The 72089-nt window shown below is 42.0% G+C and overlaps 1 protein-coding gene across 2 annotated transcripts; it reads left to right on the forward strand.

Annotated features, from left to right (window-relative positions):
- Nucleotides 1–10694: 10694 nt before the first annotated feature.
- On the forward strand, nt 10695–59425 carry LOC126291863 (YTH domain-containing protein 1-like). 2 transcript variants are annotated; one of them, XM_049985585.1, is made up of 4 exons: nt 10695–10787; nt 35205–35253; nt 45100–45164; nt 55585–59425. In XM_049985585.1, the coding sequence occupies exons 2-4, from the start codon at nt 35228–35230 to the stop codon at nt 56733–56735; spliced, it is 1242 nt and encodes a 413-aa protein (XP_049841542.1). In that variant the 5' UTR covers nt 10695–10787; nt 35205–35227; the 3' UTR covers nt 56736–59425. The 2 variants fall into 2 exon arrangements, with proteins under 2 accessions (XP_049841542.1, XP_049841541.1); XM_049985584.1 differs by having other exon boundaries at nt 10745–10872.
- Nucleotides 59426–72089: the final 12664 nt, after the last annotated feature.

Raw genomic sequence — 72089 nt, forward strand, 5'->3', positions numbered from 1 at the left:
TGGGAGTATCATAACGTTTTGACTGTCAGTGTAAGTGCACTTTATTGGCAAAATTCAGTCTGGTAGCTAAATAACATTTGCCAGGAAATACTGGACAAATAACGCAAGATGTATAGAATGAATAAAATATTTACACACAGTTAACAGAATATAATAGCACAAACACTGGCATATAAATATTTTTTTATGAAATACATTCCAAGGAAGAACATAATGTGAGAGCACTGGAATGTGTTACACATATTGGGAAAATGAGTTTGCGCATAATATAAAAGAAGCACGATCTACATAATATGGCTTAAAGACTCACCGTTAAAGACGTGGGAATTCTTTCCTCCTCCTCTGCCATTATCAAAAATTATGAGCATACAAAGAGCGTAATTTATAACCCACACTGGAATCGTTCTGATGTATCTAGTGTACACCAGATGTAGCCCATTCAACTCAAACTTCTGTATACCTTGATGTTAACTGACACACACACAAAATCACAACTGCAATGATTATTTACAGGCACTTGACTAAAATAAGAGTCAATGTATACACAACACTATGATATAGTGTTCTCTTAGAATTTAGTTAGTTTTCTGAACACTATTTTGAGTTGATGAATGCTGATTCTGGAATTTTACCCCTCTCCAAGCTTCGTAAAAATTTTTGAGGGCTCCCTTCAAATTATAACCAGTGTCTTCCAGGCACCTGAGCAAACAAGTAGTATTACTTTCTGAAGTCTTGAAAATCCAAACAAGATGAGTAACATCAAAATCACTGGAGGATAAAAGTAGAATCAAAATTAAACTTTTACATACATCTACGCGAGTACTTAGCTATTAACAATAAAGTGCCTGGCAGAGGGTTCAATGAACCACCTTCAAACTGTCTCTCTACTGTGCCACTCTCAAAAGCGCAGGAAAAATGAGCACTTAAATTTTTCTGTGCAAGCCCTGATTTCTCTTATTTTATTGTGATGATCATTTCTCCCTATGTAGGAGGTTGCCAACAGAATGTTTTCGCTATCAGAAGAGAAAACTGGTGATTGAAATTTCACGAGAAGATCCCATCGCAACGAAACACGGCTGTTTTTTAATGATTGCCATTCCAATTCTTGTATCATGTCTGTGCACTATCTCCCCTATTTCACGATAGTACAAAATGAACCGCCCTTCTTTGAACTTTTTTTGATGTCATCAACCGGTCCCACCTGATGCGGATCTCACACTGCACAGCAATACTCCAGAATAGGGCGAACAAGTATGGTCTAAGCAGTCTCTTTAGAGGATCTGTTGTACCTTCTAAGTGTTCCGCCAATGAATCGCAGTCTTTGGTTTGTCTGGCAACTACAAATCGTGGAGCCGATGGGGTGAATTCCGCTAACTTCATTCAGTTCGGCACACTTCGGGTCAGCAGACGACGAGCTCCCGCCAAAATGTTTGACTATTTCAGCACTGAAGTGAAGACATGCATTTGTTATCTGACCACCAACTCTCAGTAGCCAACAGATATATATGACCACTTAACTGCAAAAGTACAAAAATGTAAGGCCACGTCTCCCATGACACACAGCGTAGGGGTAGCGTCTGTGACTTGTGCACCTGAAAGTGACACTCTGGTTCGAGACCGGTCATTTTCAAAATTTTTTTTTAACTCTTTACATTATAATCCTTATCATATGTTCTATCTACAAAGTTTTATCCATAGTATTTACATTGCAGCATGTCAAAGTACATTTGATGTGCCTCATTTGCTGTACATGAAGTCATACATCATTCGTGGCATGCCATATGTATCTTTAATCTATTTACTTCTTACTTTTAGATAATAAATCATTTCACAAAACATTTGAGTGATTTGATCTTGCTCCTCATTTCCAAAATATGAGAAAGACTTCAGTATACCAGCCAATTAAAAAATATGTTTTATGTGTTTTTATAAAAAACACAAGAGAAGCCACTGCTAGGCTAACATCTTATTTTGATGACAATGACTTAATAATAAACACTAGAAAAACTGTACACACAATACACACAGCACAAACGAAAAATCTGATATCACCAAATCTAGAGCTATATGGACAGACAATTGCCAAAACAGCCTATACCAAATTTCTTGGACTTCACCTACAATACAACTTGAAATGGAAAGCACATATTGAGCAAATAAGCAAAAAATTAAGTACTTCTTGTTTTGTGTTACATACATTAAAAAATTGAACCACATCTTCAGTGTGTATATTATGCAGTTGTACACTCTCACCTCTGGTACGGGATTATGTTCTGGGGAAATTCTGGAGATGCCATCAAAACATTCAAAATGGTTCAAATGGCTCTGAGCACTATGGGACTTAACATCTGAGGTCATCAGTCCCCTAGAACTTAGAACTACGTAAACCTAACTAACCTAAGGACATCACACACATCCATGCCCAAGGCAGGGTTCAAACCTGCGACCGTAGCTCTCACGCGGTTCCAGACTGAAGTGCCTAGAACGGCCACACTGGCCGGCCATTTAATATATACATATATACACCAAGCGGGAAAGCGCCGGTAGATAGGCACAATAAATAAACACACACACACACACACAGAGAATTTCTAGCTTTCGCAACCGGCAGTTGCTTCTTCAGGAAAGAGGGAAGGAGAGGGAAAGACGAAAGGATAAGGGTTTTAAGGGTGATCCTCATTACCAACAAACACTGTCTGCCTGTGTCCATTCATGCAAATGGACAGTTTGTTGCTGGTCATTCCCACATAGAAAGCGTCACAGTGTAGGCAGGTCAGTTGATAAATCAAGTGGGTGCTTTCACACGTGGCTCTGCCTTTGACCGTGTACACCTTCCGGGTTACAGGACTGGAGTAGGTGGTGGTGTGAGGGTGCATAGTACAGGTTTTACACCGGGGGGGGGGGGGGGGGGGGCGGGGGGGGGGGGGGTTACAAGGGTAGGAGCCAGAGGGTAGGGAAAGTGGTTTGGGGATTTCATAGGGATGAACCAAGAGGTTACGAAGGTTAGGTGGATGGCGGAAAGACATTCTTGGTGGAGTGGGGAGGATTTCATGAAGGATGGATCTCATTTCGGGGCAGGATTTTGGGAAGTCGTATCCCTGCTGGAGAGCCACATTCAGAGTCTGATCCAGTCCCGGGAAGTATCCTGTCACAAGTGGGGCACTATTGGGGTTCTTCTGTGACAGGTTCTGGGTTTGAGGGGATGAGGAAGTGGCTCTGGTTATCTGCTTCTGTACCAGGTCGGGAGGGTAGTTGCGGGATGCGAAAGCTGTTTTCAGGTTGTTGGTGTAATGGTTCAGGGATTCAGGACTGGAGCAGATTCGTTTGCCACAAAGGCCTAGGCTGTAGGGAAGGGACCGTTTGATATGGAATGGGTGGCAGCTGTCATAATGGAGGTACTGTTGTGGGTTTGATGTGGACGGATGTGTGAAGCTGGCCATTGGACAGATGGAGGTCAATGTCAAGGAAAGTGCCATGGGAGTTGGAGTAGGACCAGGTGAATCTGATGGAACCAAAGGAGTTGAGGTTGGAGAGGAAATTCAGGAGTTGTTCTTCACTGTGAGTCCAGATCATGAAGATGTCGTCAATAAATCTGTACCAAACTTTGGGTTGGCAGGCTTGGGTAACCAAGAAGGCTTCCTCTAAGCGACCCATAAATAGGTTGGCATACGAGGGGACAATCCTGGTACCCATGGCTGTTCCCTGGTTGGTGTAAAAACTGTCCTATGCACCCTCCCACCACCACCACCACCTACTCCAGTCCTGTAACCCGGAAGGTGAACACGATCAAAGGCAGAGCCACGTGTGAAAGCACCCACGTGATTTACCAACTGACCTGCCTACACTGTGACGCTTTCTATGTGGGAATGACCAGCAACAAACTGTCCATTTGCATGAATGGACACAGGCAGACAGTGTTTGTTGGTAACGAGGATCACCCTGTGGCTAAACATGCCTTGGTGCACGGCCAGCACATCTTGGCACAGTGTTACACCGTCCAGGTTATCTGGATACTTCCCACCAACACCAACCTATCTGAACTCTGGAGATGGGAACTCGCCCTTCAGTATATTCTCTCTTCTCGATATCCGCCAGGCCTCAATCTCCGCTTATTTCAAGTTGCCCCACTCATACCTCACCTATCTTTCAACAACTTCTTTGCCTCTGTACTTCCACCTCGACTGACATCTCTGCCTGAACTCTTTGCCTATACAAATGTCTGCTCCTTTCGTCTTTCCCTCTCCTTCCCTCTTTCCTGAAGAAGCAACTGCCGGTTGCGAAAGCTAGAAATTGTGTGTGTGTGTGTGTGTGTGTGTGTGTGTGTGTGTGTGTGTGTGTGTGTGTGTGTGTGTGTTTATTTATTGTGCCTATCTACCGGCGCTTTCCCGCTTGGTAAGTTTTGGAATCTTTGTTTTTAATATATTTTTCCCATGTGGAAGTTTCTTTCTAATATAGGAAAAAAATTCTAAGTATAATGGAGGAAGTAGATAATCGCAAATTATGTAGACCATTGTTTCAAAAAAGGATGGTCCTGCCACTTCCTTGCATATATATACTAGAAAACATAATGTATTTAAAGCAAAACTTACATATAAAAAGACCACTCATCACTCAAAATTACACATTTTCAAAGCAACAACACAAAGTTATTTCAAAATGGCCTTATCCATCCTAGTATCAAACTATACAAAGCCTTGCCACATATCATTAAACACATACAAAACATTGGTCACTTCAAATCTAAATTGAAGTAGTACTTGGTTGATCACTGCTTTTACACGGTAAATGAATACCTACAAACGTCACTTCAAATCTAAATTGAAGTAGTACTTGGTTGATCACTGCTTTTACACAGTAAATGAATACCTACAAACATACATTTTTCTATGTTAACCCAATGTAGTCTCATTTAGTAGACTCTCTCTGTATATAGCGTAACAACAACATTTATTTAAGTATTCGTCATTTATTAATATATTAATGTGTGTTATTGTGTACAAAGGTATATTATATGTAAAACTGTTAATATTAACATAAAAATCTAAATACCTCTTGCACATTGTGCAGCTGTAGATGAAAATAGAACAATAAATCAGTTCAAGAATAACAGGGTTCTAAACATTGACTCATGAACTGTGTATAGTCCTCATTTTCCAAGCCTCAACAGTGAAGGCTCCTGCAAAGTGTATTAGTCACTGCACAATCCCTATCTTGATGTGTTGGTAGTAGTCCAGTGGCAATATTTCTTCTTTCCGAGATGTCAGGCTTCATGATTGAGACACACTTTGTTTCCCGTTTCCTTTTGGTGGCCACAAACCTTTTCTGAGGCAAATTGAGAAACTTTGTTTGATGAAAGGGCAGGTAATTTAGTTGATGTAGATTGCATAGTTTGAAGAGTGGGCATCAGAGAGGACAGACATTTGCTGATGACTTCACATGCCTCTTCAGATGTGGCTTCATTCAAACATAGATTAAATTGTTGCAAAAGCTTTTCTCACTTGAGTTTCAGGCTTTTAAAGTGTCTCGACGTGACAGGGTTTTGCAGCTCCTTTACTATCATGTCCTGATTATTGCCACTACCTGGCTGAAAGACAATCAAGTCAGTGTCTGAGGACTCAGGTTTGCTATCAACTTTTTCAGCTGTAAGTGTGCAAACTAAATGAATATGTTTGCACATGTTGAACTTGATAGCTGTATCAACACAACTACATATGTATTCATGAATCTACATCTACATGAATACTCTGCAATTCACATTTAAGTGCTTGGCAGAGGGTTCATCGAACCACAATCATACTATCTCTCTACCATTCCACTCCCTAACAGTGCGCGGGAAAAACGAACACCTAAACCTTTCTGTTCGAGCTCTGATTTCTCGTATTTTATTTTGATGATCATTCCTACCTATGTAGGTTGGGCTCAACAAAATATTTTCACATTCTGAAGAGAAAGTTGGTGACTGAAATTTCGTAAAAAGATCTCGCCGCGACGAAAAACGTCTTCGCTGTAATGACTTCCATCCCAATTCGCGTATCATATCTGCCACACTCTCTCCCCTATTACATGATAATACAAAACGAGCTGCCATTTTTTGCACCCTTTCGATGTCCTCCATCAATCCCACCTGGTAAGGATCCCACACCGTGCAGCAATATTCTAACAGCTTTGCAGTCGGAGCAACATAGCTCACATTTGCATAGACTGCCTTGCAATTTTTTTTACATGGTATGTCTCCTCATTATTTGCTGATACTACTTCCCACTCTCTATCTCCACAAATAACAGTTTCAGGTTTCAACTGCTCTGATAATAGATGCTGTTGCCTTATGGCTGATAATTTGGTGGTCAGTTTTCCAGTTTTCCTTTATTCAAATGAATCAACCTATCACCCAACTTGTCTCGCAAGTAGTGCATAAGTGTGGATGGCCACATCCAGTCACTTGGGCTTCTTTCCCTTCAAATGTGTGTGTTTGATCACACCATGCATTCTTTCTCAATGCATGTTGGTGTTTGGGGTGTTGTGCTGTCGGTAACAATATGCCCAATTCACAGATGTGGCCTTGTAGGTTTTTTCAAAATACATCCCAAATTCCGAAAGGTCCGGTTCTGTTTACATGTAGTGTATAGCCTCTTCTAAAATTCCCTGAAAACTTTCTCGATTGTTGTGCTCCATTAATGTTCTACTTAGCTTATACACTTGCAATTGATTTTCTTGTCCCTTTACTCTACACAGATAGGGTCAACATGCCATGAACAGAACAATATGTGCTTGGGTAATCATTATTTTGCACCAGGCATTGAAAAATACATTGCCATGTAAGACATCAACACATTTGTATGTACTGGGACTTGCAGTGTGTTTCTTATGACCCTTAAAAAAACTTCCATAACTGGAAGATATCCTCTATTAGAAAACATGAACGAACGTGGAAATCCCTGCCATAATTTGTCTAACACCAATAAAGTTGTCAATTCGAACCCATAGTCATTTAAACCATGGGTGCTGTCCATACAAACACAGTTAGGCTACCTCCAAATTTCACACTAGTAAAATCGTTTTTATGTCTTATAGCCTCAGCCTTCAGGTTGTAACTTTGTGCTACATTGTGGATATACACTCCTGGAAATTGAAATAAGAACACCGTGAATTCATTGTCCCAGGAAGGGGAAACTTTATTGACACATTCCTAGGGTCAGATACATCACATGATCACACTGACAGAACCACAGGCGCATAGACACAGGCAACAGAGCATGCACAATGCCGGCACTAGTAAAGTGTATATCCACCTTTCGCAGCAATGCAGGCTGCTATTCTCCCATGGAGACGATCGTAGAGATGCTGGATGTAGTCCTGTGGAACGGCTTGCCATGCCATTTCGACCTGGCGCCTCAGCTGGACCAGCGTTCGTGCGGGACGTGCAGACCGCGTGAGACGACGCGTCATCCAGTCCCAAACATGCTCAATGGGGGACAGATCTGGAGATCTTGCTGGCCAGGGTAGTTGACTTACACCTTCTAGAGCACGTTGGGTGGCACGGGATACATGCGGACGTGCATTGTCCTGTTGGAACAGCAAGTTCCCTTGCTGGTCTAGGAATGGTAGAACGATGGGTTCAATGACGGTTTGGATGTGCCGTGCACTATTCAGTGTCCCCTCGACGATCACCAGAGGTGTAGGGCCAGTGTAGGGGATCGCTCCCCACACCATGATGCCGGGTGTTGGCCCTGTGTGCTTCGGTCGTATGCAGTCCTGATTGTGGCGTTCACCTGCACGGCGCCAAACACGCATACGACCATCATTGGCACCAAGGCAGAAGCGACTCTCATCGCTGAAGACGACACGTCTCCATTCATCCCTCCATTCACGCCTGTGGCGACACCACTGGAGGCGGGCTGCACGACGTTGGGGCGTGAGCGGAAGACGGCGTAACGGTGTGCGGGACCGTAGCCCAGCTTCATGGAGACGGTTGCGAATGGTCCTCGCCGATACCCCAGGAGCAACAGTGCCCCTAATTTGCTGGGAAGTGGCGGTGCGGTCCCCTACGGCACTGCGTAGGATCCTACGGTCTTGGCGTGCATCGGTGCGTCGCTGCGGTCCGGTCCCAGGTCGACGGGCACGTGCACCTTCCGCCGACCACTGTCGATAACATCGATGTACTGTGGAGACCTCACGCCCCACGTGTTGAGCAATTCGGCGGTACGTCCACCCGGCCTCCCGCATGCCCACTATACACCCTCGCTCAAAGTCCGTCAACTGCACATACGGTTCACGTCCACGCAGTCGTGGCATGCTACCAGTGTTAAAGACTGCGATGAAGCTCCGTATGCCACGGCAAACTGGCTGACAATGACGGCGGCGGTGCACAAATGCTGCACAGCTAGCGCCATTCGACATCCAACACCGCGATTCCTGGTGTGTCCGCTGTGCCGTGCGTGTGATCATTGCTTGTACAGCCCTCTCGCAGTGTCTGGAGCAAGTATGGTGGTTCTGACACACCGGTGTCAATGTGTTCTTTTTTCCATTTCCAGGAGTGTATTTTCTTGACAGCAAACGGAATTTTCATAGCAATTTTCTTTTCTATTTCCTCTCTTTCAAATTTCGTAAGTCTCAACTGGCCCATCTCCTGCTGATGACCCTCATACGTGCTACAAAAGATAACTTTCATTTGGGCTGATTGATAAAGTGTCACATCCATTCTAGATGGGCAGTGACCACCAGTTTTATTACTGCCCATTAGTTTTAAGTGACACTCATTGCTTCCACGGGGTTTGTAATTTCCACTTAAAATATAACTTACTGCTTCCATCCGCACTTTTATTACATTGTCCTCATGCATGTACAAATTCACTCACAGTACCTTTTTCTAATTCACGTTTCCATTCAAAAAATTTACTTTGATCACAAAATTCATTATTTTCTTCGCGGATAACTAGACCATGGAGCAATGAATAATGTTGAAGCATTCCGTTTCTATTTGAGCTGCGAAAGTCACATAAAGCTCGCAGTACTATATTTATGCGTTCTGTTTTATGTACAGCATACTCATGACGCTTTAGAGAATCTGCTCTGGGAGTGGAATACTCGCACCAAACACACGTAATTTTTTTTACCAACAGCAACCGGGTGCTTGCAGCGGATGTGGCGATATAAGCTTCTGTTGTTGCTATATGTTGCAATGCACAAATTGCAATTGTATTGCTCCATATTTCTAATGATAACCACACCAAACAATAACAACAACAAAAACGGCGAAGTAACGAACAGTACACACAGACTAAGCCGAAAGTAACAGCGACTGTCAAGTGCAAACTGTCAAGCTTTCACCACTGTGCTTTCGCCGTCTGAAACCATAAAGCCTACGGTAACTGCACCACTCACCAATGGAGGCGGAGGAATAATAATCTTTGGCGCAATCTCTGGCGCTGTGACTCAGTGCAGCCACCTTTCAATGTGAAATGTTTTTAAAACCATGCAAACTGTTTTATAGTGCATATTCGGTAGTAGTGATCTAGGCAATTTTCTTCTTAAAGGTATTTTGAATTCAGAAATTGGTAATAAAATGCAAACTGCTTTGTTACAGTTCAGGATTATTGAGAAAACTACTTTACCACAATACAACAGGGAGAGTTAAGAATAAAAACTGCTATGCAGTCTGATTGTCATTACTGTTTTTGCTGATAAGTAAAAACCAAATGAAATTTGTCATTTGTTAGTGACAGTTAGTCAAAAAAATAAAGCAAATTGTCAAAGCACGTTTTTAATGATGAGAACCGTAACGAAGTAATGTCAGTGTGTTTGTTTGATATGATTGGTAAACTTTTGAAGGCTACGTCATAGAAATGAGATATTTAAATTGCACATATATCAGACGAGACAGTCTATATCGTATTTTTCACATCAATAAATTTATTATTTCATCAGTTTCGATTTTAATGAAATTTGGTATAAATTTCACATATGTGGAGCCTAATATTTGGTATGAGAGTAGAAGAACTTTGTGACAACATCATTCTTTCCATAATATTCTGCGATAGCAACATCTGAGGCGCACGGCATTAAAAGTCAGAGAGAATGATGTTGAAATGTAATCTGTACTAATGATTTGAGGGTTAAATGAAAAGACATATTCCTTAGCTCTTCAGCTGAGTTTCACTCTCCTAAAATAAAGAAAAAAAGTAACGATCATTTGTAAGTATTGTTAACTTTCACGCCAAAGATTGGTTATCAGGACACATGTCACAAGGCCATGTCGTCTATGACACATAGCTAAAACAAAATAAAAAAGAAAAACTTTTTCCTCTTATAGAAGAGCTTGCAGGTTCATATGGTTTACATGCGGTATATAACACACACTAACGCTGTTTCTTCTACAAATGAAAACACACAAGACGTGTCGGATTTCACACCGCCTTGTGATAGGAGGGTTAATTTTATGGAAATTTTGATTATGAAGGTTGTAACCTGAGCAATTTGGCGATGTAAGCTTTATTACTATCAGATGTTGCGGAGCACAAATTGCAACTATATTTTTACATTTTTCAAATGAGAGTTGTACTAACGTAAACTAAAGTATAATAAAAAAAAGCGAAAGTGCAAAGAAGACTTCTGTAGGCTTTCACTATCATGAAGAAGCGCTACGAGCGGGAAACTCGAGAGTGTCCATTCAGCACCACGATTTGCTGTCCCTAGACACAAGTGTGGAATGTCTGGTTACCGGCTAATGAACATCTTTGTCGGTATTGGTTTCAAATGATGTGTAGGGGCTGAAAACAAGTTATGATTTAGTGAGTAGTAATAAAATCATAATATAGTCAATAAACTAATCTGTAACTCACAACTGCATGAATTAAGGCACTTATCGAGAAAAACGTAAGCTCATTCATTTGAAATAATGTTTATGGTGCTAGTGTTAAGTATTTTGTTATGTAATGTATAGAGAAGATTCTTCTTGAAGTCGTTTGCCGTATATTAAATGTAACAGATCAGCGAAGGCTATAAGCACATTAGAGTAGACAAACCCGTACGTAATAACAGAACAACAGTAGAACAAATGAATGATAGCTCCTTTAGTGTGTTTTGTCAAAATTTTCGAAGACTGCTATTCACACTTCTAAAATTTCGCACAATCCTTTTCGTTATACCTTTAAGTTACCCTACGTACTTATATTCACGCAAGTGGTTTTGTAATATTTACGTGTGTTACCACACCTGTCACAAACATCATGTAAGCAATAGCTGCTGAGAGAATTTAGAGGCACGTTGCTAATGAAGGCTGTTTGGACTATATATGTATTGTGTTGCGAAAAAGTGTTATACTATACAGTGAAAATCATCTGAAGTAAGGGTTTTTAAAAAAGCGAGACTGGTCTCTGAAATGTGGAAAGAAATTGGAATGTACTTGGAAATTTATGTGCAGTGCAGGAAATTACATTACTGTATTCTAGTTGTAATTCTAATTGTACACTACTCTAAATCATTAAATTTAGAATTTCTGTGAAGATCCTCCGAAATCTGATTTGGGAGAAGCGAGTTTCATATTCTGGCTATCCTCACATGAGGTTCTATGATTTTCCCTTGTTGCTAATATTTCTGCTGTGATGGTTCCATTGATAAGGCCATGGCCGATTTCCTGCCCCATCCACACTTAATCCTGTGTATGTGTTACATATGTGCATTTTTTAGCTGCTAGAGGTTGAGGTTGTGTTTGTGTGTGTGTGTGTGTGTGTCATAATATTGTACCATTCCATCACGTTTGAATTCTTTCATTTAGGAGGATGGAAATTAAAATCTCTGCTTGGAGAAATCTGGATTGAGGTTCTCCACAGTTTCCCTCAATCATGATAGGCTAAAGCTAGGATGTTTCCTCTAAATAGGATGTGGCTAATTTCATTTCCCAGCCACTCCTAATCTACTTGTCTCAATTTATAATGATCTCACCATCAATGAAACATGAAATCTTATTCGTCCTTCCTTATCAGAAAAGAGCATCGGATAGTTCCAGTTTTGGTGCTCAAAATAATAAGCCACATATCTTGCCTCTCATTAGTTACACAAAGCTATCCTCTCATTGACTAGGGAGACCCACACATTGCCAATGTATCTATCTTAGAGCTGATTGCCACTGCCCTGTTGTAGACTTTGTTCAAAAAGTCTAATGAAAACCTTCAAAGAAATTAATTTCAGAGGGAAAACTACATTGGAAGTGCTTGAGGCTCGATAACGGTGAATCACTTAAGCAATTTTATGAGACGTGAAGATTAAAATAATTTTGTAAATCAGATGATGGATATGAGAGATATGTTTATTGTGTTTTAACCTACAATAAACATTAAGGTATTTTTGTGACATGAGGAGAACATTTTTACTTACTGCATGTAGTGAAAAACAGTATTAAATACAAGGAATACATATAATTTTGTGCCATGTCATTGTACATCACCAAAGTTTCAGCACCAACGTTTAGCTTCACTAAGAACTATTCACATTGCTCTCTGTGTAATCTGAGATACGGCCATCAATTAATTCAGGTTCATCTGTCTACTCTGTGGCTTCATACTGAGTCAGGGGTAAATAATATCCATGATGAACTGCAAGTCTGTATGTCTATGGACTAGGCTGTGTAGAATAGGACAATGATTTTTTGGTGTTAAGGTCGTAATTGATGATTACTGTGTAGGATGACTACCATTCTTAAAATTAATTTCACATAATTCTCCACAAACGGCATGTTTCAGCAAAATTGTATCAGGATTTGAGGCCAAACATTTGAACACTCTGGTTTCTGAAAAGTTAATAGGTTGTTCATCTGTTAACTCTTTCTTTCTGTTGTGTTAGGCACTAACTCTGCCTCCTTACTGGGGGTAACAAAATACTAATAGCATGAACCTACAAAACTTCACTGAACAGTACAGCAATTTAGCAGCAATGTAATGGCGAGCCACAGTAAAACGTATAGTAGACACTTAGTGATGCCATCACAAGAAAAACAATCATTTATGGTTAATGAACTCCAGATAAATATCTAAGAATTTGTCCCATAGTTTATTGTTCCATTAGATAATAGTATTATTTAATGTACTGCGCTGTCATGATAAGCCATAATAGTCTTAATTGCATTTTGTTGTTGCTTTACCTCTGATGATGATGCAATATCGCAAGTGAATTCACCCTCAAAATTATGGGTTCCCATATCAGCTTCACAATGCATATTTCTATATAAATGGCTCATGTGCAAGATGCAATTTTGCATACTAAAGCTCAAAAATGATGTGTTGTTTCTTGGTGCAATACAAAACAACAGTGTGTGTGTGTTGTCACCACGCAATTTCTTCAAATAATACTCCACCAGTGGCTTGCCATCCTCCATTAGATATGAAAAGTGTATAAATTTCAATATTTCTCAATGTGTGGCTTACCATTGTGTAGCCATGAGTGCCTCATTTATCCGTCGGCACCATAGATTCATGCCCAGATACACAAAGAAGACAAAATGATGCTAAATGCGACTCACACAATCAGAGAAGTAGTCACTATTTTAATGCTCCATCTATAAATAGAACGAGAAGAAACTGTAGGCTAATGCACTGTATGGCACAATAAAAAGTCCATTTTACCACACGTGTTATGGCGATCAAGAATGAAACATTAACTATTTATTCAAACAGCCGGATCTACATGGCTGAATGGGTCTGTTTATTAACTTCATCTACATCTACATGGTTACTCTGAAAATCACACTTAAATGCCTGGCAGAGGGTTCATTGAACCACTTTCACAATAATTACTATCAAAGAGATAGAGGGGCTGGCCAGTACTTACCTCAGCTCAGTACAGCCGATAGAAACACAAAAAATAACCGAAAATTTAAGTTCCTAGCTTTCGGAATAAATGTTCCTTCATCAGGGAGGAGAGAGGGGAAAGAAAGGGAAGAAGGGAAAGTGGATTTAGTTACTCACAACCCAGGTTATGAAGCAACAGGGAAAGGAAAACAGGGAGGGTAGCAAGGATGGAGGCATGGTTGTCAGAGGGAAGCCAAAGATATTCTACTATAGGTACTGTGCCAGCTTCAAACCAAAGAGGATGCATACAAAAGTAAAGAGGTGTATAGTATAAAGATGTAGGATGAAAAGATGCATGAATGGCTAAAGAGGAAAGGGAAAGAGGAGAAGACTGAAAAGAAAATGGGAGTGAGGTTGTTTAACGTAGGTTCAGTCCAGGGGGATGGCGGGATGAAAGGATGTGCTGGAGTGCAAGTTCCCATCTCCGCAGTTCAGAGGGACTGGTGTTGGGTGGTAGAAGCCAAATGGCACATACGGTGTAGCAGGTTCCTAGGTCCCTAGAATTTTGCTGGAGGGCATGCTCCGCTACTGGGTATTGGACATCTCCTTGGCGGACAGTTCGTCTGTGTCCGTTCATGCGCTCAGCCAGTTTAGTTGTTGTCATACCAATGTAAAAGGCTGTGCAGTGCAGGCATGTCAGCTGATAAATGACGTGTAGTTTCACACGTGGCCCTGCCTTGAATTGTGTATGTTTTACCAGTAGCGGGGCTGGAGCAGGTGGTTGTGGGGGGATGCCTGGAGCAGGTTTTGCAGCGGGGTCGGTTACAGGGGTAGGAACAGCTGGGTAGAGAAGGTAGTCTGGGAATATTGTAGGGTTTAACAAGGATGTTACGGAGGTTAGGGGGACGACGAAAGGCAACTCTGGGTGGTGTGGGGAGAATTTTGTCAAGGGATGATCTCATTTCAGGGGTTGACTTGAGAAAGTCATATCCCTGGCAGAGTAATTTATTGATGTATTCAAGGCCAGGGTAATATTGGGTGACAAGGGGGATGCTTCTGTGTGGTCTGGGGGTAGGAATATTGTTGTTGGACGGGGAGGAATGTATTGCTCGGGAGATCTGTTTGTGGACAAGGTCTGCAGGATAGTTGCGGGAGAGGAAAGCACTGGTCAGGTTATTGGTGTAATTGTTGAGGGATTCGTCACTGGAGCAGATACGTTTGCCACGAATACCTAGGCTGTAGGGAAGGGAGCGTTTGATGTGGAATGGATGGCAGCTATCAAAGTGAAGGTACTGTTGTTTGTTGGTGGGTTTGATATGGACAGAGGTGTGGATGTGAGCTTCAACAAGATGAAGGTCAACATCCATGAAGGTGGCTTGGGTTTTGGAGAAGGACCAGGTGAAATTCAGATTCGAAAAGGAGTTGAGGTTATGGAGGAAATTAAGGAGTGTTTCTTCACCATGAGTCCAGACCACAAAGATGTCATCTATAAACCTATACCAGGCCAGGGGAAGCAGCTGTTGGGTCTTCAGGAAAGCCTCCTCCATGCAGCCCATGAAGAGGTTGGCATAGGACGGAGCCATCCTGGTTCCCATGGCAGTTCCCCTGACTTGTTTGTAGGTTTCTCTATTATTTTACTCTCAAACAGCATTCAGAAAAAATGAACACCTATGTCTCTCTGTGCGAGTTCTGATTTGCCTTATTTTGTCGATTTCTGTTATTTCATTGATGATGATCATTTCTCCCTATGTAGGTCAGGATCAACAAAATATTTTCGCATTTGGAGGAGAAAGCTGGCAGTTGAAATTTCGTGAGAACACCTATCACAATGAGAATCACCTTTGTTTTAATTATGTTCATCCCAAATCCTGCATCATGTCTGTGACACTCTCTCCCCTATTTCTTGATAATACAAAATGTGCTGCTCTTCTTTGAACTTTCTCGATTTACTCCTTTAATTCGGTCTGGTAAAGATCCCACAATGTGCAACAGTATTCCGGAAGAGGATGGAAAAAGCATAGTGTAGGCAGTCTCTCTATTAGATCTGTTGTGTGTTGCCAATAAATCACAGGCTTTTGTTCGCCTTTGCCACAACATTTTGCAAATGTTCTTTTCAATTTAAGTTGTTTGTAATTGTAATTCCTAGGTATTTAGTTTATGGCCTTTAGCTTTGACTGATTTATCATGTAGGCCCTAACTGAAATTTAACGGATTCCTTTCAGCACTTATGTGGATGACATCACACTTTTTATTATTTAGTCAGTTGCCAATTTTCACACCATACAAATATGTTTTCTAAATTGTTTTACAGTTTGATTTGATCTGATTACTTTACAATACGATAAATGTGAACATTATCTGCAAATAACTAAAGACGGCTTCTCAGATTGTCTCCTAAATCATTTATTTAGATAAGGAACAGCCGAGGGCCTATAACACTACCTTGGGGAATTCCAGAGATCGCTTCTGTTTTACTCTATGACTTTCTTTCAGTTACTATGAACTGTGGCCCATCTGACAGGAAATCATGAATCCAGTCACATAATGAGACAATATTCCATAAGCATGCAATTTGGTTACAAGCCACTTATGAGGAAAAGTGTCAAAAGCCATCCATCTGGAAATCTAGAATCAATTATGGAAAAATTTAGGTAGGGAGTTTGAATTGTACATAGACCTGAAACTTCATTTATCAGCCATGCCAATCCACAAGATACACTGTAACAGTTGTTGTAGATATATTTTCTAACCAAGTAATATTATGCATTCTATTTTGGGAACATTATAATACCAATCAGGATACATGTCATTGAACTGACATTGTATCGTATGAGGGGCGTTCAGAAATAAAAAGTGATTCTAGAACACCATGCAAAATGCTAGATGGCAGTTGTGAACAGTGAGTACAGTGAAAGGACAGCACCAGTTTTTTATTAAGTAGAGAATGGATGAGATACGAGGTGAGTATCGTGGACAAACAGGGGTGCATGGTTTTTCTGCAAGGAAGTAGTCAGAACAATAGATTCATAAATGTTTAACAGCAGTGTGTGGTCAAGAGGCTCCTGTTTATGGGGCAGATAATTGCCATCAGCACTTGAATAATGAGCAAAGTTGATATTACTGGGGCTCATTCTTGTGTCACACCCACCATTATTCACTGGGTCTTGTTCCATCTGGGTGTGCTTGATTCGATAATACAAAGGATGTGCTGTGGGCTAATGACGAAGTCTTACAGGCAGCTGTCTATGAGTGAGTGCTTAGTACTCTCAAACATTGATTCCGTGACACAATAATGAAGTTTCCAGGAAGGTGGCAGTGGTGTACTGACATCAGTTGGGAGTATGTTGAGAGATCCTGTGTTCATTGACTCGTGTTCATTAATAAATAATGCACAAATAATTACTATTGTAAACCATTTAGTAGTGCCCCTGTTAGATAAGGTTACTTGACAACATACTGATGATTAAGGTAGCAGAAGATTTTGTATTTCACACAAGTTTATTTCAGGAATGGGGTAGCACATATGAAATGGAAGACAGCCAGTCCACGACTGATTTCACCGGTGGTTTTCTTCCATCGTATACAGGAATTGAACAAAGTACAAGAAAGAATCACAAATTAGGAGTGTCATGATCACCCTATGGAATTTTCCTGTGATGTTTTATTGTAAAGTGTGAAGGAAATGATCCATGAAGATTGTTATATGACAATGACACTGTACCTGCCCTACATTTTTCTTGTGGAACCACTTGCTGCATTATTCATATGTGGTTGAATTTACAAAAATTTGCAAATTTACTTTACAAAAAGTTTGCTGCTTTTCGATCATAGCTCACAAATGAAACAGAATGGGCTATCTGTGTAGCACATCATGTTGCAGTGAAGGAAATGATTTTATAACACTGATCATTTTAGGGGCGAGTCACGGGTCCACCACGACCAACCTGATTTGTAACACTCCTCTGTGGAATGAAATAAGTCCTCCTTCCCAGCAAAACTAAAATTTGAGACAGTTTCATAGTCTCTTAGGCTGTGTAGTGTGTCATATTGTGAAAAATTACAGCCTCACGAGGGGTCCCATAATGTCATAAATTCTTGTACCATTCCGTGGGAAGTGCAACAAGCTGAATGCCACAGACAACCTGGACTCCTGATAGCAGGCATGATTCTCATGGATGACAAAGCCCATTATCATACAGCGAGGCAGACACTGGTTTTGCTAACGTTCTGTTGGGAACTTTTGGAACAGCGCCAACTTAACCCCCGGAGTTTGGTTCTCTTATCTACTTGTTCCATAGATCATATTCCAATAAATGTTATGATTTTGAATATGTCAACATAACATAGACCTCATATATTCAGTTAAAAAGAAGAAGAAGAAGAAGAAAATAGGTACATGCTAGCTGTTTACAGATTTCTTATTTAAAAACTAGCTTTGTGCCTGTTGCTTCGCTCATGTAGACTGTATGATCTGCAAAGATTTTTTTTGTTTCCTTTAATCAAATTTTTATGTTGTTCACAAATTGCAACACCTTCTGAACTTTGCACGCTAATTAAGTAATTCTAATTAAGTAATTCTAAATGTACTTCTAACCAAAAAACGATTCTGGTAACTGAAGTCAATGGCTTTTGTTGGTCATGTAATTTTTTTCTCTTCGTGATATTTCCATAGAAACGTCCATCCCATAACACATTACTACATATCTAACAGAAATGAAATACCAATTTACACAGATTTAGCTTCAAAAATTTTCTAATACAACAAAATATTTTTTAAAAGTTTTCATCCCCTATTTCACCTTCTTAGGGGTTGAATTTCCAAAAGTGGTGGAACACACGTTTTTATATTTCTTACTGAGAAACCAAATACCAATTTTTGTGGTTGTAGCCTCAAAATTGACTTAATAGTGATGTGAATAGTGATATGTTTTCAAAAAGCTTTTCATCCACTACTTCACCCCCTTAGGAGTGGAATTTTGAACAACTCTTTCTTAAACAGTGGCTGCAGGATAAGATCCGCACCCTCATTAAACTTAAGTTTCTATCCTTAGCAGTTTGCAATGGGCGATGATTAGCCAGTGAACCAGTCTCGCTCTGTTTCACCCACATGGGGGTTGAAATTCCAAGAATCTGTGGAACATGTATTTTCTCATTTCCAACTGAGAAGCCAAATACCGATTTTCAGAGATTCAGCTTTAAAATACCTACATAATGGAATGTTTTCACAAAACATTTCATTCTCCATTTCACCTCCTTGGGAGTAGAATTTTCAAAAACAGTGAAATGGCTATTTTTCATTTCTAACAGAGAAGCCAAATTCAAATGTTCATAAATTCGATCTCAAAAATACTTGTATAATGAAATATTTCCATAAAAGCTTTAATCATCTGTTTCACCACAATAGGGGTTGAATTTCCAAAAACAGTGAAATATGTATTTTTTTGTGTCTGATTGAGAAGCCAAATTCAAATTTTCATAGATTTAGTGTTGCTCTAGTAGTGAAATATTTTTTAAAACATTTTATCCCCTATTTCAATCCCTTAGGGGTCAGAATTTCTGAAAACACTGATACACTTTTTTTAATTTGTAACAGAGAAGTCATATACCAGTTTTCATAGAAGCAGCTTTAAAAATACATTAGTAGTTCATAAATAATGATTTGCATTTAAAAAAAAGATCTTTTATTATTACATTAAAGGAGCAAAAAAGGAGAGGAGTGGGGAAAGGCAGGCAGGTGCATTGGCAGAGGACTGCAAATAAACTGGCTGGGAGATGAAAATAGGTTGCAGATGATATGACAGTGGGGGTGGAAACAGTTGGGTGCACGGTGTGGGGACAATGTTACTGTAGGTTGAGGCCAGGATAATTACAGAAGTGGAGAATGTGTTATGAGGATAACTCCCATCTGCACAGTTCAGAAAAACTGGTGGTGGCACGAATAGTCCAGATGGCTCAGGTAGAAGTAGCCATTGAAATAAATTATGTCCAGCTGCATGTTGCGCCACAGGGTCGTCTACTTTGCTCGCGGCCAAAGTTTGGTGGTGGCCACTCATCGTGGTGGGCATCTGGTTGGTAGTCATACCAACATAAAAAGCTGTGCAGTGATTGCAACTGAGATAGTAAATGACATGCCTGCTTCCACAGGTGTCACAGCCCCTGATTGGGTAGAATAAACATGTGACAGGGTGGAATAGGAAATGCTGGACGGTTGGATTGGGTAGGCTTTGCATCTGGGTCTTCCACAGGAATATGATTCTTGCGGCAATGGGTTGGTATTGGGAGAGACATAGGGATCACTAGGATGTTGTTGTGGTTGGGTGGCTGATTGCACACCACTGTAGTAGGGGTGGGAAGTCTCAGATAGAATGTCCCTCATTTAAGATCATGATGCTAGGTAATAAGAGCCCTGGTGAAGGATGTGGTTTAATTGTTCCAGTCCGGGATGACAAGGGACACTGCTTTGTGGCTTTTTCTTGGGGGTGGCGGGAGGATTGGGGGTGTGAGGAGATATGGCATGGGAGACCTGTTTGCAGGCTAGGTCTTGGGCATAGTACCTCTCTGTAAAGGCCTTTTTGCTGAGGCCCACAGCATTCTGAGCAAGGGAGTTTTTGTCTCTGCAGATATGAAATCCCCAGGTGGCTAGGCTGTAGAAAAGGGATTTTTAGAAGTGAAAGAGATGATAGCTGTCAAAGTGCAGGTACTGGTGGTGGTTGGTGGGTTTAATGTGGATAGAGGTGTGGATGGAGCTATCAGAGAGGAGGAGGGGGTCAACATCTAGGATACGATGGGTTTAGGAGGACCACATGAAGCAGATGGGAGAGAAGGTGTTGAATTGTGAATTAACGGAGATAGGCTGTCTTGGCCCTGAGTCCAGATCATGAAGACATCATCAATAAACCTGAACCAGACTAGGGGTTTGGTGTTTTGGGAGGCTAGGATGGTCTCCTCTAGATAGCCCATATAAAGGTTGGCATTGGAAGGTGCCAGGCAGGTGCTCACGGTTGTCTCACAGGATTGTTTATATACTTTCCCTTCAAAAGAGAAGTAGTTGTTGGTTAGGATGAAGTTAGTAAGATGTTTGAGGAATGAGGTAGTGTATTTGGCGCGCAAAGGACATTTGGGAAGATAGTGTTCAATAGCGATAAGCCCACAGGCATGAGGGATATTGGTGTATAGGGAGGGAGCGTCAACAGTGATGAGTAGGGATCCAGGAGGTAAAGGAGTGGGTATGGTGGAGAAATGGCGTAGGAAGCGGTTGGCTTCTCTGACATGGGAGTCTGGATTACGGGCAATTGGTTGGAGGCGTTGGACAACAAGGGCTGAAATTCTTCCAGTGGGGGCACAATAACCAGCCATAATGGGGTGTCCAGGATTGTTGATTTTGGGGAGGATGTAGAAGGCAGGTGTGCTGGGTGTCATAGGGATGAGGAGCGAATTGGATTCAGGAGAGATGTTCTGGAAAGGGTCTAAGGCTTTAATTAGGGATTGGAGTTTGTGTTGGACTTCTGGGATGGGATCAATCACTCTGGCAGAGTTTATTGGTGGCGGAGTCAGGTAATTGGCGGAATGTTTCTGCTGGCTAGTCTTTGTGATTCATAACAACAGTTGTGGAACCCTTGTCTGCAGGTATAATGATTAGGTCAGGATTTGTTCTGAGGTTGTGTATGGCTGTTCTTTCTTCTACTGAAAGGTTGATGTTCTGAGGAAGGGACCTGGGGAAGGATGGTGAGGCTAGGTTGGAAGTAATGAATTCTTAGAAGGTGACCAGTGGGTGGTTAGGTGGGGGGGGGGGGGGGGGGACAAAGTTGGATGATGTCGTGAAATGGAAGAGGCAAGGTTCAATGTTGGAATTTGGATGTTGCAGGGATTAGGAGGAGGAGAGTAGGTGTTTGATAAGTCCAGCTTGGTTAAATTTGGGTGTAGGGCTAAAGGTGAGGTCTTTGGACATGACTGAAACTTCTGTGGAGCTGAAGCTTGTGGTGGAAAGGTTAGCAACAATGTTACAGGAATGTTTTGGCTTTGGTTTTGATAGGGAGTTTAGGGGGATGGGGCAAGTTGAAAAGGTCAGCTAGGCAGGGTTTAGCTGCAATGAGGGGTGGACAAGGGGGAAGAGTGTGGGTATGATAGGGGTTGGACAGTGGTGCATGGAGACAGCAGTGGGATGTCAGCCGGTAGGATAACTTATGGAGGTGGTGTCTGGAATGCTCCTCCAGGTGCTGGAGAGCAAGAGATTGCATTTCAGAGATGTGATGTATGGAGTAGTGATTGTAGAGTAGAGGTATTTTGCAGAGGGAACAGAGGGGGTTCATGTGTTTTTGCAATACCAGATTTTGAGGGCTAGGGATTGGCAGAATCTGGAAAGGTGTATGTCATTGTGAAAGGAGGGGGTGTCAATCCAGAGAAACGAATCCAGTTAGGCCACTTGGAGGGATTCCACAGTTTAGGCAGCATTTGAGAAACAGGATGTGGGACTGGCTTTTAGCCAGGAAAAGGGAAACTTTTCTGAATGGGTGTAGAAAGAGGGAGCAAGGCTCCAATGTGCCAGGAATGGCATAAAGGAAATGGGATGACGCAGAAATGTGCAAAATAGGAGTTCATGGTTGTGAGAGATGCATAAACATGCACATAAAATATGAAAAGACTTTAAAAAATACACACAGATATGCAAAAACATGCACAAATACATAAAAAATATGTAAAAATACACACAAATACATTAAAAATGTACAGAAAGATGGGTGAAAAGGAACAATGAGGTTTGTGTGTGTGTGTGTGTGTGTGTGTGTGTGTGTGTGTGTGAATGTGTGAATGGTATGTACCTCTCTTTTACTGATGAAGGCTGTGGCCGAAAGCTTTATGTAAGTGTCTTTTAATTGTACCTGTCTGCAGCTTGACATGTCTTCTTCACAGTAAGTAGCACTCTGTCTTTTCCTGCATTGTTAGAATTAAAATAATACTAGGAAGCATGGTGCATAAGGATTTGCTTTGTTTTTAAAAGTATTAGTAATGGACAAAAAGATGGTATGGCATCAGCTGGGGCATAATTAGTGGCAATCATCTGAAAATTAGTGTGGAAGTACTTGAGAAAACAAGTTGCTTGCAGTTATCAGAACATAATTGATTGATCCCAGGGTGCTCATATTTGAATGGCATTCCTATTGTTGTATTCATTTTAATGTGTTAGATTTCGTTAGTATAAATAAGTAGACTTCAAGCATTTATGCAAGGAATAGGTGTTTGCTTATGTAAAACCTGTGTGCACACTTGCATGCCCACACAAAATTTTGCATAGGTAAGGAAAGTGGAAATTATGCACAGCATTAGACTCTGTCCTCAGCACACACTTAATAGCCAGATTTAGTTGTGACATTGTGGTATTCTATCTAATTTTAGCTGTCTTGCTCCGGCCAAATTCAGTACCCAAGAACTCCTCGTGTATTTTTATTCTGTTCCTCCTGCTGTACATGTATTGAATTTTGTTCATGATGTCATTCTACCTACAGTTAAAAATAAGAGAGATGGGGTGGGAGACATGCAAGTTGTAGTTAGGGATGGGGGAGGGGGGGGGGGTGAGAGGAAAAATTCTATGGCTCCCTTCTATGGTCTTGTGTTTAGGAGCGTGTTTGCCTTATTGTGAGACACGCACTGTATTATCATGTTGCCGGGACAATTGATAACATGGTGATAGATCCGTATCAAAATTCCTTTTATTTCCTAAATGCTTGGCCATCTGAAGTTCCCACTTTGGGCATTTTCATGCCTCACCATGCCCTACATGTTCCATGAATTTGGACAAATTTGGCTATGATGAGTAGCTTCCTCTCCTTGTAAGATTGCTTGCATTTTAGAATGGTTACGTTTCAAACCTGATGTTCTGTGCCCTTTCTGATAAAGGAAGTAAGTCAGTATTTATGTTCTGAATGGCTGTGTGTAGACTTATTGAGCTCATACTTAAGTATAACTGTGTGTTGTCACCTTATAAATGATATTTGCAATGGGGGATAATAACCAACACATAATTAACATAAAATGAGGAAAGTAATGGGCCCTATACTACATTCCTCCATTGTGACCACTTTGTTCCTATCATTACACACTGTTGGTGGTATGTAAGTTAAGAGTGCAACCATTGTACAGAACTTGAAAAAAATTGACTTTTGAGTTTAGCGGGTAGAATACCGAAGTCGACAGTGTCAAAAGCTTTGCTGAAATTCAAAAAGTGCATAATAGTCGCCTCTTGTTTGTCCATAGCTTGTTTCAGTTTGTCAATCACTTTCATTAGAGCAACTTTGAAATTTTTCTGAAATAAACCATGGATCCGATTGTTTCCCATTAAAGAGTATTATACAGCTGTAAGTGGTGTTCTGTTTGCAAAACGTATTACCACAACTGTGGTTGTCGGGAACACAGACTTGTTTGTAAAGCATCTAGTAATTACTACAGGGCAGAGAGAGAGAGAGAGAGAGAGAGAGAGAGAGAGAGAGAGAGAGAGAGAGAGAGAGAGAGAGAGAGGGAGGGGGGGGGGGCGGGAATGGGGGAGGTCAGTTTGCATTCGTTCATGAGTAAAAAGTAGAGACAAGTTACAGGAAGGTAGTTTTAAACTATGAAGACACAATAATATTCGTGAGAGAAGGGCAGAATAGTGACAGAGGGAAAACTGACCATTTACGTTAATATTTGGTGAAACATTAAGAGAGTGATGCATGTGTGGCACGCACGGGGCCCCAAGCTATTGCAGTCTCCTTCCTTTTTCCAGACTGCATTACCATCCCTGTTCCTCTCCTTCTCTGTCCTTGCTCCTTTCTTCCTGGCCCCTCCTTTCCCCCTTGGTGGACTTCTTTATATGCACCTGGCTATTCTCCCAACTTTGTTTTGGTATGTGCTATTGTTTAGTTTGCTGTTTCCATCTCCTTTTCGGCATTTTTGGTCCCCTCTGGGTTTGAACTCCATTTCCGATGTTTTCCATTCAGTGTGAGCCATTTGGGGATGAACTCCCAACCTAGTTCCCATGGTGCAGGCTCCTCTCCCCCTCCCTTTTCCCCTTGCACCCTGGCCCCCTTCCTGCTAGGTCACCAGCACGGTTCCCAGCCCGGTGGTGGGGCTGTTAAGTACCCACTTGGCTGAGCCCCCTGACAATACAGGGATCACACTGCTAGTACCTGAGCTGCTGACGCCTCTTTTATGCCAAGGAGTCGATGCTCGTCACTTCGGGGCATCAGAACTCCTGGCAATGGCCGCCATGCCAGACGGCCCTTGCTGTGGCTGGGTGGTGCCCACGGGGTGAGCTCCTGGTCGGTAGGGCAGACGCCTTGCACATGAAGCGACAAAAGCTTCAACATCCTGGCCATTCTGTGGCCATCTCTTAAAGTGCTAGAAGACTTGACACTCCTTCTTCTGATCCTTCTGCCTTCACCTCCCTGGCCCCTTGGGAGGAGGGTCAAGTTCGCCGGCTTGAGTGGAAACCTTTCCCTCGGTACCTGGTTTGTACCAGGACAGATGGCAACAGTTTTGCCATGACCAAGCCTTTTAAATGCTTATGTTTTGGACACATGTCTTCCCGCTGCACCAATGATCCCCTCTGCTGTTACTGTGGGTACCCGCTCCATGAGGGGAGTGCCTGTGCTCCCCCACCAGTGTGTGTAAATTGTAATGCGCAGCATCCTCTACGCTCGCCAGCATGCCGGGTGTAGGTGAAAGAGCAACAGATTCAAGAGTACGAGACCTTGGATATACGTACCTACACCGAGGCATGTCAAAAGTATGACCGGCTCCATCCCGTGTCTATAACTTCTGCTTTTTCTTCAATTACGTCCATCCCCTCTTTTTCCCAGCCCCACCCCATTCGCCCCACACCTTTCACCTCACCCTCACCCTCACTCTCACCCCCCCACTCCCCCTCCCCCTCCCCGTCCCCCTCAGCACTCATACCCAGCCCTTCAGGTGCTGCTCCCCCTCCCCTGCCAGAGAAGTGCTCCCCTTCTTTGGCAGCTGCCGGTACTGGAGCTCCCTCCCGGGACTCCTCTTCCCGGCAACCCCCTGGAAGCGATTTGCAGCTCCACATCAGCCGCGCGATCCACAGCCGGTGGCCGCCGAGATTGCCAGGTGTAATTCCATACCCGACTTTGTTGCAGTCTGCCCTTCTCTTCCATCACAAGACAAGAACCAGAAATGCAAGAACAAGGGCAAAGCCCCTCCAGTACCTCCTGAATACCCCTTCTTTCCTCCTACTCTGCTGCTTGCATTGCTCTTCAGGAGACCCATTTTGTCAATTCTTACTCACCCACCCTTTGTGGGTTCCATGCTTTCTGTTGGAACCGAATTGGCTCGTTGCGGGCTTCAGGTGGTGCTAGCACCTTCGTCCACAAGGAAATTGTTAGTAAATGGGTTTCCCTCCCTACCACTCCCGAAGCGATTGCTCTAGGGGTCCACCTGGCCACTCCAATGACAGTCTGTAATCTCTACCTCCCACCTGACAGGCCACCCATATTCCTTGCCCTAACCACCCTTCTTCAACAACTCCCTTCTCCCTGCTTCCCTCTTTTGGGTAGGATGGTTGAAGCTGTTCTGGCAGGGCTTGACCTCTGTCTATTAAACACCAGCGCTCCCACACACTTGAGTGTGGCACATGACCTCTCCATCTGCAGTCCTGGCCTTCTTCCTTCCATTCAGTGGTGTGTCCACGACAACTTATGTGACAGCGATCATTACCCGATTGTTTTGACCTTCCTTCAGTGTATCTCGCTCTGTCACCCTCCCAAGTGGGCCTTCTCTAAAACTGATCGGGGTGCCTTCTCCTCTGCTACCATCACCCCTATACTACCACATAACGGTATTGATGAGTCTACACAGACTTAGACTGCTGCCATACTTTCCGCAGCTGTTTCAGCCATCTCTTCTTCCTCGGGTTCCCCCCATCGGAAGATGGATGGTCCCTTGGTGGACTCCGGGAATTGCTACGGCCATAAAAGACTGCCCCCGTGCTCTTCAACACTTCAAGCGGCACCCTTCTCCTGCCTCCTTCTGGTCTTTAAACGGTTCTACAGCTGGGCCAGTTACCTAATCAAATTTCAGCAACGGATTTGCTGGGAACGATATGTGGCTGCCATAGGACCACACACCCCCTCTTCACAAGTTTGTGCGAAACTCAGATGAATTTTTGGACATTGTCGTACCACTGGTGTTCCAGGAATTTCTGTGCCTGGTGTTGTCCTTACCCATCCGGACTTTGTCGCAGAGCATTTCGCTCAACACTTTGCCCAAGCCTCTGCATCGACTCAGTATCTGTCCACGTTCCTCCACCTGAAAGAGTGCTCGGAACGACTGCTTTTGTCTTCAGTTTCTCGCTGCTTGGAGCCTTATAATGCCCCATTTAGCAAGTGGGAATTCTCCAGGAACCTCGCCCTTTGTCCCGACACAGGTCCTGGACCGGAGCAGATACATATCCAAATGCTCCAACACTTATCGTTGGCTGGCCACCGTTGTATACTAATCCTTTTCAACTGTCTGTGGAGCGAGTGGGTGTTTCCTACCGAGTGATGGGAAAGCGTTGTATTCCGGTGTTGAAGCCTGGGAAGCCATCTCTTCAGTTGGATAGCTACCATCCAATTAGCCTTACCAACACCCTCTGCAAGCTCCTTGAATGACTGGTGAGTCAGCGGCTGTTTTGGATTCTTGAATACCGCAACCTTTTGTCATCGACTCAAGGTGTTTTTCGCTGTGGCCACTCTATGGTGGATAATTTGGTCCACCTGCTATCCAGTCAGCTTTTCCCCATTGGCAACACCTCATTGCAGCCTTCTTTGACCTGCATAAAGCCTTCGACACCACCACATCCTCACCACCCTTCACGAATGGGGCCTTCGTGGCGCTCTGCCCATTTTTATCTGTAACTTTCTCTCGTCGCTCTCTGTGGGTTCCTCCTACAGCACCGCCATTGGCAAGAAAATGGGATTCCACATGGTTCCGTGTTGAGCGTCCCTCTGTTTCTCGAAGCCACTTATGGACTGGTGGTGGCTGCTGGGCCAACAGTGTCCCCCTCTTTCTATGCTGACGATTTTTGTATCTACATCGCTTCCTCCATCATGGGCACTGCAGAACGCCCTCTACAGGGTGCAATCTTGGGCTCTGCCCCATGGCTTTTTTCTGTGGCCAAGTTGTGTGTCATGCATTTCTGCTGTAGCCGTACAGTCCAACCACATCTGGACCTGTTCCTCGATGGCCAGTCCCTCGCTTCTTGGGTCTGGTCTTCGATGCCCGGTTCACATGGCTCCCTCATCTTTCCCAGCAGAAGAGGACGTGCTGGTTGCTTCTCATTGTTCTTACATGTCTGTGCAATACCACCTGGTGTGCAGACCGCTCTATTCTACTGGGATTGTACAAAGTGCTGGTCCAGTCTCGGTTAGACTCTGGGAGTCCTGTCTGTGGTTCTGCATCATCTTCGACATTGCAGATACTAGACCCCATCCACCATTGTGGGGTACGATTTGCGGCTCGTGCCTTCTGAAGTAGCCTCGTGATTAGCCTTCTCGCAGAGGTGGGGATTCCAGTGCTGCGAGTTTTGCGCCAACAACAGCTGATATCTTATGTGCTCCACATTCACTGCACCTCAAAGCACCCTAATTATGGTCTCCTTTATCCAGACACGGAGATCAGCCACTATGTGGACTTACCATGGCTGCCCCCATTCAGTCACTCTTTTCTGAGCTCCAGCACTTCCCTTTATAGCCTCTTTTCTCTACTCATGCACGTACCCCTCTGTGGTGTGTCTCTTGGCCACAGCTTTCTTTATCTCTCCATCAGTTCAAAGAATTCTGTTCCTCTGGAGGCCCTTCACCACCAATTCTACTGCCTCCTCAGTTAATTCCAGGGTTCAGAAGTGATTTATACTGATGGCTCCATGGTTGCTGGTCACACTGGTTATGTTTACATCTATGTGAGACACACGGAACTTCGTTCCTTGTCAGATGGCTGTAGTGTTTTTACTATAGAATTGGTAGCCCTCTTACGCCCACTCGACCACATCCACTTCTGCTCAGGACTGTCCTTCACTATCTTTAGTGACTCCTTGAGCAATTTGCAAGCTATCAGCCAGTGCCTCCCTCTCTACCCATTTGGTCATAGCTATCCAGGACTTGATCAATGTGGATGCTCAGTGGTTTTCATTTGGACCCCAGGCCATGTTGGGACCCCTGTCAATGAACTTTCCGATCAACTGACTAAATTGGCTACTAACAGACCATGTATTCCTACTGGCATTCCGGAAATAGACCTTCGCTCGGCATTACGTCGTCAGGTTTTGGGACTTTGGAATGCAGAATGGCACACTCTTTCTTCGCCAAACAAGCTCAGGGCCATAAAGGATTCTACAACTATGGTGTGGTCCTCCTTACAGGCCTCTTGCAATACCTCTGTCGTCCTTTGCTGGATCCGCATCGACCATACTTGGCTGACTCACGGTTATCTCCTCTGTCGTTAGGACCCCCCTCTCTGTCGTCGTGGATCAATGTTGACTGAGGTTCACCTCTTACTGGACTGTCCTAACTTAGCCGCCCTGCGACAGACTTTTAGCTTTCGTGACTCGCTACCCCTGGCATTAGCTGACAGTGCCTCAGCAGCTGATCTAGTTTTACAATTTCTTCTTGATGGCAGTTTTTATCGCTTTATTTAAGGGTTGGACCTTCAACCTTATCGGTGGGTGGAGGGGATGACAGGCCATCTTGCTCCCCCTTCACCCCAATTGGACTGGCTTCGACTGGGCTTGGTGGTTCACCCCCTCTGCCTTCCCACTCCTTTCATTATGGGGTCTGTTTTATCTCGAGTGTCTATCTTTCCCTCCTCTCTGCTTCTGCCTTCTTCCTTCCTTCTCTGTCAATAGTTTGTAATTTTTATGGCCATTGTAGCTCCCTCTTATAGTGTGAGGTTTTATTGGTTTTAGTTATTCCCAGGTCGGAGGGACTGATGATTGCTTAGTTTGGTCCCTTCTCCAATCCAACCAGCCAACCAATGAGAGTGATGGATGTGTTTCAGCTTCATCTTAAAGCAAGCAGCATAACACTGCATTGTGTGCAAAGTGCAGGGTAGTCTGTTACAGAGACAGACAAGAGTGACAGAGTAGTAGTTTGCAATTTTTTTTCTTTTATGGATGGGCAGAGCTAGGGTAATAGATAAGTGAGACTTTGTGTTTTGCTTATGATGAGATGTACATAATCTCTGATGCAATGCGTGGGCTGTGAGTGCTCCGAGGAGCCAGTGAAGTAGGTACCGTGTGTGGTAATCACGTAAACTGTCTAGCCACAACCTACCCGACTAGCTGTAGATGTTTGCACGAGATGGTAGATGGATATTGCAGACATAATACATACAAACATCTGTAGTTAGTTGTAACTGTCTAAAGCTCTTACTACTCATGAGACGTTGGATTACATTTCAGTAGAGCCACACAAAATTATCATTACTGTTACATGCAATAGTGCAGGTCGGGTAGAATGAGTTATTGCACAAGTTTACATTTCACATCACAAGCCCTAATCTCTATATTGTATAAATGTGAGGTGAAAGTTGGATACAGTAGAATCAGTCTGAAATCTGTCACAAAAACTGGTTCTCAAAACTTCCTCAGTAGTATTTCGTCAAAAGAAAGAGCTCTTCCCTCCAAAGATTCCCAACTTAGCTCATGGTGCATTTCTGTAACACACTCTTACTGATAGAGCTATAAAAATCTAAGTACCTCAAAATTGCATGAACTTCTTCTTTAACGATATTGAATAGGGATACCGAACACTCGAAGTACTCGAGAAAGAATCATCCGGTCATTATGTGCTGTCACATTTTACATGTGCTACAGTTTTCCCAAACTCAACTGATAAATTGTCAGCTGTTTGCATTTGTTACACCTAGATGTTTAATTGATGTAACTAAGTCAAGTGAGATGCCATTAAAAGTCGAACACCACAGGAAAGTTTCTCCTACCCATCTCCGATGAATTGCATTTTACCAAATTTAAAGTGAGCCTCCATTCGTGGCATCAAATAGAAATTTTGTCAGAGCTATCCAAAATTCCTCTGCAGTCACTCGACAACACTTTAACCGTACACGACAGCGTCGTCAGCAAACGGTGCCAGATTGCCGGCCACCGTATTCGATAGAGCTGCAACAAACATAGAAAACAGGAGCAGTCCCATCACACCTTCCTGGGGCACTCCTAACGTTAGCTGTGTCTCTGACAAACAATTGCTAGCCGGGGCAACACACTGTGCCGTACTATACGGAGAGTCTATGATCGGACCACATATCTCAAAACCTATTCTGTATACCTGGACATTTAATAGTCTTCTGTGTGGTGTATGATAAACACTTTCCTTTTACCTAGTATCACAGAATCTGCCTTTGTCTTGTGTCCACGGTTCCCAGTATATCTCGAGTGAAATGGGTTTGAAAGCTTCTGCTTTGCCATGACAGTCTCCACTTTGAGCAACCGGGTGCAAAACGTACGCTGTACAGGGTTGTGTGCCTTTTTAACCAGTGGTTAAAACATGCTTACACCATGCATATCACTCCTCTAATTTGTGTTTGCTTAAATAATGTGATTTTATGAACCACAAGTGGGCAGATGCGCAGTGAGGACAGTCTTAAGAACCTACGGGATGTGAATTAGAGGCACGTGTGAAGCAGTAGATCCTAGTAACTTACTTTTTTCAATTCTCCACATGTCTATTATGTGCGAGTGTCTTCGTCTCCGAATAACTACCACAGCCTACTTCCAATTGACGTGGTGTAATGTGCTTGTGGCTAGGTCTCCCTCCACAATTTTTACCTACCACACTTCCCTCCATTACCAAATTCACTATTCCCTGATTCCCCAGCAGGTGTCCTACTAACCAGTCCCTTCTTTTCACAGTGTTTTGCCATACGTTTCTTTTCCCACATTTGATTCAATTCTTCCTTATTAGTTATTTGTTCTACTCATCTAATCTTCAGCCTCACCACATTTCAAAATCTTCCATTCTCTTCTTGACCGATCTGCATATTATCTATATTTCATTTCCGTACGAGGCTACAATCCAGACAAATACCTTTGGAAAGAACTTCTGAACATTTCATATATATTACACATTAACACATTCTGCATTTTATAGTCTGCATTTTATATCCTTGTCTGCTTCAGCCAATTCCAGTTATTTTGCTGCCCAAATAGGAAAACTCATCTGTTACTTTTACTGGCTCATTTTCTGATCTACTCCTTCAGCATACATGATTTAACACAACTGGATTGCATTGCCATTGTTTTATCTTTTCAGTGAAGCTGTGCTGTAAAGGTGTTTTCTCCCCAAATCAGTTCAGTACCTCCTTATTGTTTACATGATCTACCCATCTCATCTTCAGAATTCATCTGTAGTACCACATTGCAAAAGCTTCTATTCTCTTCTTGTCTGTACTTTTTATTGACTACATTTGACATCCTTATAAGGCTGTATTCCAAACAACCACTTCCAGGAAAGCCTTTTTTTTTTTTTACTGTTGCCAGTATGCATTTTATACCATCGAAACAAAACCCCTTAATTTGACAAAGTTACAATCTTTTTACTTTTATTTACACTTGTTGAACCCTCTTTATCCATTCTGTTTAACCTCACAGTCCTTGCCATCTCTGAGAGGATTACTACAAAGTTTTATTCCTTGGCAGAATGAATTTTTCACTCTGCAGTGGAGTGTGCGCTGGTACGAAATTTCTCGGAAGATTAAACTTCTGTGCTGGACTGAGGCTCGAACTCGAGATCTTTGCCTTTCATGGGCAAGTACACTACCGACTGAGTTATCTGAGCATGACTCACAACCTGTCCTCACAGCTTTACTTCCACAAGTACTTCATCTCCTAAATTCCAAACTTCACAAAGTTCTCTTGCAAAACTTGCAGGATTGGGACTCCAGGAAGAAAGGTTATTGTGGAGACACAGCTTAGCCACAGTTCAGGGACGTTTCCAGAATAAATTTTACACCCTGCAGCAGTGTGCGTGCTAATTTGAAACTTTCTGGCAGATTAAAACTGTGTACCAGATGGAGACTCGAACTCGGGACCTCTGCCTTTCGTGGGCAAGTGTTCTTCTGACTGAGCTTCCCAGCCCTGCTCGAGAAGCTGAGTCGGTAGATTACTTGCCCATGTAAGCAGAGGCCTCGAGTTTGAGTTTCAGTCCAGCATGCATTTTTAATGTGCCAGAAAGTTTCATTTTTATTTCTTGTATCTGAACTTCAGTTCCCTTTCCAAATTTCTCTTCAGTTTCCTTATCGCTTGGTCAGACTGAATAACACTGGGGACAGGCTGCAGCCCTGTTTTACTAACTTCCCTGATTCCCTTTCTTGTCCTTCAACTCTTTTAGCTGCATTCTGGATTGTTACACGTTCAAGTTGTAAGTTAATTTTATGCTCCTTGTGTTGTATCTCTGCTACCGTTTGAGTTTATCAATGTACAGTAGTAAATTGTGGACTGTGCGAAAACTGGGAAAGAAGAGAATTGAAGAATTTGGGACATAGTACTATAGAAGGATGTTGAAAATTAGGTGGACTGTGATGAAGATAAGGAACGATAAGGTCCTCCACATAATCTTCAAGGAAGGGTACGTGAGGAAAACACTGACAGCAGGTAGGAAGCTGTAGAAGGTAAAAACTGTGGAGGGAAGACAGATATTGGCATACATCGATAAATAACTGAAAAAGTTCGGTGCAAGTGCTAATTGGAGAAGAAGAGGTTGGCGCTGATGACTTATTACCTCCAATAACTTTGTAATTGGCAAATACCATTGGCAGGGTAAGGCAGTGTTGCTGGCTAGTACGTGGCATTCCACTTTCTTGTGCAATCAATATGAATCACTCCAAGTTCGGCTCCCCCTCTACCGGTGTAATCTTGCACCACTCGGTGAGGCTGTACATGTACCTAGTTGACATGGCGAGCCCACGGAGCCCGAGAAACAGCTGTGACTGGCAGACGGCTAGTCTCTACCACTCAACCGACTGTAATGTCAGTTGCAAAGTTATTTTAATCGGACTTTAATAGCTGAGAGTAAAGATGATCCTAAAACTTGCAAATTTTGAAACATGCTGAAATGTACCACATGGAAATTTTAAAAAGTGGAACAAGGGCAATGGCTGCAACAGGAAAAAAAGGTAAAGAGGGAAATTTTCAGTCAGTAACAAAACAGCAGAACATCTCGCAAACCTTATATATTTGTGTAGACATATGATGCATTTTGTAAACCAGACAGGCACACAGAGGTGAATTTAACAAATTGTGATAACATCATTGGAAAATTAAAAAGAAACTGTGATAGACATTCGGTGTACGGTAAGAAATACCGAATGATGTACGGTAAGAAGTACCTCAGATTTGACAATATGATAGTGAAAACAGCTCTTGTATGTGGCACTGAATATTTGACTCTTCTCCAAAGCCAGAATAAACAGCACACAGATGAGATTTTGACACACTCTATGGGGCATTGTTCTGAGGGACAGGTTCCAAACAATGGCATATAGAAAAAGTGGTTGATGTACAAACATACCAATCTAAATAGCATGACCACGTAAGTAGAAAGGCAGAGAACAAGTTACCATTTAAAGTGCTCCAGTAAAAACACCAGGGAAGTAGGATGGAATAATCGGTTTGTGAAGTTATAGAATGAGAGATTACTAATATGTGTGAGTAATTTTGATGTATTCTATAGTTATATTTTTGCCCGTGCTGAAAACACTTATTTTTGGACACTAGTTTGATATGTTCAAGCTTTCAGTAACTTTCAAGGAATTAACAAGAATTTCATTGTCCAAAATCCTCATATTCCCTCGAGGATCTTTGCTAGTTTAAAATATACAGAGGTTACATAGTGCCAAAAAATAGTTGTCTTGTCGATTAGCTTCAATGGTCAAAGCTGACGAGTTGTATCATATTCGTCACTACTTCCAGTAACTGTATTAAGCTCCTGCAAAAGATGAAGAATGTATGTACTCTGTGACAGACTACCATTGAGTGCCAGTCCCTGAAATCTGGGTTGCTGATGGAATTGAATGTCAGTGTGGGGCGGATTGAACTACTGTGTTTTGTTGTTATTAAGAGTTAGCCTATTAATAGTGGACTGGAAAATCTACTCTCCAGAATGTGACTTACTACATTATTCACTACGTGACCTTAGTCTGTTACCATTATTCTTGTACCATACGGCAACAAACGAAAAAACTTTAGACGTCGAGTACTGTTGAAGACAAATAATTAATGTGTGTTGGAGCTAGTAGTAGTACTAGTGTGGAGCTATGTTACTGTGTCCTGGTCAGGTGGCAGCTCGTTTGCTGTTATGTGAAACTGTAAAGCAACCTGTGGTTTGTATTATTACTGTGATATGTAATACTCAGTTTATAATGGCTCTTCACTGATTTCAGGTGCTGTGGTGATTTACACAGTCATGTTTCGAGACAGAAGATTGACAAAGTAAGTATTACGTGATTCTAAATACCCCCTTTGCTGAAATAATGTAGGTAACTCCATACGTGCTGTGTTTACCACTAAGTGGAGAGCTTTTTTAATCGCACTGCCGTTATTGCTTCTTTATTGACTGAGAAAATGGTAGTGCAGTACTTCATACATTACAGCAGTGGGACTGTGTTATTTGCCATCAGTGTAGGAGCACAGTTTGTTTAAAGTAGAACATTGATGTTTCAAACTGCACAGGAAAATTTAGTTCTCATTGTAACTGACGGACAGCAATTAATTAAGTTTCGGATGCACTATACGGCCAGAGTGACTTTCCTCTGTGTAACAGCAGGGTTATTTTAGTTTGGTGTATAAGTTTGTACCATTTTTTCATAAGTTTAACATACACAATAGATACACATAACAGATACTTAAGTCATCAATAATATATTCTCCTTCACTATTTATGACAGTCTGCCAACAATGGAGTAACTTTCCGATTCCACAATTGTAGAAATCATGTGATTTTGAGGTGTAGAACTTGTTGAGCCATGTTCGAAGAGCATTTTCATCTGGTAAGGAAGTTATTTGAAGATTGTTCGGTAGAGAGCAGAAAAGGTGAAAATCTGAGGGAACAAGATCACGTGAATTATGTGGGTATGGTATGGCTTCCCAACACAACTCCCATAGTGTTTTTTGTCACCTCGCATAGTCTTCGTGGGTCACTGTTCTTGGATTGCATCTGCAAAACATCTCAGTTGTTGACAACAGACCTCAGGGAAGAAGTTTGTGGTATACTGTGCCATCTCTGTTCCACCAGATGCATAACATTATCTTTTGTGGACGCACACAGGTCTTTGTGTGGGGAGTTGGTGCTTTGCTCAGCCATTCCTTTCTTTTCCTGATGTTGGCATAAAGAGACCATTTTTCATCAGAAGTAACAATATAGAACAGGAATGTTCAGTGTTTTCATGAACCAACTCATGATGAGCAGGCAGAGACACACATTTGGCCACCCACTGATTTTTGTGATTTTGGCTTAGAGCATGCGGTACCCGTACACCTGATTTCTGAACCTTCCGCATTGCGTGCAAATGCCACATGATGGTGGCATGATCACAGTTTACCACATTTCGCAGTTCTCAAGTACCATGACGTAGATCATAGTGGATTAATGCATTTAAACTAATGTCAAAGTGAGCCTCCTTAAAATGAGAGAACCATTTTTTTGCTGTGCTCTTTCCAGTAGCATTATAGACAAAGTGCAAATGTTTTAGGCTTCCTCCGCTGCTGTCACTTATCTATTGAACTCGTACAGAAGAATATGTTGGAAATCTGTCTCCAAATGACGAAGTAATAGTATGTAAACTCAAATGGCAACAGTGGACTACAAATAAAAAATGACAATTGATAAATAAACCCACAGCAACTGGAATATCAACATGCAAACCAAAAATGCTATGAACTTATGCACCAACAATATAAATACGAATCAAATATAGCACCATGACTGATGTATTTTGAAGGTAACTGAGTTGACAGAGTGTGTTGAGTTCAAATGGTGATACAATTGTAAGAGTACACAAATTCGAGAATTCTGTCAGGTTTTATGCATATTACATGTTCCTGAGTCCACTGTTAAGTCTTGTTTGTTTAGAGGAACTGTCATAAAGGCAGAAAATGTAATCGTTGCCACTGTTGGCCTCAGAAATTAGCCAGTCCAAAATGTTCAAGGAGGTGCGCGCGCGCGCACGCACACACACACACACACACACACACACACACACACACACACAGATATTGGTGTTTACTATTCGATTGCTGCAGATGTGCTTGCTTCTCAGACTCGGATGTCAGTAACAGAATGGTTTTTGAGAGGTGATAACATACAACTTTCTCATTCTTCTCATTACCCAGGAGCTCCAGTCTAAACATTCCGATACAGTTTGGCAAATGATTTTCTTCTATAAGTCATCCAAGCGGTGGCAGTTCTTCTGTTAATCTTTCCTGTGATATTGAAAATTAGTTTCTTGATCACAGGCTTCCATTCCCCAAGCGTCCCTAAGTATTTTGTGCTCTGTTCGGAATGAAACAAGCCTCACATTTTTGCATGTGCAATGTATTGTTGCTCGGGCTGATTTGTAATGTAGATAGTATGCACAAATACATACTAAACAACTGAAGGCTCCTGCCGGGTTCTCCTAATTATTACCTTTTTTTGACAAGCAATATGGATGATACCCTTGAATGTGCCACTGGAATTATGTTACAGGCAAACATTAGAGAGGCTGGTATGTTATAATTGATGTATTGCACTATTGCTACCTGTGCATACAAAATGTTAGAAAACAATTTATTTATTTTAACATTTGAATATTTTTTTATTAATATTTTATTTTCTTATGCGGCTAATGATTTGAAAGTGAATGCAAGCTTTTGAAACAAGTCACTGTTAAAAATTGTATGTACTGGGCCGGAAATCTAATTAAATTATACATGCCTTTGCTGTTGCAGTCTGCTTTACAGACAAGATTTCTTTTCTTCTGGGATTAACTATAAGGTTGCAAAGTAATTGGAACAACTCATATATGAAGACATTTGTGTGACTACCTTTCTGTTTTGACCTGCTTCAAGCTATTCCTTCCCCTCCTCTCCCATGGAAGGAATTATTAATTCTGAAATCTAGGAAGCATCTCATATATATCTCAGCAGTACTAGAGATTTTGCAAATGAGAATAGCAACAGTATGCAATGAAAGTTAACATTTTTTATAAAGTAGATGCAACATGGTTCACAGTCACCACAAATTATGTTGTCAGTTACTTTCTGCCACACTGGCAGCTATTGTATAGGTCAAAATATCCCTTTACTTTGCTTTTGTTATTGATTGGTTTTGACTCACAGCGTGAAAAAAAATCTGGGTTCAAGCAAGATGAGAGGGTTCTGGGAGGCAAAATCGTAAAAGTCTTGATGTAGGTTTAATTTCAGTGTACTACTTATTAATTTTTCTTCAATTTATGCTCTTGAAATAACTTTCAGTTGGTTCCTGTAACTGTGAAGATTTATTACATAACAGTGTACAGGTATCCAATCTTAATGGAGAGATCGTTCACACTAATAAAATGATCTGATATTTTACAGAAATATTCACAAGTATATTGTTGAAGAACATCGTCACTGACAAAAATCTTATGGTCGCTCAATCCGAGGCTTCCCACAAGCAGTCTGTGCAGTGTCGGAAGCTGCGTACCATGCCTGCTGCGATGTAAGGGCATCTGCGGCAAACTCTAACCGCCACATGCTGCCCAAAGAGTACCACAAACAAATATTAAAATGCAAAAAAAATATTTTAACTACAATATAATATACTACATACAAAATATTATTTGAAAGTGGATTTTAATTACTGAAATGTTTAGAGGGCAAGTGCTAAAGAAAGGGAAGAGTTTAAAGTACCTGGAGAGCATAACAGAAGTTTGTGTTTAAAATAAAGAGATAAGTGAAATGGGAAGGTAAGCACACGGATTCCTGCAGAGCGGAAAATGCAAATCTTATACCAACTATATTACTCTCCAATTCATAAGTATCTGAAACGTGTAATGAAGAAAAGGCAGGACAGGATTTGCTGGTACGGATAGAGTAAGGAATGAGGCGGTGAGAGAAATAATGAAGGAGAACCCCTAGCAAGAGACAGTATAAAAGGTAAAATTAAGGTGGTACATCCATGTTAAGAGAATAGAAGTTAATAGAATACAGGGACAGGCTCGTGAAATGCCAATAGAAAGCCAGAGACCGAAAGAAAGGGAAAGGCAGATGGATCATTGGGTGAAGGAATGTGTGAAGAAGAGACGAGAAGACTGGGCAATGTGAAGAGGGAAACATGGTGTGGGGATATGATATGATGGAGAGGCCTGTGTTCCAGATAGACCCAGCCAAGGGCTGTGGACTGTAGATTATGACGACGATTGAATGTTTTCGCTGTGAGGCCTTTTTCAACATATTTTTTGAAACACTTAACATGTGTAACATAGTTAAATTACAAAATACAAAACATCCACTGATTGCTAATTCCAAAGAATAAACATATTTGGATTACAGTCCAAACACTCGTCAAATCACCTAATGGTAAAAATGATAGGGGTTGATTTATGTGCAGCAGAATTTAACACAATTAGCATTACAAATAGTGGGATATAGTAAAGGACAGCATCATGTAAAATAGCAAGTGGTTCTTGAACTGCAGTGGCAATTATGTAGTGTACCACTTAGCAGTGAAAGAGTATTTCTGGATTGTATTCAGTGTCACCTTGTAACCAAGGTGTCATAGATCTCAGTGACACATTATGCTCTGTACGATTCAAAATAATGTTAGAGTAATCCAGAAAGTGATACTGCCCAGTGTATGAGCATGAGCGAGGGAAAGAAGAGGATTTCGTTATTCTGTAGGATGTGTTTGCAGGGAAGTCGTGCCAGTATCTTCTCTTAACATAGGAGTAACTGACAGTAACATAATTGTGATGTGTTATGATGATTATTAAATGGCTAACACCTTTTTGTGTGGCAGGTTTGCTGTTATGATGGTCCACAGTCCAAAGACTGTTTTGTTGCAGCTCTGCACTACAGTGCATCCAGTGTACAATTACTCCAACCTACACCTGTTTGAACCTTCTTACTGTAGTCGAGCCTTGGTCTCTCTCCACAATTTTTACCCATTGTAGTTCTCTCCATTATCAGATTGTTGGTGCCTCAGGATTGTCCTATCAGTCTCTCCCTTCTATCAGGCCAATCATGCAGTGATGCTCTCCTGTCCCTCCAGCGTTCTTATGTGGCACCACATTATCGTGTCTACTGAAACGTAATAAAGTTGTAACACTCCTTGCTGTTATGTAATCCACCTGACCGTCACCACCGAGGAAACAATATTAATAGAACTTTCTGATATGTCACTAGACATTATAAAGCTAGTTGATACAGTCCCCATTAGCATGTACAGTGTGTATTTTTGAGGCAGCACTAGTGATCGAGATGAAAACAGAGTACTTCTAACAGACATTCCATAGCTTGGCTGTGACACCAAGTTGTCAGCACTGTAATACATAAGTGAAGTTTGGAAGGTAGGAGACGAGGTACTGGCAAAATTAAAGCTCTGAGGACGGGGCATGAGTCGTGCTTGGGTAGCTCAGTTGGTAGAGCACTTGCCTGCAAAAGGCAAAGGTCCCGAGTTCGAGTCTCGGTCCTGCACACAGTGTTAATCTGCCAGGAAGTTTCATATCAGCGCACACTCCGCTGTAGAGTGAAAATTTCATTCTAAGTTGACTATCATTGTACAAGCACTACAAACCCTTCAATAATAAAATCATAATACACACATCAAAAAAAGGTTTGCATCTCCTCGCTTCCCAGAACTCCTGAAGATAGACATGGACTGTGGATACTGAATCACAGGCACAGTCCCTTTGATTGTTCAGAGATGTCACTAAACCCACCCAAAGATGTAAACAACCATGCATGAGCAGCGCCTATTAGACGGAGGGGATCTGACAGCCAATTAGTTCCCTCATTCCACCAGCAACGAGGTACACGGCTCGTGTTGTCTGTAGTTCTACCATCCCTAGATGGTCAATACTGCGGTTTGATCGCGTCCGCGTTGTTACTTTGTATCAGGAAGGGCTCTCAACAAGGGAAGTGTCCAGGTGTCTCGAAGTGAACCAAAGTGGTGTTGTTCTGACATGGAGGAGAAACAGAGAGACGGGAACTGTCGACAACATGCCTTGATCAGGCCGCCAAGGGCTACTTCTGCAGTGAATGACCACTATCTATGGATTATGGCTTGGAGGAACACTGACAGCAATGCCTCCATGTTGAATAATGCTTTTTGTTCAGTCACAGGACATCGTGTTAAGACTCAAACTGTGCACAAAAGGCTGCATGATGCGCAACTTCACTCACAATGTCCATGGCGAGGCCCATCTTTGCAACCACAACACCATACAACGTGGTACAGATGGGCCCAACAACATGCTAAATGGGCCGCTTAGGATTGGCATCACGTTCTCTTAACCAATGAGTGTCCCATATGCTTTCAACCAGACAATTGTTGGAGATTTGTTTGGAGGCAACCAGATCAGGCTGAACGCCTTAGGCACACAGACCAGCGAATGCAAGGAGGTGGAGGTTCCCTGCTGTTTTGGAATGGCATTATGTGGGGCCGATGTATGCTGCTGGTGGTCATGGAAGGCACCGTAATGGCTGTACGATACGTGAATGCCATCCTCCGACCAATAGTACAACCGTATCGGCAGCATATTGGTGAGGCATTTGCCTGCATGGATGGCAATTCGCACCCCCATCGTGCACATTTTGTGAATGACTTCCTTCAGGAAAACAACATTGCTCGACTAGAGAGGCCAGCATGTTCTCCAGACACAAACCCTATAGAACATGCCTGAAATAGATGAAAACGGACTGTTTATGGACGATGTGACCCACCAACCATTCTGAGGGATCTACGCCGAATCGCCTTGAGGGGTGGGACAATCTGGACTAACAGTGTGCATTGATGAACTTGTGTATAGTACGCCACGACGAATAAAGGCATGTATCAGTGGAAGAGGACATGCTACTACATATTAGAGGTAATGGTGTGTAGAGCATTGTGGGCTACCACCTCTGAAGGTCTCGCTGTATTGTGGTACAATGTGAAATTAGTGGGTGTGGTACAATATGCAATGTGTGGTTTTCACAAGCATTAAAAAGGGTGGAAATGATGTTTATGTTGATCTGTATTCCAATTTCCTGTACAGGTTTTGGAACTCTCAGAACCTAGGTGATGCAAAACTTTAATGATGTGTGTATTAGCATAGCAGAGATTTCTAACAGTGCTGTTACATCCACTGCAGCTTGTTTCATTTGTTTGACCACAGAGGTAACCTGTTCGAACTTGTGAAATATTCCTTACAGCCAAAACTGTACTGAGTCTGTGTATAGTATGCCCCCACCCCCACCCCCCTCCCAAAAAAAGTTAAATTTTAGGGACTAGTTCCTTACAACAGAGTCGGAAAAAAATCTAGTAAGTGCTCTGAAGCTCGTACCTTAAGAGATCTGAGCACTTGTTCATCTTTCATACTCCGAAAGATGTCTCTTCTACTGCAAGCTCTTTGCTTTTCATATTTTAGGAGGAGGTAGTATGGACAAAAACAAGGAAAAAAATCTAGTAAGCATGGGCTCTAGAATGGATACCTCAAGAGCTATGAGCAAGTTGTTGAGTAGAAAAGATGTGTTTCACTCTAGCGAAGCTAAAAAGTGCTCGTATCTCATTTGGACTCCCATGTTTATCAGACATTTTTTCCTTGTTTGGTTTGAAACTTCCTCCCCTAAAATGTAAAAAGCAAAGGCTTTGCAGTGGAAGAGACCTGTTTCATGGTACCAAAGATGAAAAAGTGCTCATACCTCTTAAGTTATACATTTTAGAGCCCACACTTACTTTTTTTTTTTTTTTTTTTTTTTTTTTTTTTTTTTTTTTTAAATCCGTACTTAAAAATCTCGACCAGACTTCTTCCGCTTTGTTAAATAGATGTCACATCACTGCTTCCACTACAGTGCAATTGTAGCATCTGGTGTGGTCCAGAAAATAATGTACCTGTAAGACCTCCACCTGAAGCTGAGCCCGTAGTATCTCAAAAATTAGTTAATGGTACATAAAATCATGTCAATACAAAGAGACTGGACATATAATATATCTACGTAAACTACAAATTTAAATCACAGTTGCGGTTCATCGTCCACAATGGATATAATGAATAGAATATTAAATCCTAATACTCCATCCTTTATTTCTGATACAGCTAATACACATTTCCGAAATTGAAATAACCACATATGCTCACAGTGGGTGCAGGTTACAGATTGTCCTGTTCACTTTCCTTGGGAAAAGCTTGTCGAGACACCTTGGCAGTACATCAGTCTTGGAGAAACCATATTCTCCAGCAACAGGTATGACAGCAGCACAGTGTTTTGTATTCATATTGACATGCGTCAACAGTGGAAAGAAAGCCTACTTTGTCATATCCCACCAGACTGTGCCATGGGGTCTGTGAAGAGGACACACCTGGAGCACTAGGGGATTTGAGTCTCACCGTTAGCAAACATTTCGCTTGCCTCTTCTTATATGTGGAAATGTACTTTCTCACCTATTATTGGGACCCTTTTTCCGGACAGTTCTTTAAGGTCAGTCAGAGATTGCATTGGATTTGGTTTTGTCACAGTCTGAGTTCTTTTTGTATAGCTGTTTTTCAGATCCTTCTGTAGGGTTCTGAGAACATAACACTGTAGTGGGTTACACAAATGGCAGTGACACATTTTCAAATGGAGTGCAGAGTGAATCTTATTGATGTATTCCTCTCTGTCTCAACATTAAGCAATCTTTGTACACTTGTTACAAGACCAGACCAGAGATATTTTCTAGAAAGTTGCTAATTCATTGGAATACTGTATTGTGGCTAAGGACACTCCTTTAATGTATACTATTAGGATGGTAATGGGACAATAGCTGTGTCCTACAGCAGAGCCACTACTAAAAAAATGTTTGTTATGCTTGTGAGATGATATTTTTCCACTACTCTGTAGCTACTGACTCGGCTGCCCTTCTGTGAGTGTGTAGTATGCACAATTTGTATAAAGAAGAAAAAACAACACAGATGATGCTGTGTCATCAGGCTTTAGTGCAGCAAACTTATAATTGTAAAGCCCGACTGTGGCACAGGTGGGGGAAGATTATGCAGTGAAATATTTATCCTCTTCATCAGTAAATTATTACACAATAAAAATAAATGGAAATCATTTTCTCGTGACAGCTTCTGTTCAGTGGAAGAATTTATGTGAAACCCAACTCTTACTTTTCTCACGTGCTGTAAGCTTTGGATCAGGGCAGTCAGTTAGATATTGGGGACGTGTACCAAAGAGGACTAACAGGGAGTATTGAACATATACAGAGAAGGGCAGCACAAATGGTCACAGGTTTGTTTGATCTGTGGGAGAGTGTGACAGAGATGCTGAAGAAACTTAACTAGCAGACTCTTGCACATAGATGTAAACTATCCCAAGAGTTTCAAGAAACGCCTTTAAATCATGACTGTAGGCATATACTGCAACCCCCTATGTATTGCTCACATAGGGATCGTGAGGGCAAGATTTGAATAATTACAACACACAAAGAAGCATTCGCTCAATTGTTCTTCCAGCACTCAATGTGTAAATGGAACAGGATGAAACCCTAATAATTGGTACAATGAAATGTACTCTCTGTCATGCACTTAGCAGTGGTTTGCAGTATACAGCTGTAGATAGACATTGATATTCACTGAGAAAATGTTTTCTTTCCATATCATAACAAGATGCTGCAGACTCAGATTGTGATTATTCAGTACAGATTTAAGATGCAGTAGTGACCTTTTCTCTCTCTCTCTCTCTCTCTCTCTCTCTCTCTCTCTCTCTCTCTCTCTCTCTCTCTTTTCCCCCCCCATTTGAATAATGCTTTTACCATTCTTAGGACTTGAAACTTGAATCTTTTTCTATGACAGTCTTTGGATAGATTGCTACCCACCACACAGATGAGGATTTGAGTGACAGACAGGGACATTGAAAGAAGGCATTTAGATATTGTCAGCATCCATCTCAGATTTTCCATTGTTTGATATACCAGTTGTTCTGTATGTTGATGAATGTAGCTGTTCTGCACATTTCAATTTTGGGTTACTATTGTCATTCTTAACCACATGTGTTACAAGAATTAATTGCACTGAGACTCGTTCTCACTCAGTACTTAAATGTGAATTCTCTATCTCTTTTTTTTTTTTTTTTCTGCAGTGGACCAGCAGGAAGAGGCAGAGGGGTGTTTCGACCTTCAGGCTTAAAACCCCGAGGCGCAAGAGGTAAGAGGAGTCTTCTTGTACCAGATTTCAGGAAAAATATTCAAAAACAGTAATATTTTCAAAACGGTTTCTTTAAATTTGTAACATTTGTTGCCAGTTCATATTGAACATTTTTTGAAATATTTCAACATTAAATATAATATTACTTTTAGATATGAATGGGCTTCAAGAAATATTTATAGTGTTACTAATAGTGTTTGTATCCTTTGTCACCAAAATTTTTTAGGCTGCTGTGTGAAATTCAGCAAGCTATGGTCTCGCTCAGACAAGAACTTCTCAAAATGTACATTAATTTCTTCCTTAGGATTTGCTATCAATACACAGAGTGACCTCCTCAAAGCATTGTCTGGCCAAGTTGAATTTCTTCCCAAATGGCTAAATCTATTCTGGGAAAATCTGTCTTAATAATTCACCAGTACCATCTTTGAGGTGGAGGTCAACATTGAGGACGGTGGCTTGTTGGGTTGAGTATGAGTAGGTAAAGCAAATCGGGGAGAAGTTGTTGAGGTTGTGGAGGAATGTGGATAGGGTGTTTTCACCCTCTATACAGGTCATGAAGGTGTCACCATTGAATTTGGTGAGGCGTTTGGGATTCAGGGTGTTCAGGAAATATTTCTCTAGATGGCCCATGAATAGGTTAACATACTATAGTGCCATGTGGGTGCCCATAGCCATATCCCAATTCATTTGTAGGTAATGCCTTCAAACGAGAACTAATTGTGGGTGAGGATATAGTTGGTCATGGTGACTGGAAAGTAGGTTGTTGGTTTGGAATCCATTCGGCTTTGGGGAAGGTAGTGTTCAATAGCTATAAGGCCTTGGGCATTAGAGATGTTAATGTAAAGGGAGGTGGTATCAACAGTGATGATCAAGGACATTGTATGGTAAAGGAACAGGAACTGTGGAGAATCAGTGGATGAAATGGTTGGTATCTTTTATATAGGAGGGTACATTGCAGGTAATAGGATGAAGGTCTACAAGAGCAGAGATTCTCTCAGTGCAGGCACAATAACCCGCCACAATGGTGCGTCCTGGGTGGTTGGATTTATGGACTTTAGGATGGATGTGGAAGTTAGGAGTGTGGGGAGTCATAGGGGGGAGGAGAGAGATGGTTCTGGGGAGTTGTCCTGGGATGGGCCTAAGCATTTGAGGAGAGACTGGAGATCCTGGTGGATTTCTGGAACGATGTCACCATGCAGCGTTTTTAGGTAGTTGAATCTGCCAAGTGGCGGAGTCATTCTGCCAGGTAACCCTTGGCTGCTCAAACCAACAGTGGTGAAGCTTTTGTAAGCAGGTAAGATTGTAAGGTCATGTTAAGTTTTTAGTTGGTGGATTGTGGTTCTTCCTGCAGATGTAAGGTTAGTTTGCATGCTGAAGGATTTGGGAATGATTGTGAGGCAAGGTTTGAGGTTAAGAAATGCTGGAAAGTTAAGAGGAGGTGGTTTGGGGGCAGTGAAGGTGGATCACGGTTGGATAGAGGGCTGAACTGAGTCAGGCAGGGTTCAACGTTGGTCTTTAGTTCAGTTTGATTGGTAGAGTTGGTGGTGAATGTGTTTCCACTTAAGACTGGGAAAAGGAGAGAAGGTCTGTAACAAATGCTGCATGATTGAATTTTGGAGTGGAACAAAATGTGAGGCCTTTGAAAAAGACTGATACTTCTGTGGGGCTAAGGCTTTGGAGGAAAGGTTCATGACTGTTTCAGGTCTGTTTAGGTTCTGTGTTGTGGTGGGAGGGAATTTTTGGGGGTATGGTAAATATAGTAGGTCTGAGAGGCAGGGTTTATCAGCTACAAGGGGTGTGGGGGAGATTTGGAGGTTGTTGGAGAGGTGGTGGATAGTGGTAGTCCAAGGGAGAAGTAGGAAGTGAGCAGGATGGAGAGTTTTTTGAAGTGGCATTGTACATCTTGCTTTAGTTCCTGGAGGAGGACGCCACCTGAAAAAACTCTTTATCCTGCTCATTTCCTACTCCCACCTTAGACTACCGTTGTCCACCACCCTTGCAACAATCTCTAAACCTCCCCCACAGCCTCTCAAAGCTGACAAACACTGTCTCGCAGACCTACTTCATTTCCCCACCATCAAAAACACTCCCCCATCTCTACACAGAATCCAGAACCTAAACAGACTTTAAACATAGTCACGAAACTATCCTTCAACAGCCTTAGCCCCACAGAAGTACCAGTCCTTCCCAAAAGCCTCTTCTTTTGTCCCACTCAAGTTCACTCATGCAGAACTTGTTAAAGACCTTCTCTCCTTCTCCTGGTCCGTACAGTGGAGACACTTTTTCACTACCAACTCTACCAATCAAACTCAACTAAAGACCAATGTTGAACCCTCCCTGAATCAGTTCACTCCTCCATCCAACCGTGATCCCCCATCCACAAACTACCCCCCTTAACTTCCCAGAATTTCTTAATGCCAAACCTTGGCTCACCATCATTCCCCAAATCCCTCAACATGCAAACTAACTGTATATCCACAGGAAAAACCACAATCCACCACCCAAAAACTTTTATCAAACCTTATACTCCTACCAGCTATCAAAGGCTCCACCATTGTTGTTTTGAACCGCAAGGATTACCTGGAAGAAGGACTCTGCCAGCTCTCAGATTCATCCACCTACAAACCCTGCCCGTGACCCCTTTCCAGAAATCCAGGAGGCCCATTCCAGAACCTCTGCCCGGAGTCTGTCTGTCTCCTCACGCCTACCACTCCTTGTACTCCTACCTCTTACATGCTTCCTAAAGTCCATTAACCCAACCAACCAGGATTGCCCCATTGCAGGCAGTTACTGTTCCCCACTGAGAGAATCTCTGCTCTGATAGATCAACACGTTCAGCCTATTAGCTGCAACATACCCTCCTATATAAAAGATACCAAGCATTTCATCCACCAACTCTCCACAGTTCCTGTTCCTTTACCACACAGTACACCTGCTTGTCACTATTAATGTCACCTCCTTTTACACTAACATCCCAAATGCCCATGGCCTTACTGCTATTGAACCACTACCTTTCCCAACACCTGACAGATTCCAAACCAACAACCTCGTTCCTAGTTGCCACGACCAACTATATCATTACCCATAATTACGTTTCCTTTGAAAGCATTACCTACAAACAAATCTGGGGTATGGCTAAGGGCACCTGCATGGCACCAAACTATGCCAACCTGTTCATGGGCCATCTAGAGGTATCCTTCCTAAACACCCAGTATCCTGAACCCTACACCTGGCTCAAATTCATTGGTGACATCTTCGTGAGCTGGACGAGGGTGAGGACACACTATTCACATTCCTCCACAACCTCAACACCATCTTTCCCATTCACTTTACCTACTCATACTCAACCCACCAAGGCACCTTCCTTAGTGTTGGCATCCACCTTAAAGACAGCTACATCAGTACCTCTGTCCATATCAAACTTACCATTCACCACAATACCTCCACTTCGACAGTTGCCACCCATGCCATACCAAGATGTCCGTTCCATACTGCATAGTAACCTGTGGCCATTGCATCTGTAGTGATGATTGGTCCCTCTCAAAATACACTGAGGGCCTCACTGAGGCCTTTACAGATCGTAATTACCCTCCCAACCTTGTACAAAAACAAGTCTCCTGTGCCTTATCTTTCCAGTCATCCACCATGTGCCAAAGCCCCAACATCCAGCCACATCGGAGCATTCCCCTCGTGACTCACTACCAACCAGGACTGGAGCAACTGAATTACATTCTTCGCCAAGGTTTTGACTACCTCTCGTTGTGCCCCAAAATGAGAAATGTATTACCCACTATTCTTTCCACCCCTCCCACAGTAGTATCCTGCTGCCCACCAAACCTACACAATATCCCCATCCATCTTTACACAACCCCTGCTCCCAACATCTTCCCTTATGGCTCATATCCCTGTAATAGAACTTGATGCAAGAACTGTCCCATACATCCTCCCACCACCACCACCTATTCCACTCCGGTCGCAAACATCACCTATCTCATCAAAGCCAGGGCTACGTGTGAACCCAGTCATGTGATCTACAAACTAAGCTGCAACCACTGAACTTTATTCTATGTGTGCATGACAATCCACAAGTCGTCTGTCTGCTTGAATGGCCACTGGCAAACTGTGGCCAACAAACAACTGGACCATCCTGTTGCTAAGTACATTGCCCAACACAGCATCCCTCATTTCAGTGACTGCTTCACAGTCTGTGCCGTCTGGATCCTTCCCACCAATACCAGCCTTTCTGAATTGTGCAGGTGGAAACTTTCAATGCAATATATCCTATGTTCCCATAACCCCCTCTGGCCTCACCCTTTGTTAGTCATTGTCCGTGCCCATCTAGCCCCTTCCCTGTTCCCATTCCAGTACTACACAGCCCTCTATTCCACCAATGCCACCAAGTCTTTTTACTTTTCTGCTACCCCCCTCTCTGCCCTGCCCTCCATCTAACCCCTTGACGTGTCACTGCACCTAGGTGCCCTTCTGTCCAGCTTGTTTCTGCACACTCCCACTAGCAGTACTTCACTGTCCCCCACTGCAAACCTTCCCCCCCACCCCACCCCCTTGCCCCAGCCTCCTCCTTACTCACAACTGGTTGCCTCTCCCATCATGCGGTGCTGCTAGAGATTGTGGTCGTGTGTGTGTGTGTGTGTGTGTGTGTGTGTGTGTGTGTGTGTGTGTGTGTGTGTGTATGTATTTTGTTTATTTGCAACAAAGGCACTGTTGGCCGAAAGCTCACTTTCCGACAGTCTTTTTGTTGTGCTTATCTGCAACTCAGCACTCCACCATATGGTGAGTAGTGACTATCCTTTTCATATTATTGTTACAGTATATTATGGAGTTTCCTTTGTTGATTTTGTTTTAATAATTCAAGTGATTGTGACATAGAGTTAGAAAAAATTGCAGGTTACACCTGTTTTCAAGAAGGGTCATGAGACAGATGCTGATTATTTTAGACTAACATAGCTAATGCAGTCTGTTGTGGCATTATCAAACACATTATAAGGTACATATGGGTTCACGAACTCACCTTGTGAAGCTCAGCTTGTTATTTTTGTCCATGAATCTGCTTCCAGAAATGCATTTGATGCAATTCTATAGCACTGATTACTGAACAAAATATGAGCTTACCAAGTTTTGAACCAGATTTGTGACTGAATTCAGGTTTTATTAGCATACAAACGACAAAATCAACAGATCAAAAAATTATTTCAGGAATGCTGGAATGCTCTCTACCAGAAATAAAAAAGATATGGATACAAGGAAGGGCAAATTCGGAAGGCTCTACATCCCACACCTACAGCGTCAGCAAAAACTGAGGGAGAACCTCAGGAGGCAGCGGCCTTGGCTATTATTCTGTTTTGTGGGGCCTTATCTGGAAAAATTGGACACATTTTACGTAAACACCAAGTGAAAACCATCTTCCGTCCTCCAAGCAAAACCAAGAGCCTTCTTGGTAGTGTCGAGAACAGCCTTGGGCTACATAAATCGGGGGTTGATCTGAGACCTTGCCAATGTGGTAGTGTATACATAGGGCAGACCATCCGTACCATTGAGGACCGATGCCGAGAACATCAATGGCACACTAGACTGCAGCAGCCCAGTAAGTCGGCAATCGCTGACCATTGCCTGTCGGATCTCCACAGCTTGGATTATGACCAAACCAAAGTCCTGGCACAGACTTCCAAATACTGGGACTGTCTCATCAAAGAAGCCATAGAGATCAGAGTAAGGGAGCCACAACTAAATCGTGACAGCGGTTACATCCTTAGCAAGGTGTGGGAATCCACAATCACCTGGATTAAAAAGGAAAAGGATATTTTCCAGAGTGTACCGACTTCGGAGGAGGAGGGCAGAATAACGAGAGCGGTGTCGACAGACCCTCCTTAATGAGAAGACCTAGGACGCAGTGCCCAGACGGCGGGAGAACGGACGCTGTACCTGGGGCGCGGACCGCACCGACTGATACGAAATGCCTGAGGGAGGAGTGGGAGGGGGATTGTCCTATATATACATGGCGCCGGCCCACCGTTGGTCAGTACATCAGCGCACCTGATGATGGCAACATGGTCGATTGCTGAAATATTGTGTCCTATGCACAGTCATACCAGGCTGTTCACCCGAGATTTATTTTGTTGCCCTTTTTTGTCACCGTCTATAGCCTTTTGACTTACAAGGGCAGTAATCACAACTAAACTGAATATATCAATTTTACTTATATGAATTGAACTTTTTAAATATATTTAAATTTTACAATTAATAGTGTAACATTGGGACAAATAAAAATAAAATGATAAAAAAAAAATGATGGCAACAGTGGGCTGCAAACCCGAGCTGATGAATTGGCAGTTAGTGCACTTCACCACTTGGCCAAGGAGCCGTTATATAAGCTGCTGCTCAAAAATTCCTCATATGGTATGCTTGCACAGTATCTTATGTGCACTTTCAATAATAATAATAATAATAATAATACTGAACCTGGTGCTGTGGAAAAGTAGCACTCATAGTGCCGGAAGGGATGATGTCACATCAGAGCATTTGCAGGCAGCCGTGTCCCTACTCAGAATTGATCATAGCATTTGACACTGGTTTCTAGTTGTCATAAAGAGAGCACAGCAAAACTTGTTTTCGTTCATTTTATTTGCACGCCAACATGCATTTGAAGAGAGATGGTGTAATTTTAATATGATTTCCAGCTCGCATTCAGAGAGAAATGGCATAATTTTAGTGCAATACTTATAGTTTGCTACAGCATGTTTGCATGCCATAACCGGCCACTGGTGAAATTTATGAAAGCCCTTTGAAATAAAGACAAGTATACAGCAAAGTGATCATCTGTTCCCAATTCCTTTTCATTGTGGTGTAGGAAAAGTAGTGAGAATTTGAAATGGAAAAACTGAATGGGTATAAGATTTCACCAATAAAATTGGACAGAGGAAACATAGACGTTTGATTTGACTGTCTCACATTTGCAGAAGACATTGCTACAGTTTCTGAAAATGTTTAATCTACAGTGATACAAATAATCTTTTAGAAGAAATAACCTGTAGCTTTGGCTTAAGATTTTCTGTGGAAAAAACATTTAAGAAACATTAAAAATGAACGGAAATTTCTGAAAACAGTTATTGGTCAAATATGGAAGGCTAAAAAATTTAAATATCTTGGGGAGATAATCCAAGAAAATGATTTGAATAAGGCTACTACAGAGGAAAGAATACATAAAATGTGAAGTGCATGTGGTATAATTTTTACAGTAAAAAATTCATGTCTAAAAATGCAAAAATGAGGCATTATGGTGCAGTAGTGAAACCATAATTTCTGTATGCAAGTGGGTGTCTAGCTTTTAAGTATAATTTAGATAAATTAGAAATACAGGAAAGGCAAATCGCTAGGAAATTTTTAGATCCACAAAGAACTATGGAAGATTGGAAATAATGAAGTAAGATTAAATTCATCAAACATAGAAAACTAATCAGAAATAACGAGAAAAAAAGAAAACTGGCATTTTTTGGGCACTATAACAAATGAAAAACAATAGATTAACCCAAAAGACCTTCAAATATTCAAGTCAACAACAGACTGGTTCCACAAAGTAAAAAGAGTTTAGGCAAAGAGTATTGAATACGGAAGGATTTCAAGGCAGGAGAATGGAAAAAATGGTCTGTAGGTAGCAGTCAGAAGATGGGAAGAAAAAACATAGGGAAAAATTGAGGGTACTGGAAAAAAGGAAAAGAACAATGAATAAGAAATAGAAATTGGTACATTGTTCGTAGTTAGCCCATCTGAGACGGAGAAAAAAAATTCGCGAAGCAGACTAACAGTTCTGGAGCATCTAAGGGGAGTGCCATAGAACTTTTACAGTTTCTGTTTACAGTGTGTATAAATTACCCCATGAATAATTTCAGATGATCATTAAGGCTGTACGTGAATGATGGTGCTGTGTGTAGGAGGCTTGCAACTCCAGAAGCTTTAATATTGGCGTAACATGTATAGAAAAGTAGCCTAAGGTTAAGGCTTCCATATAGTAATAATAATATGTTAAATGCACCTGCGTTTTTAATATAAAGATAGTATTTACTTACTTTTTCTTTTTTAAAAAAAGTTCTGATAGAATGTAAATATGTCTGGATTAAAGGAGACCACTCACCAAAAAACAGGAGTGTGTAATCATCAACAGGCACTCACATAAAGAAAACTTTATAGCTTTGGGAGACTTCTATTTTGAACTAGAGTGCACACAATGTGTGTGTGTGTGTGTGTGTGTGTGTGTGTGTGCGCGCACGTGCACGTGCACGTGCACGTGCACGTGGGCGTGGGAGTGGGCGTGTGTGTGTGCACGCTCGCGCTCGTGTCACTAGCTCAAAAGAGGATTTTCCAAAAGCTAGAAAGTTTTATTTCTTTATGTGCACGCTAGTCGGCAAGCCAGTGAGTGCGCGTGCCCACACGCTCATGCCTATTCCCCTACATGGCACCGACTAGACACACGGTCACACAGTGCTGCATTTTGATAAGTGGTGTGGGTTGTGTTGGAAGTAGGTAGGTAGGTAGGTAGGTAGTGTGTGTGTGTGTGTGTGTGTGTGTGTGTGTGTGTGTTTTTGAGAGAGAGAGAGAGAGAGAGAGAGAGAGAGAGAGAGAGAGAGAGAGAGAGAGAGAGAGGGGGGGGGGGGGGGGGTGCAGAGGCCTCAGGTTGTGAAGCATCAATTGAAATTGAGCATGGTATGCTTAGCAGCATTTTGTGCCACTGGACAGTCAACTTTATTCTCAGTAACAGTTGGGCAGTGGCTGTTCATCCTCGTGGACAGCTGGTCAGTAATCTTACCATCATAAAGAGCTGTAGAGATGTTTGCAGCTGAGGTGGTATATTACGTGGCTGCTTTCATAGGTGAGGTAAGATAATCCTGTGACAAGACTGGAATAAAGAGTGCTGGGTGCTTGGATTGGACAGGTCTTGCATGTTGGTCTTCCACAGGGATGCGATCCATGGGGCAAGGGGTTGGGACGGAGTGAGGTGGTGCAACAGTTAGCACACTAGACTGGCATACAGGAGGATGATGGTTCAAACCCACATCCAGCCATCTTGATTAAGGTTATCCATGATTTCACTAAATCACTTGAGGCTAATGCCAGGATGCTCCTTTCAAAGGCACGGCCACCTTCCTTTCCTAATCCATTGGGCGTGATGACCTCGCTGTTTGGTCCCGTGGCCCAAACAAACCAACCAGCCAAAGAGTTGGGAATGGAGTGGACTAGGATGTTATGTAGGTTGGGTGGGTGGGTGGGTGATGGAACACCACTTGAGGAAGGGTGGGGAGGATCTTGCAAAGGATGTCCGTCATTGCAGGGCATGATGAGAACTCGTCTAAGCCCTGATGGAGGATATGTCCAGATGTTCCATTCCAGGATGATATCTTCACCATCTTGACTGAAGGCCAAGACACCATATCCTCATTCCTTCACAACCTCGATTCCTTGTGTCCCTCCCACTTCACTTGCCCCTCCTTTAACCCTAGGTATCACATTGCTTGACATTGACCTTCACCCCTCTGACGCCTCCATCCACACCTCTGTCCACATTAAATCAACTAAACATCAACAGTACCTACATGTTGTTAGTTGCCCTGCCTTCTACCCCAAAAAGTTGACCACCAGGAGGCAGGACATGCAGTTAAATGTAACATGCTCAATTTCAATGACTACTTCACAGCCTGAGGCCATCTGGATCCTTCCCTTCGCCACCAGCTTCTCTGAACTACGCAGATGCGAGTTAACCTTGCAATACATCCATCACTCCCATAATTGCCCTCGTCTTAAACTCTGGTAACCCACTGTCCCCCAACAGTCACTGCTTCCAACATCTTGCCACTCACTCCAAAACTCACATTCTGACACCACTGTTTCTGACCAGTTGGGACAGTGGTGCATCTAGCACTTATTCCATTCTTCTGCCACCCGTCCCTCCATCATTCCTACCCAGCAAATTGGCTGCCTCCTAGCTAACAGCTAGCCACTCACCCCTCACTGCTAACCCCTTACCCTGCCATCCAACTCTTTCTCTTCCTTTATACAACCCACACGACACAAACCTCACGACAGACTAGTCCATCTGCCAAAATGCAGCACAGTGTGTCCAGCCAGTGGCATGTAGGGGCATAGGCGTGTGTGTGTGTGTGTGTGTGTGTGTGTGTGTGTACACTAACTCAAAAAATTAATTACTCAAAATGATTGCCAGTTTTCTTTCCTGGTGTGTGTGCCTATCGGCAACTCAACACTTGTGCTGTCTGGTAAGTGGTCTCCTTTACTCCAAAAGTATTTACTTACTTAAAGAACACACCTTGTACTTCCAGATGTGGCTGTTCTCTTGTTTTTTTCAAATGTGATTTGTAAATAATCTGAATATAATCTATTGTTCTTTCAACTCTAGGTGGCGGACACTTGTCTTCAGGAAGAGTAGTGAAGAAGGCCCAAGCGGCGAGAGCTGTATCACCTCGGAAGAAATTAGAGTCTCTCAAACTGAAACTAGCTGCTAAAGGAATACAATACGATGCAAGTTATATTCAGAGACAAAGACAAAAGCAGCTACGGAAAGATGAGAATTCGTCAGCTGATGCAGAAGATGGGGCGTTGTACAAACAGAAGATGTCAGTAACGCCAGATCCTGAGCGTAAGTGTACTGAAAATGAAATGGAGAAAATCCAAGATGCACTTATAGAGGCTCTCGAACCTCTAGAGGATGGCTATTTTCCACGGTTTTACGGTACGTACACGGTGAAGGGTGTGCTCGTCATGTCGTGTGCCAACGAACAGACAAAACGGTGGCTGGAGAGGATTGTACCCCAGTTGGAGCCGTGGGAGAGCGGAAAGCTCTGCGTAAAGCCTAGAGGAGAGGTCTCACAGGGGACGAAGGTGCTACTCAAGACACCAAAGTTGTTTGCCAAGACTGACCCCAAAAAGATCTTGCAGATGCTCAGCACTCAAAACAAGACCCTCGAGACCAACATGTGGAAGAACGTCAGTGCGAAATCGGAAGATTCGGGCCAGACTCTGGTCTACGTAATCGACAACCGGAGTCTCGATGCCATCCGGGCCTTGAACAATAAAGTGTACCTCGGATTAGGCAATGTCGAGTTAGTTATCTTAAATGATGAGGAGGATAGCAAGCAGGCCTCTGCAGATACAGAAATCGAAAATGAGGAAGATGACAAGCAGACCTCTGCCGATAAAGAGATGAAAGATCAGGAGGATGACAAGCAGACCTCTGCCGATACAGAGATGAAAGATCAGGAGGATGACAAGCAGACCTCTGCCGATACAGAGATGAAAGATCAGGAGGATGACAAGCAGACCTCTGCCGATACAGAGATGAAAGATCAGGAGGATGACGAGCAGCCCTGCGTAGACACAGAAATGATTAATGAGGAGGAGAATGATGAGCAGACCACTGCAGATACAGAAATGAAAAATGTGGAGGAGAATGACGAACAGACCACTACAGATACAGAAATGAAAAATCAGGAGACGTCTGTAGGTACAGAAATAAGAAATGTGGACAGTGCTGACAAGCAGACCTCGTAGTTACAGGTGTTGCTCACACAGAAAGAAGTGAAGTTCATACATAAGGAAGAGATGCAGTGTGTGTGTGTGTGTGTGTGTGTGTGTGTGTGTGTGTGGGGGGGGGGGGGGGGGGGGCACAGGCGCATGTGCTTAAAATTTCTGTGGGTATGACTCATGCTACTTCCCATCATAGTACAACCTTGTTTATTTGGGTGTGTGACCAGAGGAAAACTTAAAAAACAAGAGAAGGTGGTAATATGAATCATAATGTTGCGGACCTCAGGCCGAAAACTTTGACACTGCTCTTACTGTTGCTGTTCTTTTTTTTTATGACTGGACTGCATTTGAGCCTACATATTGATGTCAAAACTGTCTCTCTCTATACAGTTTTTCTCTCACACACTTTTATTGATTACCAATTTAACATTTCTGATGCCTCAGGATGTGTCCTGTCGGCTGATCCCTTCCTTTAGTCAAGTTGTGCCATAAGTTTTTGTTGTACCTGTTTCAGTTGATTACTACTTCATTAATTATATGAGTGACTATCTCATCATTAGTTATCCAATCTGCCCATCACTCTTGAACATTCTTCTGTAACATTTTTTGTAACATGTTTCACTTTTGTACAAGGCTATTCTTCCCACTGCACACATTAAATTTATATTAAATGTTTCTCAGGGAATGTTTTCTTGCTATGTCAGTCATTTGTCACTTATTTCATAAGCCAGACAGCAAAACTTGCCAACTTTTTTACCATTTTATTTCCAAGTCTAACTCTCCCTGCATCACCTAATTTAAATAGAATGCATTCCCTTATTATTTTTCTTTTATTTGTGTTCATCTTACACTATCTATCAAAGGTAGTATCCATTTCAAGGCTTACCATTGGGAAAACATATGCTTCTTTCTTATTTAAAATTATTTAGGTAACAAAATTTACAGTTCGTTGAAAAGCAAATACTACTCTCTTAGTGGTACTTTCAATAGACTTGTTGAGCTGCAGTGGAGTACTGTGGAACGCAATGTGTGCTACCTCCCTTACCCCCTGCTACATCTTCTTTATCTGTCGCGGTACCACAGGTACCGACCGATGTTTCCCATATCTACATCAGAGCATCTTTATTTGTCCATAGATTTATAGAAAATTACTTCAACCTTTTCAGACAAATTTACTGAAAATTGTATGCTCACCACTGTATTTAAAGGTTGTTTAATGTAGGAAATGAAAGTAAAATTTTCATCAAGATCTAATAGGGGTAAATGAGAGCTATAGAAACAAGGTTGTACCACAGCAGCAACATGAGGTATTTTAATGTAGCCTTTGCAAGACAGATATGCACAATTCTCAATATTTCCTCCTTAATAAAGACTTTTTAAAAGTTCCTGTATGTTATACCTTTCCTAAAAAAAATAAAGTGAAATGTAAGCTGTTCTTTGTTAATTTATTAATTGTGAATGCACAATTACTAGGAAAGGAATGCCTTTTGCTAAGTTAGGCGCTACTAACATATATGCTGTTTGCTCCTTGTGGTATCCAGTGAGCTAGTGATATAAAGTAAAGTAAAGGGTCGACAATAGGTTCGTGAACTTGCACCACTTATTGCTCAAACCGCCCTTTTCCGAGCCAAAAATACCCTTTTGGAATGGGAAGAGTTATCTCAACATATAATACCGCACGACATAAGCAAATGAAAATAAGCAAAGTAGATCAATTTTCGTGTCAAATGTTCACTCACTTCAGATACCTCTCAAATAGTAAAAATGGTAGCATTAAGTCTTTGAACAAGATCCTAAATGTGGGCTTTCCACGGCAGTTTACTATGTATCTGAACACCTATAAATTTGAACTGTTCAGTTTCACCAATCATATGCCCATTCTTTGAAATTAAAACATCAGGTTTTGTTGAATTGTGTGTTAGTAACTGTAAAAACTGAGTCTTACTGTGATTTAGTGTTCATTTTCTACAAGCCATGAACTTAGGTCATGAACTGCACTATTTGAAACAGAGCCAATGTTGTACACAACATCCTTTACTACCGAGGTAGTGCCATCAGCGAACAGAAACATTTTAGAATTACCCATAATACTAGAGGACATATAAGGGACATGAATAATGTTGGTTGTTAAAGTAAGAGGTGAACCAACTGTGAGCTACTCCCCTTATTCCATAATGGTCCAACTTCTGGAGCAATAATTTGTAATCAACACAATCAAATGCCTTAGTTAAATCAAAAACTGTGCCTAGTGTTCGAAACCTTTTGTTTAACTCATCCAGTATCTCACAGAGAAGAGAAAATATAGCATTTTCATTTGTTAAATGGCTTTTAGAGCCAAACTGTACTTTTGATTGCAAATTGTGCAATATAAAATGATCAATTGTCCTTACATACATGACCTTTTCAATAACTTTAGCACACACTGATGGCATATCAATAGGTCTAAAATAGTCTACATTATCCCTTTCTCCCTTTTTATAAAGTGACTTTACTATTGAGTTCTTTAATTGTTCAAGAAACAGACCATTCCTAACGGTAAAATTACAAATATGGCTAAATGCAGGGATAAGATGTGCAACACAGTTTTTTTAATATTCTGGTAATATTGTGTAAAAAGAGAATGTCATGGTTAAAAGAAAGTTAGTGCCATACTCAGGCACAAACTGAAATAGTGTTTTTTACAAGGAGCTGCATTAAACACATCTGATATGATACACTTTTATTGTGACCAGTGTTTCCACCTATTGCATGTTCAGCATTTCTGACTGGTTTTCACTGACATCATTTCGTGTCACTACTTCTTCATTGATTTCATCCTCATTAATCTTTTCTTATGATTTTAGTGAATCTGATTCAGTTGATGTTCGAAACAAACTAATGCAAGATTAAACATCTTAAAGTGAAGCAAACTGCAATGCAGTAAATAATTTTAAAGGATTCTCTTTGACTGCATAAATTTTATCGTAAAGTTTTAATTGTAAAACCTACTCTCTTTAATTATTTAATAATAATCTTGCCCATTAACATACCGTGCAAGTTGATTCACAGTGTAACTGATACCAAAATTGTTGTGCTTTCACCCAGTTGTCCTATCCCCGTTTTTGTAATTCTTTTTCACAGTGGATTAAAATTATTTTCAAAACATATTTTCCATTTTAAAATTACTTGCCTGAGTAGTTTACCAGAGTTGTATTGCCAGAGGTTTTTGTTTATCAGGTGCATAGCTCCTGTTCCATTTTGTGCAGCATATTGATGCTTTCGATTTTAAATATCATGCATTTAGATAAAGTAGAAATTTTCAGTTCCATAGTGCTCATTTTCACATTATGTCGTGGCTTTATTAGAACCATGCTATGTGAAACTTTTCCAATATCACTCCATCAGTGGTCCACAGGTGTCGCATTGGACTGTGTTGGGAAAGTTGCAGTGTTTCAATGAGAGAGCTGCTCATCACCTTCAGGCGCTTACTGACAAGTTGCTCGCCAATATATACACTGGTTGGCTAGAAAAGCCAAGGGATGTGTGGCTGTAACTTTAGTGTAGATGATTCGTAGAGGACTTCGACATTCAGAGCCCCAAGTCGATAAAATGGGCCACAGTCTTTGCATGTCCACAAATTGTGACCCAGAACATGCAGAGACACTGTGTTGGCGCACAATTTAAGTGTCTCTACTATGTCTCCCCGACTAAGTTGATTTGTCGGATTTGTTCATACGCAGTCAATGAACTTCCGTGTGTCTATTAATCATGCCATTAGTTACACATATTTAAACTTCCTTAGTGATGGAGTCTCAGTATATGAAGGCAGCCGAAAGGCTCTTTGTCTCTCCATAGTTCACGCTATGTCCTGTGTCAAGACTGTATTCAGCAACTGCAGACTTTGTTGGCTGACCTAATCTGGTGTGATGTCTATGTTCATCTTTACAAGTGTGACACATTTGGCCAGTGTATGATTTCCCACACTGGCATGGGATTTTAATATTTCTGGTCTCCTCAGACCTATGTAGTCTTTAACAGAATCCAGCACAGAAGGGCAGAAGACAAATTTTATATGATTTTCTTAACTAGCCTGCTAATCTCAAATGACATGCCACCAACACAAGATGGGGAAACTGTTCTTGTGAAGTTCTCGATTTCTTCTTGCTGTTCTTGAAGTTTAGTGCATGATGGTTGAAATACATTTTGAATCTGCTTATCAGAACATTAATTCTGTACAAACCCAGAGCTCTGCTGATCAGCTCTCACAATCTGAGAGAACTCTAGCCTATGAACAAAAGTCCCATAATACAACACTGTGTTAAGATGGGCAGTTGCAGCTTGTAGATATGTCAGTGTGACTTGGTTTACAGAACACACTGTGATCCAGGAAACCATCTTATTTTCTACGGATCAGTACATCTAAAAATGGGAATCTCCACTTTCTCTACTTCTACGGTGAAGCAAATGCATGGATGGAGGGAGTTATGGTGTTCCAGAAGTGAAGGAAGATTAGCTGTCCTAAATTCCATAGCACAAAGGTGTCCTCCATGTATCTCCAGAACATTTAGGGAGACAAAGGGCTACCTATAGCAACACTGTCAGTTTGCTCAAGATATTGTTTGTTAAAGTTAGCCAAGGTAATCACGTGTTTGAAGAAATGTAAGATGTCCTCCTCCAGCTTAGCTCCTATGAGTTGTAGTGAATCCACAAGAGGTAGCCGTGTGAACAGAGAGACCACATCGAAACTCACTAAAATGTCAGTTGGTTCAAGATTCAAATTCTTCAGTCACTGTATAAAGTATTCTGAATTTCAAGTATGGTGTTCATATTTTCCTACCAAAGGACTCAGAAGAGAAGCCAAATGTTTCGCTAGGTGATATGTTAGGACTCCCCTATTACAGTAGGGCGAATTGGAACCCGTACTTTATATATCGTAGGCAGATCGTAAAGTCATGGTGGAACTGACTCTTGTACTCCTAAGCTCCTTTTAAGATATACAGCAATTATAAAAATCACTGAATTAATGTGATGATCGAAGCAACAAATTGTACTACTTGCAGCAACTGACCATTTTCTTCCTCCTCACTTCTGATGAATTAATACTTTATTTATTATAGATGCATAGATCGACAGCAAAGGTCAGTTACATGGAAAGAGTGTATACTTTGAAATGGCATTGCATTGATCATATCGCTTAAATAAAAGGTGCCTGGTGGTGAAAACAAGTACTAGATTGGAGTCCAATTTACGACAAAACACCAAGGGGGGGACCACTGCTCAGGTAGAAGAGATAATTAAGAGAGGCAGCCGGATTGAATTGGCAACAGGAAACTCCAAGATCAGCAGTAATGGAAGAACGTGTAAGGGGTCCACACTGACTGAGAGAGGCCACATCACCAAGTGATTGAATGGGGTGATTATGATGATGTGCATTGCCCCATTGTACAATAGGGATCCAAAAAATGGAAATTAAACCAGTACTTTTGTCTGTAGATGAAGACAACCAGAAATACTTCTAAAATCCAAACATACTAAATTGTGCAGAGTTAATTTATCCATGTGTTGGCTCGATTTTCACTTATCTATCTGTACCCCAAAGAATTTTACACACAGAGCATCTCTGTGTCAGACCATGAATGCCTGCTTCTGATGTTAGTTGGTGACTTTTGCTTGTTTGAAATGGCATAATACAGATATGTGTCTGATTAAGATTTAGATTGTTCACTGTGAACCTTTGTAGGTCTGTTTACCTATCTAAATCTACATACATATTCTGCAAGCTACCTTACGAACATGACAGAGAGTTGTCTGTGTGACGGAGGGTTCCCAGTACCACTGCTAATCATTCCCTTTCATGTTCCACTCACAATTGGAGCAAGGGGAAAGATACTGCCTATATTTTTTCATATGAACTCTTTGTTTCTTGTGTTCCCTGTTCTTAAGTGAGATGTAAGTTTGTAGCAGTAGAGGTATTGCACAGACTGGCAAATGCCATTTCTCTAAACTATCCTAATACTGTTTCATGAACAGAATGTCTTCTTCCTTCCAGGGGTTCCCCCCTTCCCCTCCCTTTTTTCTTTTTTTGAAATCCCAATCACTCAGGTAGTTCTAAAACAAGGGTTGCACAAGTGTTTTGTATGTGATCCCCTTCATAGATCTGCTACACTTTCCTAGAATTCTGCCAATAAACTGAGGTTGACCATTTGGCATTTCTAACATTGACCAAACATGCTCATTCTGTTTTGCATTTATGCCTGGATTCTTAATTGATGTTCTGTGAAGCAGCACAAAACTGTTACTGTATTTGAACAATACAGGATTGTTTTCCATTCTCATCTGTATTAACCTACACTTCTACACTTATAAAGCAAAGCTGCCACCATCACATCAAATAGAAATTTTTTCGAAGTCATCCTGTATCATCTTACGGTCACTAGAAGACGACACCTCACATTTACGTACTAGAGCTTCATCGACAAACAGTCACAGATTGCTGCTCGGCCTAGCCACCAGATTGTTTATGTATATAGAGAACATGCGGACCTGTCACACTTGCCTGTGGCACTGCTTCATTAACAGTCTGTAGTGTGGCACTGTGTCAAATTCTTTCTGGAAATATAGAAATATGCAATCTGTCCACCTACCCTACTTCAGTGGTTCACAGGATGGTTCACAGGACATTGTGCAAGGAAACGGCAAGCCAAGCTTCACATAAGCTACTATCTGAGTTCTCTCTCTTTGTTTGTGTTGATTAAGAACCAGAATGAGGGGCAATACTTATTTTTCACTGGACTCCACATGAGGTTCCCCATTAAGTGATTAGATTTGTGCCTGTGGCACAGTTTTTCAGGGAGATCCTTTGCATTCTGCTTTGAAGGGAAGATACCTCCTATGTAAGAGGGATGCTGTTTATGCCATAACAATTGGGTCTCCAAAGTAGAATTACATAATTCGCACAGTAAAAGGCATTGGCAAGGTTGTAGAATATGCTGACAAAATAAATCTTCTTAGCATGTTGCCTCTACACTCATCTCTGAAACTTCGGCAGACAGTTGCCAACTAGTTTTTCTGATGCTAGGCCATCACAAGTGGCTAGAATTGTCGCAGAGTCAATCTCCATTGTCGCTGGTAGAATGTTACGTGAATTTTTGTCAATGCTAGGCATTTGCGCTGAAGGAATGTTGGGACATACAGTTAATAACTAAGGGACAAAGACCCCAAGACCAGCACCAATGGGCAACATGTCAGTGACCCTTTGATGGAAGATCAAATAGCATTGCCTTCTACCTTAAAAAGGCCAAGAGACCACATTGTAAATCAGTGGGTTGGACTAAATACTGTTTTGGTCAGACTGGATACTTATAATAATCACCAGAGCAGATAACGTTTTACCTGAAGCATTCAGATGCAATCCATGGCATGTATCATGTGATCAGGTCAAGTGCAATGCATCAGTTACATAATTTTGTCAGCACCTATCTAATTGATGAGCCAGGTGGATCTATTACTATGACATTATTTTTCGTTATTCTTTGCAAAGTTGCCAGAAACCCCTCAGAAGTGTAGTCAGGATTGGAAAGTGCTTTGGGCTTGTAATTAATATACAGGACTCAAGTTTAGAAAAAGAAGCTTTACAGTTTATTTGCTAATGGGGGTTACATGTTGAGGATTGCCAAGGAGATGAGAGAAGATAAATCCATTAAGCCAGACCCATTTCAGAGGAGAAGGAAAAATGCCAAGGTAAAGGAACTGATCCACTTAGTGTCTGCTATAGTGGCAGCTTGAAATAGAAGAGAGAGATGTTTTTGGGGCGTGACTCTGAGATCTCTGTCTCGCAAGTCAGGTGATCCTGCTGCGTGATTTGATTGGCGGGAGGGCTTTGATGGTGTCACTTCAGCCTACTCCATCGTGAACTGGACGATTATCATCATATTGTCTGAAAGGTGGTGGACGAAATGGGTGACTTCTTTATAAAAATTCAAGTAATAAAGGTTACTTGTGTTTAGAGCCTGGGAGCATCTTACAGTGCTGCTTTTAGGTACTAGGGTACTTTGGTACAGTTGAGCAGCTACACAAACTTGGCATTTACAGACCACTAGAATTATGAAAGTTAATAACCTTCCTCACAGTTCACATTGGCCTACCTTTTGTGATAAGACAGAATAATTCAAAATTGCTTGGACCTGCCACAGTTGTTTGTTTTCTGTCAACACCATATGCTGATAGTTGTGCACTAGATTAGTTAATATGGCATCTCAGCTCTGTAGATAAGTCCTAATTTGCAGAAGAGCTCAAAGGTTCTGTCATGTAAAGCCTACTGGCAAGACTCTAAGTGGAAATTTCCGGTTTTGGCACTGTTACTGTAGTCTTTCTACAGAAGACACATTCTCAGCCAGACAGTTTGGTGTGCCGTATGGGCCACCTTAGTTGCCTGTCATGTACAGTATGGCATGACTGTCTCCTAGTGCAGTATGTGTAGGCAGAATGCTTCATTCTAATGAATCTAAACTGTGTTCAGTGTTATTAAAGCCAGAAGAGGCACTACTTCTCTCTCATGCACTGACTGTTCAACATTATTGCTTGCACTAGACTGCACTATGCTGACTCAATTGAGTAAATCCTTTGGGGTTGTAGTTAGAACTGAAGAGCAGTGTGGGATTGTAACTAAAACTGTATCAGTTTATTTTCTTGTGGGGGTGGGGAGATTACAGGGTGAGAATCACTAATGGAACGATAGAAGGTACCTCCAGATCCATCTAGGAGGTGAAGGGAAATGCAGAGGTGAGAAAGCTAAGCCATTTAACCATCTGCTCTGGAAGCAGCTCAAAACAGGAGGGAGCGACATTTTTTGGATGTGGCTCCGTGAGCCCTCAGTCTCACAAAAATCAGGTGATTTGATTGGCAGGGCAACTTTGTTGACGACACTTTTGACCTATTCTGGTGTGAACCAGCTGATTGTTGTTTGAAGTGAGTGGATTTTTGCGGTAAAACTGCTCCAGCCAAAGTTATTTGCGGTGTGTAACCCTGATGTTATTCATAATAAATCTTACTGTCTTTACTCTTGACGGTCACTGTTTCGTAGTTTCTCATTGCAGTAGACCTGCTATTTAGTGCTGCTGTTTCTGATTGTGGGATTCCATTTCTGTTTGCAGAAGGTCGAGGACTGAAAGAGAGCACACAACTACTCCAACTCACTATGAAATGACATATCCACTTATAACAAAATATTCTGCTTCTTTCATAAAACACATACAGTTGTGGGTATACATATCATGTTATGACAGAATAGTTAAAAGATTACATACTGTCTCTCCTTTTTCTGGACATGCCCATTGTCGCCTGCGCTCTGTTTCTCCTAAAGTTCAGAGGCACTGCCAAGCCGCAACTTCAAAGCATGAACAGGCGTCCACAGCAGGTAGAGACGCGTGATTGCTGCCATGCCTTGCTGATGTTTGGAGTTCACTCCTCTTTTACCCAACTCTGGTAGATACACAACAAAGGGTGCACACAGTCGGCTGTCCCACACCTTAGAATACCTTTTTAACACTTACGAACATCTTTCATCAGCCTAAGAGGTAATAGTGGAACACGTTATTCTGAAGAATCTCATGTTATGCTACAGATTCCACCACTTAAATGAAAGATGAACGTTAACATTTTTTTCTAATCTAAAAGTTTCACCAATGATTATTTTCACTGAACTTAGTCTCATCAGAACAAACTTCATTTTTGTGGAAACATTCTACGTGGGAAAAATATATCTAAAAACAAAGATGATGTGACTTACCAAACAAAAGTGCTGGCAGGTTGACAGACACACAAACATACACACAAAATTCAAGCTTTCGCAACCAACGGTTGCTTCATCAGTAAAGAGGGAAGGAGAGGGAAAGACGAAAGGATGTGGGTTTTAAGGGAGAGGGTAAGGAGTCATTCCAATCCCGGGAGCGGAAAGACTTACCTTAGGGGGAAAAAAGGACAGGTATACACTCACGCACACACATGCATATCCATCCGCGCATACACAGTCACAAGCAGACATAAATGCGAGTGTATACCTGTCCTTTTTTCCCCCTAATGTAAGTCTTTCACAAGCAGACATGAATGTTTGCTTGTGACTGTGTATGTGCGGATGGATATGCGTGTGTGTGCGAGTGTATACCTGTCCTTTTTTTCCCCCTAGGGTAAGTCTTTCCGCTCCCGGGATTGGAATGACTCCTTACCCTCTCCCTTAAACCCACATCCTTACGTCTTTCCCTCTCCTTCCCTCTTTCCTGATGAAACAACAGTTGGTTGCGAAACCTTGAATTTTGTGTGTGTTTGTGTGTCTTATCAACCTGCCAGCGCTTTCGTTTGGTAAGTCACATCATCTTATAAAATAGAAAGAAACATTCCACATGGGAAAAATACATTAAAAACAAAGATTCCATGACCTACCAAACGGGAAAGCGCTGGTGGATAGACACAATAAAAAAAAACCAAACACACACACCAAATTTCAAGCTTCCACAACCAACAGTTGCTTCGTCAGGAAAGAGGGAAGGAAAGGGAAAGATGCTTTCCCATTTGCTAAGTCATGGAATCTTTGTTTGAGCATGTTTCTCAGCTTAGTCATTTATTTTTTCTTTATAACTGTTCTTATAGCTTGCCTTTCCATTTTTATATAAGTATTTTCCGGTTTTGAAGGTTTATTGGGAAAGAAGTATCACACCCCTTTTGTCTCTTCTCTCTTTCTTAATATAATCTGTTTCAAATAACAGTAAATATTTATTACAATGTGATGTTGTTTCCTTTATCATTCCTTTGTCGTTTTTCTCAATAACTACTTATTCTGCTCATACCTTATTATCATGAAACAAATCTTGTAAATACAAAAATGTACTAAATTTCATTTGTTATCTGTGGGTGACAAAATTAAAACACAATAAGAGATGTTACTGATTGTGCAAAAATTATATCTAAATGTTATTCACTTATTAAAATAAAAGTAGGGACATGAGGTCTTCCTCTTCTGATGTTCACTTCACTTCACTTCTTCTTGTGCTTCATTAGTGAACAGAGATATGTGTAATTGCTCTGTGTAATTTATTATTATCTATTAATAATAAGTTAATTTTCTTATAAATATATCTGTAGTCATTTGTAAAGTCATGTGGAACCATATATTTTAATCTGGTGTATGAGTTTTAACATTTTTGCACACATTGTTTGCAAGCAAAACAGCCAATAGCTTATCACATCAGGTCGCTTCACCATTACGTACATACAAAGTCAAACCTTTGTATTATTTTTCTATGTAGTCTGATTTCATACTTTTTGCCACTTTCTACATGAAAATCAATTTGATATATTTTTTTGGTCAATGCTTTCAAACAGTGATGATTTAAAACAGACACTAGGGCCTGATATACATCAGGAAGACATCAGAACCACGATGGTACAAGTAAGCTACTGAAGCTGATGAAAGTGAAGTAAGTAATACTAAATTTTATGATTTGTGTTAAACTAATAACCAAATTGTGCCATCACTTTCGTGATGTATCTTTTCTGAGGCAAACTTTTCTTAACTGCATTGCATATATTTTGGTAACAATTAAATATTTTTTCTCAAATTTGATTCTGCCATTAAGGAGGGATATGTTAATACATGCACGCAAACTACTTATTATAATCAATCAGGTGCTAAGATTTTAACAGTCTACCATAAGGAGCTACATGCTCATACATCATCCTATACTACATTCCATGACTTCAAATCTCACATTTGTAGTAAGTCAATATGTATGGTAACACCGTTTAAAACATAAATTACTTCTCAGGTAACTTTATTTACTTTTGACTGTGTTAGAGTGCACTTCGTTAGAGTGACTCATTGTCACATTATAGCTTACTATCCTTGTAGTAGCCACATTTACACCTCATTCTTTGGGCAACACTGTGTACATATCCTGTCCTCTTTGCAATGTGAGTGTCCCATCCTTCATACCTCCATACAAAAATGGTACATATCATTCCTTCTGTGGATCCACCAGACCATGGGTAAGACCGTCCTTCCTACGGGTCCTTCTACCCCCCACATTTCCGTGCATAAAATGGGTCCACTACACCTTAAAAATTATAAGCACACCTCTGACCTTTCTTGTTATCCATTTCTACATAAATGTTTTTCTGTAGCCTGTTTAACTTTCATGCGGCTGTTTCAAACACATTTTCTATCACCTTACTTTCTAGTGATCTTACTAGGCTTTTTGCAAAGCCTTTCCTCCTGTATGTGTTTTACTAATATTTCATACGGAGTCTTCTCTCTTATGCAGTTTATCTTGGCTACAGTCAGTCTCCTCTCATTCCTCTGCTTCGGCGTTTGAGGTTCCTCTTTTTCTTTTCCCTCCTTGTGCCCTCCTGAAAGCCGGCCCACGTGTCTGACGTGTAACAGGTTATAGGGTAATGCGTAATTCCCAGCCCCGGGTTGACAGGTAGGGTTCACACGTACCCCTTGGTACAGGCCAGGCCCAGTGAGGGGTGATTGCCTGAGCTGCAACCTTCCCAAATTGCCGATTTGTCGCTCTGTCAGGTGTTCAGGAGGTGAGACCTGAGGTGTGAACAATCACCTAAGGCAGGTGCACCCCCTTATTAAGTGGGCCCCCAGTTGGAAGGAGCACGCCATTGGAGACGCTGGCAATTGTCGGAGATTTTCTCACAGTGAGCCAATCATCTTCATAATCAACATCTACGGAACATTAATGTAATGAGGCTAACGATTCAAAGACCCTTCCAGCTGCACCGTGGTTCCTTCACCTCGGTAAATTTGTTATTAGCCGGAAGGTGTTTATGCAATTGCTGGCCCTGTTAAATCCTGCTCTTGTTTATAGAATAGCTCTTTGCTTTTGGAGACTACTTCTGATTTTCAAGCACAACAAATCGTCACGCTTCTCCATGGCTACCCTGTTCATGTTGATGCTCATACAACTCCAAATTCTTCCCGTGGCGTTATTTACACTAGGCTGCTCGAAGGTCTAACAGAGGCCGAAATCCAATCTTACCTCTCTGATCAGTGTGTCACTGCCATCCATTGGGTGATGAAGAAGGTACATTCCTCCTTAGTAACCAACCACACTCTTTTTCTCACCTTTGATAGAGTGGTGCTTCTGTCCAAGATCAAAGCAGACTATGAAAATATGACAGTCCAGCCATACATTCTGAACCCGATGTGCTGCTACCAATGTCATCGTTTCAACCACATTAGAACATCTAGTCGACACCCAGCGCCAAGTGTAACCTGTGGTAGGAATGCGCACAAGGGCGATTGTCTGCCTCCTTCTCCCCACTGTATCAACTGCAATGGCAGTCATGCCACCTCCTCACAGGTTTGTCCCGTGTATCTTGATGAGCGGGCTGTCCAAGAGATTTGGGTAAAGGTAAAAGTGCCTTACCCACTCACTCACAAGTTATTGGCTAGTCATAAACCCTGCGTTCTCCCGTCTGGCACTTACAGTTCTGTTCTTGCTACCTCTCGCTCCATGAAAGACATGCCCCACCCAGACATGCGACCTCAGATTCAGCTCTGAGGTTGTGAAATTGTCCAGTTAGTCAAGGTAGCATCACTACAACCCCCCCCCCCCTTCTCTGCCCGCCCATCCAGCTGTGCAACAAGCAGTCAGATTTCGCCTCAAGGGGCGAAGCCACCAGCTACACAACAGGTAGGCCGGAAAGGACAGAAGGAGTACTACTGTGAAGACTTCCTACATACCTCCAACCAAACAACACCCAAATCTTCCTCTGCTAACCAGAAAGTCTCGAAGAAGTCCACTAAAGGCACACGGTCTTTTCCTTCACCGACTCGAAGATCCTTTTCGACAGTGTTGCCACGTGATACCTTAGCCTGGCTGGCATCCGTGTCACTGGTGCGCGCCACTAACTGTTTTTCTGAGTAGGACTCCACAGACTGACAGCACAAGCAAGCCGATGCTTCTGTGGACCCCATGGAGCAGGCTGCTCCTGCTTCTGTGCCCTGTAGCAGTGACTCTTCACAGGCTGTCACACGGCTGCTGTCGAGGTGACACTCATACATCTCTTCCTCGTCATGATTCTCCTATGGACCGCTTGTGGCCTGTGGTCCCACAAAGAGGATTTATAACTGCTTTTAGTATCGCAGCATCCCCTTGTACTCTGCCTTTGGGAAACACAATTGCGTCCTAAGGACTGCTTCGACCTTCTACATTTCTTCCCGATTTGTTTTGACCTTCCCCCTAAGGTCAGCATTCCATCTCAGGGGGGCACCGTGTTGCTCATAGGGGATGACATTCATAGTCAACCCATCTCCTTGACTACCCATCTTCAAGCTGTTGCAGTTCGTCTTTTCCTTCCTCACCTGCCTTTTTCCCTATGTACTATTTATGACCCTCCATCATTCGATGTCACCAGGGCAGACTTCCTTCGGCTTATTGGCCAGCTACCTACCCTATTTCTGCTACTCGGTGAATTTAACACACAGCATCCCCTTTGGGGTTCTCCCAGAACCTCTAAGAGAGGTGCCCTGTTGGCTGGTCTTCATAAACTCCACCTCTTCTGCCTTAACACTGGAGCACCCACTTTCCTTTTCGACTCCTCACACACCTATTCCCATTTGGACCTATCCTTCTGCACTACCCAGCTTGCCGATCATCTTGAGTGGTTCATTCTTTCTGATGCATGGTTGAGTGACCATTTCTCATGTGCTGACTCCTACCCCACCTGCATGCACACCCCAATGGCAGCTTTACTCCACCTTGGCGACCTTCGAAGAACAAGATTTCCCCAGTTGTGATAACCAGGTGGAATATCTCACTAACATTATCCTTACTGCTGCAGAATGTTCCATTCCTCTCACTTGCTCTTTATCACACTGTGTCCCAGTCCCTTGGTGGACTGAGGTGTGCTGCGACACAATTTGCGCAAGGAGATGTGCACTTGGCGTTTTTAACCGTCATCCTATGATGGCAACCTACATTCATTATAAACAGGTGCGTGCAAAGTGACGTGTTCTTTGGGATAGCAAAATAGCTAGCTGGATTTCATTCACTAGTTCTTTTAACAGTTCCACCCCTTCCTCTGTCATGTGGGCTAACTTCCGACGGCTCTCTGGGACCAAGATCCATTTGCCAATTTCCAGCCTGACAGTAGCAGATGATGTTATCGTGGATCCTATTGCTATCTCCAACACCTTGGGCCACCATTTTGCAGACGTTTCGAGCTCTTCCCACTATCACACTGCCTTCCTCCATCAGAAATGAGGAGAGGCAGCTCAGGCGATACCCTTCTCTTCTTAGAACCGTGAGTGCCACAGTGCCGGTGTTTTCTATGGGAATTGCCCCAATTTAATCCTCATACCACTGAAGGAATGAATGAAATAAGTATTAGTGC

Source organism: Schistocerca gregaria, chromosome 9 (genome assembly GCF_023897955.1).
Source record: "Schistocerca gregaria isolate iqSchGreg1 chromosome 9, iqSchGreg1.2, whole genome shotgun sequence".
Taxonomy (NCBI): domain Eukaryota; kingdom Metazoa; phylum Arthropoda; class Insecta; order Orthoptera; family Acrididae; genus Schistocerca; species Schistocerca gregaria.

Bases quoted from the DNA above. Each gene is read 5' to 3' on its own strand.
- LOC126291863 (XM_049985585.1), top strand. From the start codon at position 35,228: ATGTTTCGAGACAGAAGATTGACAAA. The intron at 35,254-45,099 runs GTAAGTATTACG...TTTTTTCTGCAG, and splicing joins CGAGACAGAAGATTGACAAA to TGGACCAGCAGGAAGAGGCA. The intron at 45,165-55,584 runs GTAAGAGGAGTC...TTTCAACTCTAG, and splicing joins AAAACCCCGAGGCGCAAGAG to GTGGCGGACACTTGTCTTCA.